The sequence below is a fragment of the Planococcus citri genome, chromosome 4, assembly GCF_950023065.1.
Source record: "Planococcus citri chromosome 4, ihPlaCitr1.1, whole genome shotgun sequence".
Lineage (NCBI taxonomy): Eukaryota > Metazoa > Arthropoda > Insecta > Hemiptera > Pseudococcidae > Planococcus > Planococcus citri.
Window position 1 is genome coordinate 40,412,294 of NC_088680.1, and position 72,089 is coordinate 40,484,382.

Genomic DNA, 72,089 nt, shown 5'->3' on the forward strand with positions numbered 1-72,089 from the left:
CTGAAAATCACCGGAAGCTTCAGCAAAATCATTTACATCACGACTTTTCAGCTCGCGAGGTCGTGTACACACATCAGAGATAGCTTGATGAAAGAATTGCTTGTGGTACACTTTCTATGAAGATGGAATGTAGAAGTTGGTCTAAAATTCACTCCTGGGATTTCAAGATAACACCCAAAAAGTCAAGAGAGTGCTCAGTAAACACCCTAAAGTTACTTTTTGGCTCTTCGGAAGTCGAACAAAGTTTCTGGAGAAAATTGAAAGATCGCCCTGGAGGCTCCGGAATAGCCCAAAACTATTAAGTAGCTGATGATTTATCAAGAGATTTTCACATTGGTTCACTTTGTTCAAAAAAATTTATATTTCATGAAAATGGTATAAAATTGCCCAATACCCATAAAACAGATTTTTTTTAATTTTTTAAATTTTCAAAAATTTACCAAAAACCCAAAAATAAACTTCAGCACCTCACATTTTAGTTATTTGGGTTTAAGACATGCTCTTTCGTTCTATAGATTGTTTCGTTCAAATCGGAGAATGTCAGTTCAGATAGTTGCCTTCATCCCTTGTAAGGTTATAGGTACCTATTTCCCCTCATCTTTTTTTGAAATAAGTTAATTAAGAGGTACGTAATTGTCCAGTTGTATGAACATGTTGAAACGCATCTTCTCTTAAAGTAAACAATACTGCAATAAAGATACATTCTAGAGCGGTACACATCACTTGTACATGTTCAATATCAGAATCACAGGGAATATGAAAGAACACCTTCATAATTAGTCCATACACGTGCGCAACACTTACCAAAACAGCAAAAATTCCAAGCATTATTAGAAGACGCATATGCAAAGAAAACTTAGACCATAGTACAGTTTTATCGACGGTAGCTATTCGTATATACCTAAACGCAAAAGCAGTCGGAATCAAGCAATAGATACTAATGATGCAGACCACTTCATTCATATAATGAGTCAATTCACAGTTAGTGAAAATTCCAGCTGGTAGGAAAAAAAGTAAAGGAATGCTTATTCCTAAAATGCAATAAACGCGAAATTTTTTGTTACAAGTATTTGGGGGAGGTACTTTCAAGGACAAAGCAATTTTGCGAAAACACAACCCGATTGGCACATTTCTGGTGATATCTGACTACTCATTTCTGCGGTCAGAAATTGCCGTTTTGACAGTCAGATTCGCAGTCTGACTACAATCAACCAATCAGAAACAAGTATTTTTTTGAAATTCCAAGATGGCGCTGACACGTCAGAAAACTGAGTGGAGATCTGAGCGTGGATCTGACTAGTCAGATCCACACTCAGAACCACAGTCAGATATTGCCGTTTTGGCAGTCAGAAAATACATTCTGACTGATATGTGGTCATATCCCTATTCAGATGCACTGTCTAAAAAATGCCGTTTTGCCAACCGGGAAACACAAATCCAGAATGATTATCAGTTTGAAAATCATTACTGCAAATGTGATGTATACGTACAGGAAATACACGTATAATCGTGCATTCGACGATACTCGTAAAAAGTGTGTGAAAGTAAAAATTACGTACAATAATAAAAGAAAACAGTAAAAAGTAAGATTTTTAGTTTCCAAGCTTTGCTTTGATATTTTACCACTTTGGAAAAATTTGAAAATATGAATGAGTAGGCAGATGAGTGCTGGTATGATGGCGATCCAATGCACGGTCATCACTCCATAGGTCAAAGTCCACGTGTGATTCGTGCTGCTGCTTCTGCTGCTGCTGTTACGATTTGTGACATTGCTGTAGTTCGTGCTGTTGGTGTTGTTTGTGATATTCTTTGTTGATGAATTTCCGACTTTTTCTGGCTTTAAAGTTGGCGTTGTGTCTAAACAAAACAATGATGGTACGATTGCAATCCAGCATAGGATAATCACTCCATAGGACAAATTCCACATGTTATTCTTTATCAAATTCGCAAATTTTTTTATGCTTTGTAGTTGATGTTGCTTTTCAACACAGGAATGAAAATGTACAATGTGTAGCAAGTGCCAAAGCCTGAAAGTAAAAATTCAAATAGTCCCACTATAGGATGTTTGATGTAAATTTGGAGGAGAAGGAGGGGTTATAAAAAGTATTTTATTACCTTAATGATTGGTCCAAATGAATAGGATCTTATCAGCTGTGCGAACTTCCATGAATGCCCATATTAAGATTCACTACCGAATCGCAACAATATCAAATAACGAGTGCAAATTGAAGTGTAACAGTTGTAACACTAATGTTATATCTATCAAGTTTTTATCACCAAATCAGTGGTGCTCTATAGAGCAGATAAACTTGCGTACCTATACGAAAAACACTTCCAACGAATTTCATCATCATTCCCACATACCTATGTAATTTTTTCACCGTTAATATTATTTTTATTACTTTGTGTATGAGTCATTTAAATTAAAACGAATCTCTTTTTTTCATCTCATTTGCTGATAGAACAGATGCGCAGACTTCAATTCATGTGTAGTAATTTTTTTTCACGTGTAATCAGGTGGTTTTGTTGGGTATCGCGATAAATAATTTTAACACTCATGAGTTTCTATCGCTAACAATTTGAAATTCGACTAGATACTCCTAGATTAATTTTACATCATGTCCATAAAAATTTGTTTGAATATTATAAAATTATTCTCAAATTGTAGAAAATATTTGCCTAGGTATATGTAGAAGAAGCAGATATGCGAACAAGAATTTTGGAACATCGAGTTAAAAGATCAAAAATATGACCTACCGTAAAACTTACCCATCACACGTAGACACACTACCCGCGAAGAATCTCCTTGAAAAATACCACCCATTCTAAAACTTTCCTTTTCACCGCTCACGAACCCGCCAATTATTAACAAGCAGCGATAAAAACCACAATATATGATAAATGACAGAAGATCCCATTCAAACTCCGCCTCGCCAACAATTTCCCAAACCGTAGAGTATCTGAAAATACCCGACCTAACGAAACGTATGAGAGAAAAAACACCATTATAGAGTTTAACGGAAATAGGCCGAATTGTTTTTGGTCTTTTGAAATAATGTAATTGTGCAGAGAGGGACGAAAAGTGAACGAGAGAAAATTTCGACCAGAAGGGAAAGAAACTACACATAAAAAAAAAAGCTAGCGAGCACACAGGAAACTTGGTATTATTCATTAAAGCTTTGAAGAACAGATGTGCTCGAAATCTATTGTTAAGCTTTTCTTTACATGTAAGTGGTTCGAAATGTACGAGCCGAGTCACGAATGTAGGCATTTCATTTTATTAAAGCGTCTATTCTCCATACACCTACACTCCCTGCCTTCGTGTCTTTACTCTTTACTTTTCTTATTTTTCGCGTGGCCTTTTACATCGTGTACGTATATCGTCGTCCATTAAAAAAAAAAAAAAACACACGCAGAAAAGGCAACACCGGATCTCGCTATGTAACCTTTATGTATCAAAGTGTATAGTATACACATGTGTTTTTGGGCATACGTCGCGTACATTCGAAAATTCCCATATGTGTTCGATGTCATGACCATCTTATTCTGAGGGTAAAGGCAGATGATACCTACCTTTTAAATTTATCAATATTATAGAAACGGATTCCAAATCGATGGTGAAGTTGAAGATGGGTTTTCTTGGGGTATTGAACAAATCAGCCTTTATGCCATAATATGTAGGTACTACATTTTCATGTAAGAATTGTAAGAACATATAAAAAGATAAGACACATGATCCTACTAGGTTAACTCGTCGATTTATGAACTACTTATGCATGTAAGTTCACATGTGACCTTGACCTTGAGTTGGTGTTTGTAGATGTGTAGTCTATGTTCAACAAAATGTGTTGATTCGTACGACAAAAGAGAAATGTTGACTCAACTGAGCGATGAGCTTGCTACTCCTACATAAAAATTTCAAATTCAAATTCAGAAATCATGTTGCTTTTAAAGTAAAACTACCGTTTCCAGAATAGTGTAAGGTATAGGAATATAATAAATACAATGCAACGCAAATTAGAGGAAAAAAATTGTAAATAATTTCCATACCACGTGCACTATAAATATCTATTCTAGGAAAATTTGTGGCAATTTTCAGAGGAGTTATCGCTGTATGATTAGAAATTCAATTCATCATTATGATTCAGCATTCAGCTTAAAAGTATAATTACGAGGAAAATCGAAATAATTTTAATTTTTTTCCATCGCGCAGAACATAACCAATCCACGTAATTTTTAGTACCTACCTATTTTTATGTAGGTAGCACACGTGGGTACCTCACAATTTTTGTTCCATTTCAATTTGTCGTGTCGTACCCGTACGTCATATTTTAATCTGATTACCTGTCAGTGTTATTTCCTGTATCTAATTACATACATACAATGAACATTACTTAGTCACTTAAAATTTCAAATAGATAAATTAAGTACTTTTATTCGTCCCTTAAAATTCAATGTTACATTAGAAAAATTTATTTTATTTGCATTTGATCATTTAAAAAAAAACTAGAACCGCTATACCTACCTAAAAGTTGGTGATGAATCGATTTTTAAAAAATTCTTGAATCTCTCTAATTAAAAAAAAAATAAAAATCACGCCCAGTTTTAAAGAACTGAATTTTTTAGGTCAGTGACCTTAAGAGAGCAATCAGACGGGTCAATGACCTTGAGAAACCAGATAGACAGATGGACAAGCTTAGAAATCCATAGTTTCTGATGGGTCAATGACCTTAAGAGACCAGACTGGCAGACCAACAACCATGGGATGCGATAGCAATGAGTCATTGACCTTAAGAGGCCAGACCGACAGACGACCATGAGAGACTAGACAGAGGGGTCAATGACCTTATGAATCCAAACAGGTCGGAAGACGACGTTGGGAAGCTTGACAAACACTCAGACAACCTCTGAGACCAAACCGGTACTTAGAGAGAGGAGAACCATGAGAGGCCAGACAGGCAGATAGATGACCTTGGGAAGCTAGACAGGTATAGGTGAGTAACTTTAAGAGTCCAGATAAACGGGTCAATGACCTTGAGAGGCCAAACAGCTAGACGAGCGAATGACCTTAAGAAACCAGACCATAACCATACAAGCACTCAGACAACCTCATGAAACCAAACAAGTGGACTGACGACCACGAGAGACTAGACAGGCAGGTAAGTCAGTGACCTTAAGAGACCAGTCAGATGGTCGATAACCTCTAGGAACTAGATGATGCAAACGACTTTGGGAAGCCATGCTGTCGGGTCAATGTCTGGATATTCGAAGGTGAGACTATGACAGAGGAGAAAAACTAAGTTTATTAATTACTCGTATGATTACGTTCTTTTCATAAAAACTATTGAATGTTAGTAAATTTATTTAGGTATCATCATTCTAATATTTTTTGTGTTATTTTTTAAATTAAACTTTTTTTATATTGCAGTATACCGAAGAAAAATAACTCGCAAAAATGCTCTGAATATAGAACCATCGCATTAATGAGCCATGCTCTAAAGCTACTATTATCCATCATAAATGCCAGAATTGAAAAGAAGATAGATGAAAATCTAAGCGAAACACAATATGGCTTTGTAGGGACGAGAGACGCAATTGCCCTGCTGAAAGTGATCATCCAAAGAGCACTGAATGCAAACAGGGAAATTATTGCTTGCTTCGTCGACTATGAAAAAGCATTTGATCGTGTCAACCATGAGAGGATGCTGGAGATCCTGAAGAAATACAATATCGATGACAAAGACCTGCGGATAATCAAGAACTTGTACTGGGAGCAGAGCGCAAATATCAAGTTTGGAACTGAGTACTCGGAGAATAGATGTGGTATAAAGAGAGGTGTGAGACAAGGATGCCCCCTCTCACCTAGGCTGTTCAACGTGTACGCAGAAGAAATAATGAGAGAAGCGCGAATCAAACAAATGGGATTCAAGATCAATGGCAAGAGAATAAATGAAATCAGCTACGCAGACGACAAAGTGATTCTTGCTGAAACAGAAGCGCAGATGCAGAAAATGATCAACCAAATCAACAGTGCTGGATTAAAATATGGAATGAAGATAAATGCAGGCAAGACCAAGGTGATGAGATTTACAAAAGGAGACTTCAAGGAGGTCAAAATCAACATCGGAACTCAAGAAATTGAAAATGTAAATCAGTTCAGATACCTTGGAGCACTGATAAATAATGATGGTAGAGATCATAAAGAAATTAAATCACGGATTGGAATGGCAAAAAGCGCCTTTAACAACCTAGCCAATGTGCTGGGAAATCGAACGATGAGTCTAGCTCTGAGAAAGAGAATTATGCGATGCTACGTATGGACCGTTCTGAAGTATTCCTGTGAAACATGGACCATGAGTGCAGAATGCGAGAAGAAAGTATCTGCTTTTGAGATGTGGTGCTATCGAAGGCTGCTACGGATCTCATGGAAGGACTTCATCACCAACCAGGAAGTATTAGCAAGAATAGGAGAGGAGCGGAAAGTCGTAGTAGAAGATATAAAGAACAGAAAGCTAAAGTATCTAGCTCATAAAATACGAGAAAACGGTATTTTCATGCTAGCGGTACAGGGGAAAATTCAAGGAAGAACTACAAGAGGAAGGAAACGATCGGAGATGTTAACAACAAACTCACCGGCCAACTCTCCCTGTAAGACCCTGAAAGAAACTATCAGATACGCTAGAAACCGGCTGATATAGATGGAAGTATACGCTATCTCCTGTAAAGGAGCGCGACTACGACGACGACGACGATTATAACCATATTCTGAAACGGTTTGGAACACTTTCGGTATTGAAATGGTTGCAGAGTATGTTTTGAAATAATTTTGTAACTGTTTCAAAACCATATTTTATTTTGAAATGATTTGAAAACTTTTTCATAAAGATTTTGAAACTGAAATCAATTTTTGATAACAATAAGCTAGGTAACTAGTAATTCTCCAATATGAAACAGTATCGAAACTGTTTTTCTGGAGATTAGGAGTTTTGTGTTTAATGTTTTTTTTTTTTTTTTTTTTTCAAGTTGAACAAAAACCAAATGAGCAAAAAGTTTGTCCGAAATATGATTGAAGTAGGTATTTACTCCAAAAGTCAAGAGGATTTTCAAATTAATTGAGTCAGGATAGTCAAAGAAGTCAGTAATAATAAAATCCATGCACAAATGATTTTTTTGATACATATGCAAACGATAGTTGGGCAGATGGGCACGTATAAAAATCAACTTTTTTGAGGTGAAATTTTCAAGATCTCATTTTCAGGTCAAACTGAACCGTATATCTGAAAAAGCGACTAAAATGTATTAAAAAGATGTATTTTGAAAAATCCTCATAGAAATAGATTAGAAATACATGGGTAGTTGAGCCTATATTTTTTTGTAAGAAAATTTAAGAAAAAGTAAATTATACTGGATGAGCTAAAATTTTTACGCATCATTTTGGGATTCTTTAACAAGAACTTTTTGCAAAACGTCGCTGATTCTCGGTAATTTTTGAAAAATTTGTAATTTAAAGCTATCTACAAAGGAAAATCATTCGCGAACGTAGAATATGAAGTACAACACGTCGGCAGGCGCGTTCAACACAAGCCAACTCGCAAGCAAATTCGCCCTATAAATTTAGTAACCACTACCCTCGCAATGGGTAGGTATCTCTCTACCACCACCTTTGCCATCACCAGCTCGCCGGTTTTTATACAGTCTCGTTAGAAAAGACTACCGATCATACACAATGTTGATTTATAATGTTTTGAGAAAGAGGCTCTGGCGCGGCGCTTTTTTCATTTAAAAGATAACATACACAAGACTTTGTTCATCAGACCTTCCATTTCCGTCTTTTCTTCTGACCATTGTATTTATTCGAACAATAATTCAAAATTCATCCATTTATCCTTTTCAAAAAAGACTCGAGCTTGAAGTTTTCCTCCTTCTTCTGCCTCACGCCAGTATTGTTACAGCTAACGCCGTCATCGTCTGCGTCAGAGCCAGAGAAAAGTACGCAGATCGAGGTTTTTTTATGTGCTATGATTTTTCGCAGACGAGGTGGTGATAAGGGCGACGATGAAAATAATACCTACTCGTGCAATTTGTCGAGTGACGCGACCTTTTTAACTGACATTTACGTCGCCATTTCTGCCTATGAAGGTATAAAAATTGCGAGAAAAAAATTTCCTGCTGTGATGTGGAAGAAAACACTTTCTTCTCTTGTGATGAAAATACACTATTATATTGTACGATGAGAAAATGACTTTGTGTCATCGACTTGATCCAAAATACCTTGAAATATTTTTCTTGGTGATAGTTTTTTTGAGCTAGCAGCTACGTAGGTGAATAGAAAGGTTCCCCCTTCCCAGTCTCTGCTGCTTTCGAAGCACATATACGTATGTATCATCTCACCCCAGCTATTTTCTATCAATATACAGGCTGATGTGTGTGTGCTTAATTTTCACGCTTCGAATAACTTTTGGAATTTTATTGAAAGCTGCGATAGAACAATGTCCTCACATCTAGAATAGGTAAGACTGTCAAACCGTCGTCATCTCATAAAATATTTCTTCATCTTTTTTATCGTCTCTATTTTTTTTTTCATCATCAGATTACCTATTTTTAAAAAACTTATCACTTTTAACGGAATTTTCAATGACTCGCCAGTTCGACATTAATCTCAAAATAAATGTTTCTTGCAACAAAAAGAAACTCATCGTCGTCAAATTAGCAGTATCTCGAAACACGTCTCTATAATTATTTCGATTTTTAACGGTACAAAAAGTTGAATTTCATCTTCTTGGTGAACTCTGGAAAATGCGGTTGGGAATGACCAAAGTGGGATCTACCACAGAGCGAAAAACCTTGTTCCATGCTAAACACCGATTCATCTCGAAGTTATTAGAAATAAGCGGAGGACAAAAAGACGAGTGAAATTCATCTTATACTTTCTGTAAATCATACCAAGAAGATTTTTCTTCTCTTCGATGAAATTTTCGCTCTGGGAAACAAAGTTTTCCTCTAAAATATTTCATTTCTTATTCATAAAGAAGAATCAAACCGTAAAATGAACTTGGAGTTGATGAAATTTTTGCAACTTCAGTCTAACCTTTCAACGTAATTAATTAAGAACAGAAAATGACTGATACGAAACTGATGAGGAAGTGAGGGGAGGGGAAGATATCGTAGGCTATATACACCGCAGCTCTGCTACTTAAGTAAAACGAGAAATGATTTTTTACACGATGGCGTAGAATCTGAAACCACGTGAACTTTTGAGAAAGAAAGTATAATATTAAGTGGTAATTTACTCAGATCAAGATGTCCCAAAATGTGTATCAGTTGATGCTTTGTACGAGCCTATTTTTGGTAAAAAGGTGTCATGAGATTTTTGAAATTCAAAAAAGAAAAAGCCCAATGGATCTGAACCTGCCTATACGTAGGTACATAATTAATTTTAACAACCCCTGAATTCTAGCACGATCATATTGAAAATCTAGATCAAGCTTTTTGTGTTAATACGAAAGCGTTCCAGACGAAAAGGCAAAAATACGTAATATAGTACAACGTAGCAAATACTATTACATAGTACATGGATATCTACCATCCATCCAATATACATAAACATTTTTAATTTACTACAAATTGTTCGAGTGAATGTCACGAGTATGTAATGGTAAATGTGGTACATGTGCCCGCTACTGAGTGAGAGAGATGCAACACTTGTAACGAAAAGTTATTAAAACCGAGTCTCACGAACTGATGAATAAATTTCTCTCTATACGAGTATCCATGTTGCAGTACATTATTTCGACGCTTGCTACAGCTAAACGTTGCAATAGTTCAGCAGTAACGAGATGTGCAAGCCATTCGTTTGTGAGCGAGAGAAAAATCGCGATAGAATTACAGAAGATATCAAAAAAGAGATGGGGTCTGGTTGAGGGGTGCTGTGCAGCATCAACAGCAAACCCGAGATGTGAATATTTTCTATGCCAAACGTTATTTTCAATTTTAACATTATTTTTAGCTCGAGGTTTTCCCATCACTTTGGCAAAAAATGAAAATGTATCTCTGGAGATGTAAGTAAGTAACTAGGTACCTATCTCTATTTTTTATGAGAAGTATCAGTAGCAGAGAAGCACGCGAGGCAACCCTTTTGAACTCTATTCTCTAATTTGATCGAAAGTAAGCTAGATTAAAACAGCATGTACTACTTTCATTTTTAAATTTCTGGCAAATTTTTAAAAATTCAAAAAGTTTAGAAATTTTTCAAAAAAACTGGTGTAAGGGCAACATTCAAACTTTTTTGCAAACATAATTTTTTGGGGGGGGAGAAAAGTGGGTATGTAAACTACGGTGAAAGTCATTTATTTTTACTTACCTATCACAATTAATGTTATCAATCGTTTAATGATATTAAAATCATTCGATCTCGATCTTTTATACAAATATCTACCTAAATTAAGTACATAGAAATTTCTTCGGTTATTGTGATTGGAGCATCGGATAATGTTATCATTTTCAACTGATTCTAATGTATTTTTTTGGTGTTTTTATGTAATTTTAAAATGTTTTTAACACTTTTTCACCCGGTTTGTCTAATTTTCCTGTAATTTCAAAAGTTTTTTTCTGATTGACATCATTTTTAATACTTTTTTTTTTGTAATTTTCTGAAGTTTTAACCAATTTTCAACACTTTTTCTGGCAATTTTTGAAAAATTTTAATTCAATGACTGTTAGGTAACGCATTTTTTACAAATAGAAGTAGAATGTGTTTGTAAACTATGTCAAAATAAGCAATGTAAAAAATTTTGTCAGAAAATTCACATTGATTTTAAATTGGTTTGTGTTATCAGCCACTTTATGTTATCAAATCAGGCTGGGACAAATGTGACAACATAAAGTGGCTTTCACTGTAGGTGAGGCTAAAAACTCATTCACTTCGACATTTGCACATCAACAGCCACTGGTGTGATTCTGGAGCTTCCTCGTGATTTTTGAATATTTTCCAAAAACTTCAAATCACTCTGCAAGGGCTAAAAATGAATAACCTTAGGATTTAAACTTTGATCGAGGCTTGTTAAACAATGATTTTAAATTCACACAGATACTTAGTTACCATGCTGATGAAGTATTGAAGGTTCTGTACAACACTCAATGGTAAACACAGCACCAGTAGGTGTCAAAAGAATGGATTGCCCCAGGGTAGTGCGTTGTCTCCAATTCTCTTCAATATTTACACCAATGATGAACCAATTGGGCCAGAAACTAACCACTCTCTGTACATAGATGATCTCGCATCTCGCACCATCTTCCCAACATAATAAGTTTGTGGAGGTGGGGGATGTGCTAAACTAACCTGTAGAACAATGGCCATGCTAATTTTGATGTAAATGTCGATCCATCCACATCCGTTACTTTTGAGTCCCACATGTTGATGTGAATCGACCTTGTGTTGAGCCAATTGTTGATGTAATTTGTCAACCAATGTTGATCAGCATTCATGTCAACAATTGGCTCAACACAGGGTCAAAATTTACATCAATGTGTGAGATCAAAATGTGACAGATGTGCATGGATCAACATTGGCAATTGGGATCGAAATTTACACCAATCTCCTGCTACATAAAGTTACCTACCACAGCTGATAACAGTACTCGCTGACAGTGGGTAACTAACTACTGTACCCATACTGTAAATTCTTGCTTCTTGCTAGTAGCTCATAGCGAGTTGAAAAAATTTCACACTGGTTCACATTATAACTTGTAGCACGTTGAATGCGTAGCTGGTGTACCAGCATGACATCATCATTGTTATCAATCACTGTCAAACGTCAATCACACATACAAACGACAAGTATCAAAGCGTAACTCCTCCCACTTACGAATTATCAAGTTTTGGGGTGTGTGTGCAGACTAATTGCAAAAACAATCAGGTTGTGCTCGCTATACATATGCTAATATCTATACCCAAATCAACTTAATACCAGCCACTAGCGGGTTTAGGCAGTATTTTAACCAGATACCAGTTAGCGGGTAGCATAATGGTTTTCAGCTCTGTTACCTATATCACACATAAAATTTTAGTTTCAAAATAATGGAAATTTTTTCCAAAAATGATTTTTTAAAGGTGGCCATTAAGGGTAAGGGTACCAAATATCGACCCCCTAGTTTATTTTTCAAATAAATCACCATGAAATTGCGCAAAAAATGTCTGCAATGGCTTAAACAATAGCTTGACATGTCTACTTCAACATACCAAAGCCCCAAGACACAACATTTTCATTTACTTAATATTATCTTTTTTTTACATTTTTCAAAAAAGTTCAAAAATTCAACAAAAAAAAGTGACCCAAATATCAACCCCCTAAAAAAAAATGTGTTAAAATTAAAAATGAGTTTAAAAAAAAAACAAGATCAAAGTCTGAAGGCGTTAAAACAAAGATTTATTACTTAATACCTGAATATAAAGTACATATTTAGAATGTTTTTTACAAATTATGAAAATGGTTAAAAAACGCCAAAATCAAAGTCTGAAGACGTTAAAACAAATATTTATTACATATCAACATAAAAGTACCTTAGAACATTTTACTGAAAACTTTGGCCCATTTCTTACGATTTTGGTTCATCTTTTGGCATGTCTGTATCAAAAAACAAAGTCTTGAAATTGCCAAAACAATGGGCGGTCAAATTTAGGGCACTTCATAAAAGTAACTTTGACCAGAAATTTTAAAACTCACAGTTGAAAATTGAAATTATCCAAAATTAGCACTAATTTATTCGTTCAAGTGTCTGCTCTAAATAAAAATTAACACAAAATTTATCCGCCAAAAACTATTTTCACAAGCTCACTTCGAACAAAATTAAAAATTTAATGTTGACTTTCTGATTTTCGTTTTTTTGCTCGTCATTTCTCACTATTTGACTTTACAGCAGTGATTTTGGTCTCATTCGCTTTTTCTGTGACAAAGAAATAAGAAAAAATGTCTTTCCAAAAATTTTGTGGCATCATCAGGTGAGTTAGAGGAGTGGTGGGATTTAGGTGATCGATATTTGGTACCCTTACTATTACTCATGCTGAAAGCAGCATTGACGGGAAGAGCACCTTTGAGAGGTACAGATGGAAAGTCTGTACAAATTAGGATGTGGAACATTGAAAAAGGTGCAATACTTTATCCAAGAGTACTGAACTAATACATTTTCATGTGGACTGTGGACAACATGTCCATGTTAATGTTGATATAAAATTTGATTTGACATCTACAATAACGTCATTTTCTAAATTTGAGAAATCTTTGAAAATTTGGTCAAGGTTGGTGTTGATGTATTTTTGTGGACAGTCAACCTTCACGTCAACATAGGTATCATCGACAACTCCAAAATATGGAAAAATGAATACCATAATTATTATCAATGCCATCTTTTCCATCATTATGTTGAAAGAAAATGTAGTTGATATAAATGTTGACATCGACAATTGTTGTACGGGAAGCAATAGAAGAACAGTGGTTCATTTTGATGAAAAAAATGTTCATGAAAAAGTTAGAAAATTGCTCTTAAGGTACTTTAAACAGCTTTTTGATTTTTTTTCAATTTTTCAAAAATTTGTCAAAAATTCAAAAATGTTGAATTTTGCAATATTTTTCCAACATGGTCGCTCTCAACTTTTTTTATGGCATAGACAGATTTTGAAACAACTTTATTGAAATTTTTCTAAATTTCACTGAAGATATGTTACAGTTACAGATTGTGAGTCTGTGAGATCTTTTAAAACGACCTGTAATACTAAAATGAAAATCATCCCAAGAAATGATCATAGGACCACAATTTTAGTCCATAATACACTTCAAATTCGCATCTGAATGTAAAATTAAATTTATATACAGCCTATCGTAATACCCCACAAGCACACCCACCTAAACTACCGAATAGGTTATTTAACCATTCAAGAAGGGGGCTGATGACCCGTCAGCCCAACAGCTTCGAGAGTTCACTGCAATACAGCCTGCTAACGATCACACTAAATGTATAAGGCGTATCCTCTGTACCTCGCGCGTATCTTCTCATTGTGTATACATCATTTCCCAAAGGATTACAATATTATGTAAACCGTGTACAAAGAGAAAGAAACAATGATATTCACACATACCATACCCACTATACACAAACCAACACCTCCAACGACCAAGTCGATAAACCTCCAGACTTGAAACAATAGCTTCGAGAAGTAGGCTCGTTGGCTAATTTGGATGCTTATATGACGAGGAAAGGATGAAGAAACGACGGCCGCGACCGCGACCCTGCCGCACCAGTCGCATTGATATTGTACAAAACAACAACAACAACAGCAGCTAGGCAAACAAAGGATATTAGCAAAAAGGGATCATCAATGGGGCCGGTGGTGGTGTTGGCATAACACAGCAGACAACGAAATACGAGTACACACAAGCCATGCTCAGCTGTAAAAGGATGGTGAAAGTATAGTGGACGCGAACGCGCGAAAGAGAGAAGGTTCTTCAAGTACCTCGTATAAATCATTCCAAGTTTACAACAATTTTGCTACTTAATAACGAGGATTAAGTTCGGGGCCAGCTTCGCGAACCACGACTCCAGCACGTATAGAATACACAGATAGTGCGATATACTAATAACCCAGCGAATTGTACAGCGTACTGCTTTCGCATATAGTCAGTCGCCGTACGATGGGTGAAAACGGGAAGAATTAAATGTTTAAGGATTTGTTAGATACTTAATGACCTGTTATTTCGAAATTTTAAGCCGATAACGAACTAGCGGTCATGGTATAACTAGAACCCTCTCTGCGTAACCACCTCCGCCAATATTTATTTATCTATCCTTTTATAAATCTGTACGATATTGCGTGCTGCAGGCGTACCCATGTAGGCGAAATCCCTATTGGAATTTAATTTTTCCATTTTCATAACGAATTAATTACGTAGGTACTTATTTAAGGTACCTATGAGCAATAATGCCAAATGCCTTGAAAACAATATATATACCTACCCTTTGAATTAGTCAACCGGTGACATCGGATCTTGTTGAGAGATCTTTTTGCAAAGGATCCTGATAGAACCGAGCAAGAGAGTTGCAAAAACATTAATAAAGCCTGTAAAAATGATTATGGACTAAAAACAATAATGCTTAAAAAATTGATGTAATGTCCAGTAATTTCGAGTAAAAATAATGAACCTGTCTTAAGAGCAATAATTTTCCTATAACGTTGATTTTTCAATATTTGAAGCTCATTTTTTTCTCTTTCAGGTGAATTAGGTACATAAAAAAAATTTCAGCCAAAAATACCTACAAAAAAATTAAGATTTCACCAAATGGACCTAGAAAACTCAAATGTGACATGCACTATGGATCTCTGAAATCATGATTGATTTTCTGCATGATCCCAATCTCTAGAACTCCAGCAATTCGACGGAGCATTAAATGGTTTGATATATATTATTTTGAAAAAAAAATCAGATTAAAAATAAGAAAGTAGAAAAGTTTTTAAAAAATTCTGTATTTATCTCCTCAGCAATGGTACCAGCTCTCCGTTTCCTTCTCGCCATCCGAAGCGAACAAAAATATTAGACATTTATTAACATTTTCAAACAGATTATTTATAGGCATGTATTTATATTTTGGAAATAATATACGCGGTGGTAAGTACCTAGCTATCTACCTACCTAAGCATACTATACTTTTACCTTGACGTAAAAACTTTCTCATATACGATCGTCGACGAGAACTTTCGCAGTGAATATTTCAAGATACCTACGCGGTATATACGCGTCGAACGTATGTACAGTACGTAGATATGTGCCTAAGTATACTGCTTTTTACCAAACGAAGTAATAAAGCTTACTTAACTTTTCACTTCTTTTTTCTCTCCAAGAACTCCCACACACCCGTACGCACCTTTTTCACTTGCTCTCTTTCCTGCAATCTTGAATGTGAAGTATACAACGTAGTTTACGTACACCTATACATGTGCATAATACGTAGGTAAGCCAACAGAAAGCCTAGCATTTTAAAAGGTCATTTTTCATTTTTTATTTCACAACTTGGTTATTTTGAAAAATATCTGGTAAAGGTGGTAAATTTTTCATAAAATAATGCGCTGGTTGAGAAAGTGCGGCGAAAATAAACGAAGGTGAGACCGCGTCGTAAAATTAAAATTTTCAAGTTGATTTTTTTCGAAACGTACGTTTCATTATTTTTTGGTGAAATGTTACATACCTATGTAGTACATGTTGTTCATAATGCATCTAGAAAGGGCTGAAGAGCATTGCCCTGCGTATGTTCATGATATTACACGAATGACTCTTGACATAAGTTTTGAAGGCAATCAAAAACACCCACTAATGGTCGATTTCCAAAATTAAAACAGTGATGAATAAAAATTTTTAAAAATACTGTAAATCCCCTTTAATGTGGAATTGTGGAATGCTTCAAGATGTGTAGTGGTATAATTTGCTGAAACTTGACAACGGATTTTAGAAAACATGGTACCTATTCGGGATGAAAAATGGAATAAAATTTCCACACTAACGGTAAACTAACTCATTTCTTAATTAAACATTAGACTGGAGCAGGTTTCTTGGAAAATTCCCTTATGCTCGTTGTGTAGATATAGAAGAAGATGGAAACGTGGGGGGGGGGATGTAGGTAAAGTGACGACGATGAGAGACCTTGTATCGCCAGCTCCGCACTCATTCTTCATTTCAAAAAGTTGAGACGGTAAACAAAATTATTTGAGAGATAGGTAAAGGAGTCGAGGTACAACAGCGAGAAGACGAGGTTATTCGCGTATGGTATTGTATACTATGTCGAGTAGCATTGTACACGTTGCGTTTTCGCCCATGTTGGAAAGTTGCAACTCCCTGATGAAAGTTTTTGCAGTTGTGTTGTTTAACTCAAGCTGCTGATTTCACTGTGTAGTATAAATGCATGTACTTATATCTATGTAGGTACAGAAAGTAGGTATAATATGTTGTTGGTAGTCTGAGGCAGCTTCGTATGGTGTTTTGGTATTTTTTAGTTCAATTTAAATTCTTTAGCACTCTTGAGAATTGTCAACTTTTGCTGTATGGAGGTTTTGAATCGGCTCAAAAGTGGTTTTAATCGACCAGAGGGGGTCGACTCTTGGGGGTCTGAGAATGTTTTGAGCAATTTTTGGTTGAAATGTATGGTTTTCAATTTTTTTTAAATTGAGATTTTTGTAATAAGCTCGGAAAAGATTTTGGAATTTGATGATAATAGCCTGAGTCGACCCAGAATCTCAAGTAGGTACTATCGTTTGAAATTGGGTAATTTTTTCCAAAACAGATGTAGATGCCAGAGTGTAAAAATCCGATTTTTTTGAAAATGTCTTCTATTTAGGAATACGTATTGTTCTCTCTAAAGACATCTAATCCTGAAATTTACGTATTTGATTCTCCCTTTTTACCCTCTCAATCTCAGCAGTACTAAAAATTGACCCTGAAAATTTCTTTAAACGCCCTTATACTATGCAATAACCAATAATTATCCAAAATACCCAACCAACGTAGGTAACAATTCCATTTGTAAAAATAATCACCATTCAACATCTGCAACTTAAACATTACAAAAGAATTTACGCGTGAAAATTTAAATACCCTACCGCAACAAATACTTACCTATACACTCGAACAATCATACCACTAAAAAAAAAAAAATGAAAGTGTTCGTATAATTGTGTAATACACAAAAAGGTAATTTCCAAAAGGCGCCCTTACATTTCCAAACATTTTCAAAATCGTCTACACCCTTCGAAGTTGGAACATTCGATGAAAAAAACCACACCATTTTCGCCGAACTTTGAACTTCGTGTTTATTGCCCATTAAGGTGAAAAAAAAACTTCCTATTGACAGGCGAAGAGGTGCTATTGTACAAGGCAGAAATGAAAAACTCCAATGAAATTAACAACCCCGTAATAATATTGTAATGCGAACGAGAGAATAACAGGAAAACTGCCGGTTGGAAATTTAAAAACCGTTCATTTTATTTATTTTTACAATTAGCGTAGTTGGTGTGTTTTTTCCCGCCTGTTCATAATTAAGGTCTTCGCTTTTCACCCTTTACTCTTTTCACTTGGAATTGCTGAAAATGAAAAGATATTACAGCGTGAGACATCGAATAGAAATTTTTTAGCAATGGAGATTGGTCCTTTCTCAACCATCCTCTAGTATCTAATCCTGCAATTCCTGCAACATTTATTCAAATGAAAGAAAATGTAATTAGGTATAATATGTTGTAAAGTTGGTTTGGTTAGTTGATTATTTCGACTAGTTCTTTTTGTATTTTGTCCCTACCCTTCGTCAAGCCATCCAATTGGTCCAAGTTTAAATTGGCACCACATCCTTCGACAATGATCTCAGCTCCCAAATTTCAACTTTTTACTAACAAGGGAGCCTCTTGAGGTGTCACACTCCGATTTGAACGGGACTGCGATTTTTGGAAAGAGCATAGTCTGAAACCCTCAAAACCAAATTTTCAGCTGCCCAAGTTCATTTTTCGATTTTTGGTGAATTTTTGAAAAATTCAAAATTGACTGTTTTTGGCCATTTATGCTTTTTTTATAAAAAGTAAGTACGTACTATGACCAGTAAAAATGGTCAAAATAAGTCCCAAAACTAATATTAAATACCCAAATCCAAATTTCACAATTTACAGCCATTCTGGATCCTCCAGCGCAATTTTCAATTTCTCCAGAATTTTGAATTTGCTCCAGAAGGCGTGAATATGAAGTTGAGCAGCAAAAAATCGAGTTGTACATTACACTCGACCTGTTTAACGAGTTTATCCACATTTGAGCCGATTTTGAGAGTGACACCTCAAGAGTGGTTTTTTGAGGTGTCACTCTCGCTACAAAACGGCTGGAAATGGTAGAATTTGCGCTCCGGGGGTTAGTTCTCAAAGAAATACAGCGATTCGCACAAATTTCAAAAAATTTTCTCACAAACGGTTATCTTTTGATTTTTTGAATTTTTTAATTTTGAAAAAATCTGGTCAAAAAACCACTCTTGAGGTGTCACTCTCAGAATTGGCTCAAATGTGGATAAGCTCGTTAAACAGGTCGAGTGTAATATACAACTCGATTTTTAGCTGCCCAACTTCATATTCACGCCTTCTGGAGCAAATTCAAAATTCTGGAGAAATTGAAAAATCGCGCTGGAGTCTCCAGAATCGCTGGAAATGGTGAAATTTGGATTTGGGTATTTATTAGTTTTTGGACTTATTTTGACCATATTTTTACTGATCAAGTACGTACTTTTTTTAAAAAAAGCATAAATCGCCAAAAACAGTCAATTTTGAATTTTCAAAAATTCGCCAAAAATCAAAAAATGAACTTGGGCAGCTGAAAATTTGGTTTTGGGGGTTTCAGACTATGTTCTTTCCAAAACTCGCAGTCCCGTTCAAATCGGAGTTTGACACCTCAAGAGGTTCCCTTGTAAGGAGCCTTTCTGAAGATTTTTTTCAAAAATTATCGCTCAAAAAAAATACTTAGGTATGGCGATTTAAACCAATGGAAAGATATTTGAAAATTTTTTGCCTGAATTGAATGAAAAGGTTTCCCGAACGGATAAAACCAAAGTTACAGGTCTTGGAATTCATTTTTAGACCTTCAAAAGCAATTTGAAATTATTTTTGGAAAAAATTGAAAACTCACTGAAGGTTTCAAAATGACCTAAAACTTATATGTTTTGAGATTGGGGGAGGAGTGGTTTGAATTGTGCACAGAAATTATTGTTCACACTGCTTCATTTTGCTTGATAAAAATACATTCTGTAAAAAAGTTGGAAAACGGCGTTAAATTCAATCCATTAATTTTTCAAAAAAAAACAAACACCAAAAATCCAAAAATTAGGATTAATTTCTAAAATTTTGATTATGGGGGTTTCAAAACATGCTCCTTTGAATATAACTAGATCTCTTTTAAACTGGAGGCACCAGTTGAAAAGGTTACATGGTTAGAAAATAAGCCAAATTTTGGTAGGTACATAAGTAGGTATTTGAAAATTGGAAAAAAAATCGAAAAGTTAAATTTGGCCTACTGATGAATTTTTGGATACTCTTACAACTTTTTATCCATTCCCGTTTTCACCTATATATTTTTTTTTTCTTTTGTTCAAAAATTGTCTCGCAACAAGAGGAACAGCAGGCTTATGAAGAAAGAAGAATTTTAATTCGACTTCGGAAACCTACGTGTATCACGAGCCGCCGGGCAACGACAGAGGAGGAAAATATCTGGACGTCGTCGTCTTCGTCGTTTACAAGTTAATATTCACAGTAAATAAACTCCCCTTTCGATAACGTAACGTATTTAAATAATGAAAAAGATTCCTGGCGATATTATTCGCCTTCGCGTCGAAGAAGGAATAATAAGACGTGAAACTACACGAGCGAAAGAGACGGAGATACGAAAGGAGGAGCGAATGGGAAAAAACTCGTATTATGATAATTCATCTAACAGACTAAGGAAGAAACAGAAGAGGAAAAAAAATACCCCAGCGAGAATAGAAGTATTAAATAATAAAGATTAAAAATATCGATCGCCATTGTTTCCAGTACTAAACCAAAAAAATGAGGAAAAAAACAAAGAAAAAATATCGAAGCTTGTTTTAAGCAGCTCGAAAGTATACAGATGACAGGGTACATAAGAGAGAAAATGAAGAAATTCTCTAATATCATCTCACTCAATCTGTGTTCTATATAGGTGTGTAGGAAGAGGAGGGGAGGGGAAAAATCAAGATAATTAAAAAGGTGTAATTTTATTAAACGTTATAAAAAGTAGGAAAAATTTTCCATCGATACGCCTTCGCGTTCGCGTTATTGTACGTACAATTCTGACGGCGTGTTCTGTTCCTTCTTCGCTTACTCTCTCAACTGGCATTGTACAAATGTACTAAATGATGCCTAAGCAGAGCTTGACTCACGCCCCGTCAAAAGGCTGTTATTGGCAAGAAAATTAGACGGCTTTGTAGTCGGTAGAGAGGGCAGCGAAAAAGGAAAAAAAATTACGAGAAATGTAATTCCGGTTCGCGAAGTGCTGATAAGAATCGAACAATTGCATATAATCGACATTAGCATATGAAAAGACCATTTCGCGGTAGGCATGAAATCCAATGTCCCTGGATAGGGTTTCTTTAGAATGAAGGCGTAGGTTTTACGGTTTTTTAGGTATGTTGAAAATAAGGTACGATTTCTTTTACCGAATGTCTTGGCCGGTGGAGGGGATTTTCAGTTATGTCGAAATCCAGGGAGGAAAAAATTGTTTTATGGCTTGATGTAATGAGAAAATGAAAACCAAAATAGCCAATAATAATGAATAAGTAAGCAATAAAGTGTCACTTTATGCGAATTATTTTCTGCTACTTCATTCATAAGTTTTTGTATTGAATTTTTTTAACGTGAGAATATATTATAAATGAATAAATTTGAGCAGTGAGCGAGGGAGATTTCAAAATTTTATTGAAAATTTTGGTAAGGAGAAGGTCGCATAAAACCTCATTTTTGATTTTTTGAATCTATTTGGAAAATTTATAAAATTACTTACACACATACATATTTGTATTCGTAAATAGTCCAGTCATTTTAGCAAAATTTTTAGTCGAATCTCGAAAAAATTGGGGGCAAGCTGAATTTCACATTATTTATTCAGATTGGTCTCTAAAACAAGCCATCAAAAGTTGCACCTCCCAACTTGACCGCTACCCCCGCAAGAGGTCATTAACCTTTGCGGATACAGGTTTTTCGGCTGTATCGCCAAAATGAAGGGTCCGAGAGGAAAAATGTTCGAACTAAAATTGTTCTACGCTAAATTTCCTATCAGCATGACCAGTCCAGCTTTTCCCAAAATGGCGATTTCACCCTTACTGAGGAGGGAGTAAAGTTGTCAATTTTATGAAAATTGTTTTAAAAAATGAAAATCGGTAATTTAAAACGTGAACTCGATTCACGGTAGACTCAAAAATATATTGACCAAAGTTGCACACTGCAACTTGTCTGCTACCCCCCCCCCCCCGCAAAAGGTCATTAACCTTTGTCAATCTACGTTTTTCGGCTATATCGCCGAAATGAAGGGTTGGAGGGGAAAAAAGTGATTGAACTAAAATTATTCTACGTCAAATTTCCTATAAGCATGACCAGTTCAGTTGAAATATATTTTTCGATTTTTGGTGAATTTTTAAAAATTCAAATTTAGGCCAAAAATGAGAAAAAAATCCAAATTTTACCAAATTGAGCTATAAAGCTGAAATTTGGGACATTCCTTATTTTTGACCTGCCAAATCGATTGGAAACAATTTCAAACCGTTTTGAGCAGTTCTGGAGCCGCCAGAACATTTTTTAAAACTTGAAATTTCCGCAAAATTTCATCAAATGAAGTTGGAATGCGGAAATTCACGCTGCAATCCAATTTAAACACGCTATTAAGTCACCTGTTGGTGGGTTTGAGTCATTTTGTGGCCACCAGCAACGTTTTGAAAATTCTTGGAGCCTCCAGCAGATTTTTGAAACTTGAAATTTCCACAAAATTTCATTAAAAACAGTTAGAAAGCTAAAATTTATTCTGTAAACTAATTTCAATATGCTAGGGAGTCGACTGCAAGTAGATTTCAAGTCGTTTTGAGCCTTCAGCGAGTTTTTATAAATTACGGGAGCTTCCAGTAAATTTTTGAAACGTGTAATTTCTGCAAAATTTTATAAAAAGGAATAGATTTTGTGGCATTTTTTGAAAAACAGAAGTTTCTAAAAATCTGCTGTAGACTCTAAAACGGATTGAAACAGCCTGCGATCCACCTCAGAATAATGTCAAAAATAAGGTGTCTCTGTTTGGTGAAATTTTATGGAAATTTCGAGCATTGAAATATCTGCCGGAGGCTCCGGTAATTTCCAAAAAGTCGCTGGAGGCTTCGAAACGACTTGAAATCTACCGGTAGTCAACTTCATAGCATACTAAAATTAGTTTATAGAGTGAATTTTTGCTTTCCAACTGCCTTTAATGAAATTTTAAGTTTCTAAAATCTGTTGGAGGCTCCAGTAATTTTCAAAAGGTCGCTTGAGGCTCCAAAATGACTTGAACCAACTTGCAGTCGACTTGATAGCGTATTGAAATTGGAGTAAACAGTCAATTTTGGATTTCCAACTCTGTTTGGTAAATGTTTATGGAAATTTCGAGCATTGAAATACCTGCTGGGGGCTCCAGTAATTTCCAAAAAGTCGCTGGATGCTCCGAAACGACTTGAAATGTACTTATAGTCGACTCCCTAGCGCATTGAAATTAGTTTACAGAATACATTTTAGCTTTCCAACTGTTTTTAACGACATTTTATGAAAATTTCAAGTTTCAAAAATGTTCTGGAGGCTCCAGAACTGCTCAAAACGGTTTGAAATTGTTTCCAATCGATTTGGCAGGTCGAAAATAAGGTATGTCCCAAATTTCAGCTTTATAGCTCAATTTGGTAAAATTTGGATTTTTTTTCTCATTTTTGGCCTAAATTTGAATTTTTAAAAATTCACCAAAAATCGAAAAATATATTTTAACTGAACTGGTCATGCTTATAGGAAATTTGACGTAGAATAATTTTAGTTCAATCACTTTTTTCCCCTCCAACCCTTCATTTTGGCGATGTAGCCGAAAAACGTAGATTGACAAAAAATGTTAATGACTTTTGCGGGGGGGGGGTAGCAGACAAGTTGTAGTGTGCAACTTTGGTCAAAATATTTTTGAGTCTATGCCGATTTTCATGTTTTAAAACAATTTTCATAAAATTGACAACTTTACTCCCTCCTCAGTAAGGGTGAAATCGCCATTTTGGGAAAAGCTGGACTGGTCATGCTGATAGGAAATTTAGCGTAGAACAATTTTAGTTCGAACATTTTTCCTCTCGGACCCTTCATTTTGGCGATACAGCCGAAAAACCTGTATCGGCAAAGGTTAATGACCTCTTGCGGGGGTAGCGGTCAAGTTGGGAGGTGCAACTTTTGATGGCTTGTTTTAGAGACCAATCTGAACAAATAATGTGAAATTCAGCTTGCCCCCAATTTTTTCGAGGTTCGACTAAAAATGTTGCTAAAATGACTGGACTATAAAGGCAAGAATATCCAAATTTTGGCTGGAGATTTTCAAAATTTTTAATCAAGTAGGTACATGGAAATTTTTCAAAATAAGATCGCAGCATTGACCCAGACCTGCGTCGCGTCGTCGTTTCTGGTAGGTAGAACCTGCCTTGCGCATCGTCATGGTATCTCGCACAGCACACATTCCTATTTATACTTTGCGACTCTCATTTTCATACCGCGACGACAATTAAGATAATGCTTATTTAATTTGATTAACATCGTCACAATATTACGCGGCGCGATGTGGCAGCCACCGTGTCCAGACGATGGCGGCGATGAGCACTTCTGTTAAATTTCAAAGCCATTTGAACAATGGCGAACATTAAATCTAACTTAATTGCTCTTGCAAAGTATGCTACACAGGGTGTAGCACACGCAGAAAGTATGCATACTGTGGAGTACACGGCGCAAAATGATGGTAGCGCAGAGCTACGCTGTACGATGTGATCCACGACGAATAAAATTGCGTCCCTGTCAAGCGAAATAGACTAGAAACTAGGCCAACGGCAAATTCTTCTCTGGTTAACTTTGTACATTGGAGATTAATTTAAAGAATCAAGTTCATATGTGTGTGAGGATGTCAGAATTGTGTCAGAGAGAATCTAGTATGTTTCCCATCTGAAATACTAGTCAAAAATTTCTTAAAAATGAAAAAATTCTTAGGTGAAAAATTGAAATTAGGTAAAATGCAATAAAATATTTATCATGGCTCTGGTATGAAAAAAAAAAAACATCAAGTATCCCATCCTACCGACTGCAAAACTTGAGAGAAAATCATGGAAAAGAATGCCAGAAAGAGATGGAACACCTTGAAGCACAAAATATTTACAAAGCACGTCTGGACTCATGAAGTGTAAAAAGTGAAGCTTTAGTACTTCCGTGCAGGTGGAAGATATTAAATTTGAAATTAATATTCCGCAGTATGAGTATAGCCAGCTAGCACCCACCTTATACTTGTACTTTCCACATAGAGTAGATTGTACTTTACATTATAAGGTTTGGCGAGGGAGCAGCTAAGGTGAACAGGGACCCTAAAACGCGCTATAATCCTACAAAACATCGTCCAGAGACCGAATAAAAGAGAGAGGATAAGGTGCCAGCGAAATTATCACTAACAAAACGGATAGATAGACAGACAGTTGAATGACGCATCACGCAACTTCCCGCCGCTTGCATGTAACACGCATTTTTCAACTACTGTGTGTGAGTAGGTATAGGTAAAAGTACCTAAGCTGTGCGCTGTGTGACAATAAAGGGTTCAAAATACACATACCAAGACTGAAAACGAGCGAAAGAGGGCAAAAAATCCACATAACCAAAATACACTGCATACCAATTACCAACCTACGTGTAACTTGCGCCTCTCCGACTCCTACCTGTACGTCTTACCGCCAACTTTCATTCACGAATGAGCCTTGTAAATTTGTGCACCTGTTTGGTTTCGAAAGGTTTGATGCGATCGTTTAATAATTATAAAGGAGCAGGGAATATGTTGCGCCACCCTGGGTTAGAATGGTGAATTGATTTTTGAATAGGATTTCCAAACTGTGAAGTGGGTGTTTGACCATAGAGTGGATGTCTGGAAATTTGGCAGTGAAAAATTTTGGCTCTCTACTCTCATCATGCGCACTTGTTGCCAGGTTTTTTTTATTGCAATTTTTTATTTTAATTATTAAATTTTTGTTTTATAATTTTTTCAAACTAGCAAAAATATGTGATAAGGCAGGTGCTGGTCCTAATAAGGCCATCTTAATTTTAAGCAAATTTTCGGGGTACTTAATATTCGTAAATATTTTCAAAAATTTCGCGGATGTAACTTCAAACCTTCTACTTTACAACAGTAGGTATGGTTAATTTTTTCCTCAGATTGCATTTATCTCTTCCCTTATCACTTTTAGTCAAGTGGTCTTATCAGAAACTCAAGAACACCTAGTTCTAGTTCCTAATAAGGCCACTTCTAATTTTTGAAGCGAAAAATGCATTGGAATGATGAAAAAAAACCTGGTAACACTTCATATCAAGATAAATCGAATAATTTTCAATTACCTACGTACAATTGACAAAGCTATGCCTGAGCTTGTATATGTTGGTAACCTTTTGCAGTTTATGGGCGTAGCAGACGCAGTGGAGAAACCTTATGGTAGCTTCATTAGGGACCTTCTATCTTACTAACCTTTTTGCATGCTTTAAGAAAAGTAGGTACGTAATAACTTCACCTGCCACAAATACTGCACTACCTAGTACCTACCACTCGGTATGTATTACGTTGATACCTACGTAGGTCTAGGTATGTACCTATAGCACACACATTCAATTTCTCACACGATTCCTCACCCTTTCACCTCCGCATTGTCTTCCTTTGCTAAACCACTGTAGTCTAAAACATCCTACGAACATGCATTGCCGACAAACTTTCCCATTCTCGAAAATTTTACACCTGTATTGAAATTACATATAGTCTCCCTGAACCCTTCAGCCGTCGTTTGGAAATAGTTACAGCTACCATTAACGTACGAGTGTACTTCGCTTTCAGTGCAAGTAGGTAAAAGTAACTTTTTTCATGGCGTCCGCAAGTCTCAATATTGTACCTTATAGTATATATGTATGTTTCGTTCTACTTAGTACAGTACAGAGTTACCTACCTATGTTAAAATTTACTTACTGTCCTCTTACCCTCTACATATTATGTATAATCATCCTACTGCGTATTATTCGTCAAGAATATACTTAAGTATACCTAGGTACTAGGGTGGTCCTTATTTTTGAACTTGGGATTTTTTCCGCTCCCACCCCCTAAAGTGGTAACCTGTGGTGAGAAAATAATTTAAAGAAAAATTTTTAAAATGTCAAAATTTTGAGTTCCATCATCTCTAGAAGGTCCCTTTTGAGTAAAATGGACTCTCATGGCGATTTTTGCCCCCTCCCATGAAAACCAAGCTGACCCCCCAGAATAGCTGAAATTCGTATGTTATGTGGGATGTCCTAAAATTAGTTGTTTTTGGTCTTTCTTCCTCCCAACCCACAAAGTGGTGTCTTTTGGTGAGAAAATAATTCCTTATTTTTTATTTTTTCCATTTTCGAAAAATTCGGATTGCGTTGGTCCCAGTGGCCTCAATTTTCAAAAATTAAAAAAAAACAATTCAAAGAAAAATTTTTAAAATTTCAAAATTTCAAGTTCCATAGTCTCTAAAAGGTCCCTTTTGAGTAAAATAGACTCTCATGACGATTTTAGCCTCCTCCCATGAAAACCAAGCTGACCCCCACCCCCCCCCCCCAGAATACCTGAAATTTCCACATATCTAATGTATGAATTTCAGCTATTCTGGGGGATCAGCTTGGTTTTCATGGGAGGGGGCTAAAATCGTCATGAGAGTCTATTTTACTCAAAAGGGACCTTCTAGAGATGATGAAACTCGAAATTTTGAAATTTTAAAAATTTTTCTATGAATTAGGTTTTTTTAAATTTTTGAAAATTGAGGGGCCCACCGCAGCCCGAATTTTTCGAAAATGGAAAAAATAAAAAATAGGGAATTATTTCCTCACTAGAGGTTACCACTTTAGGGGGCGGGAGCGGAAAAAATCACACATTTTTTTTGCCATGTAGTTAAGGACCACCCTAATACCTACCCTAAAAAAAGTGAATCATTGAAGAAGTATTATATTATGAGGCACGATATTCAAAAACCGTACCTGGGAAATTTTTTTTTCAACACTTTTTGGACCTCTCTGTGGCCTGCAAACACAATACTCCAAAATCGGTCAATATGTTGCCAATGAGAGACAAAAAAATTAATAGGTACCAATGTGGCCTAAGCAGTCCAAAAAACTGAAAAAGTAGCTAGATAGGTACCAGGTACCTAATTATAAGTTTAATTTCTGTCCAAGGTTTTTGATACATTTTAAAATTTTTGCCACTTTGAGAAGATTAATTTTTAGGCGTGTTCTTAGTGTTCTTAGATTTCAATAACTGTTTCCAGCTCCTTCAATTTAAAAAATAGGCAGTTTTACAAAATACAATGTTTTGCTTGTCTCAAAGAGTTAACCCACACAAGACTTCTTTAAAAAATTGTATTCTCACTTCCAACATTTCTTAAAAACTTATTGAAAATGCTACCTACATCTTTAAAATAGGTAGGTATTATTGTTAATAAAATAACCCCTTCAGGTTTTTGAGATGGCCCATTTCAAATGATATCTTTTTTGTCGGTCTCAAAAAGTAAGGTAGGTACATTACATATATTCCAGATATGGTTAGAAATATTTTTCAAATTTTGCAAAGGGCACATGTCCCTCAAATTTTAAATTGAGCACATTTCAAAAAATAGAATAGGTAAGTTTTTGGAAATATTTCTTATTCAATTTGCAAAATAAACAATCTGTAGAAAAATGTTCCCCGTTCGATTAATGCTCTGGATGAATTACCAATCTACTATAGGCCTAATTGCATTATTGAGCAACGAATTTTCAAGTAGGTACCTAAGAATAATTTTACCCAGATATATCCCTCTTTAAAAAATAATGAGTACCATTACACTCGTATATGTACTTTCATTTTATTTTTTCATTAGGTATTTACTTATTTTTTAATTAATATAAATGGGTTCCATTGTATGTACCAACCTACATGTCTGAAAAAAGAACGCAATTTTCAATGTCAAGTCAATATTGTCAGTACAAATCAGTAATAAAACAATGGATCTATTGATTTTTTTTTACCAAAACAAGTAAAAGTACCTATATAGGTAGGTGCAAGCAGGTATCATTTTTAAATGAGAAAAAATGTGTTAGATAATAGAATTCAAGGAAGTAAAACAGTGAATAACATTCAACAAGTGGTGCTTACCAAATTGCAAAATTTGTTCTCCAAATAACTGTCATCCATGTTTTTTACCACTGCTTTCACCAAGAGATGGCGTTAGCCGCCAAAACTGACTATGAGCTATAATGTAGGCTATTTTACACGTACATCGTCGTATATTCTTTCTGTTTTTATTCCATGTAGGTAATGAGTTGTAGAACTCACAGTTTGGCCATTACCTATATTGAAAATGTTGGTTACAAATCCGCCGATTTTATTGACCATGGAGCTTTGTACAAGTTCTCATAAAGTTCTGCTGCTCTTATGGAGAAACCTATTACAGATCAATTGATTAGAAAAACCGAACGCGAAATGTGTTTCATTTAGGTTCTCACGTGTGTTATTTTGCAGGTCACGAGCAGCCTTCCACTATTCCTAAAAGCACGAGTACATTTTCTCAGTCAGAGTTCCATTTATGTAGATTAGAATACACACGAGAATACTGTCCATGTGTCGAGACACTGAGACCGACTACAAAATCATCAAATGGAAAAGGTTAGACTTGAAATATCAATTAAATACTCCACAGAAGAATTTTAGATGAATTTGGAGTCATTTTGAGGCATAAAAGATGAAATCGTTGATGTATTATTTGTAGAAAAATTTGCGCAAGTTTTTGGGTAAAAAATAATTCCATTTAAATTTATTTCTAATTATTCATCTCTTCCTTTCCAAATAAGTATGACTTGATAATTGATTTCGAAATTTATTTATTGAGATAACATTACACAGAAAGCATACAAATTAATAACGACACCCCTATGTCTGGGTGAGCGGGGGCCGGTTGCCTAAGATATGCACAAGAAAAAAACAAAAAACAAAAAACATAAAGTTAATATTTATAAATTAACCAAGTAGCGGCAAAGAAGAGAATAAAAAACAAACAAAAAACACACAAGCTAATATTTGAGGGAAGGCAGAGAGTAAAATGGTAACAAGAAAAAAGTAAAAATAAATAAGCCAATGCAGCAAAACTCACATTAATTTTTCATCCTGAATAGTTTAGTCATTTTAGATGAAATGAGACGATTTATTCGGACTAATTCCTACAAAAGGTTTTTTTGCGGGATACTGTAGTGGAAGGGGTCCTATTTAACATACTAAAAGTCCCACCCCATACCCCGCGTGCGTCGCGTGCTAGAGCGTGAAAAGTGTCCCGCCGCGGCGTTTTTTGCGATTTTCTCGCGAGGGTTTGATTTTACGTCGAAAATGGCTTTATTTTTGTGTTCTACGTCAAATTTCCGATCTATTGATATATCAACTGCCCTTCTACCCCCAAGGGGGGTGGGGCCAGAACCATTCAAATGAGAGGGGTTTTCTAAAAAAAACAAAAAAGCTATCGGCGCATATGGGGGATGAAATGGTCCCGGAGAGTGTTCGAGTTGATACCAGCATGGAAGGTGGGTACCATCGAGAAACTTCCGCGTGAAAAATTTCAGATCCACGCCCCCTCCCCTTTTTGGGGAGCCCCCCTTTTCTGAAATTTCAATAACACTTTTCTCAGCCCCATTTCAACCGATTTTGAAAATTTTTCAGTATGTTATGTATATCCTTAGTAAGTATCCCCACAAAAATTTTCAACCCCCTCCCCTCATATTTACCCCTCAAAATGGCGTTTTTTTATATTTTTTATGCCTATTAACAATCAATATTGCGAGGTAAAATTTTGGAAACACGTTTTTTGGATGTATTTTCGGCCCCCAAACATCATATACTGTTTTAGAAATTTTTGCTTTGGTGCGCCGTGGTGAAAAATTGGATGAATGTGTTTTAGGGGGGTAGGGGGTGAAATGGGAATTTTGAAAAAAATAACTATTAACGAGTAGGGTGTCGTTTTCATACGATTCGATACCGCTGAGAACGAATATGACTTCAGATTTTCTGCTACACTCACCTAGCCCCCTCCAGAGCCCCTCAGCCCCCCTCAATTTTCACTATTTTGGAAATAAAGTTATTTTGATGAAATTGGTGTCGTTTTCATATGATTCGATACCACCGAGCACGAATATGACTTCGAATTTTCTGCTACACTCTCCTAGCCCACTCCAGAGCCCCTCAGCCCCCTCAATTTTCACTATCTTTAAAATAGTTACATCAGAGTGAAGTTTTTCAAGGTCACACTCACTAGAAGGATGTTACAATTAAATGAAACCTGTAGAATAAGTGTCTATAATAATGAAATCAAAAAAATTCCAAGTTAATTAATCTCAATATTTAAAATTTTAGGCATCGGCGACGAGTTTTAGTTTTCTGAACACCACCTGCACTCCGTTATACAAGTTAGAACGTGATGTTTATCCCCTCCATTGAGTGTGACCTTGAAAAACGTCATCCAGACATGGAAATGACGAAATAAAAACGCAAATATGCATCATGTTGAGTGCAGCTATGTACCATGGAATAAGAAAATGAATGTGCACCGCGATAGAAACTGCCATATAAAAATTACGATTTTTGGGAGATTAAATTGCGTTTTTTTCAAAAACATGATAAGAACCATTCTTATAGGAAATTATATGAGAACCTTTTTTGTATAACAACTTTGTCGAAAAACGCGATATTTCGCGTGATAATCAAAATATGAAAATGACTTTATTTCCAAAATAATGAAAATTGAGGGGGCTGAGGGGCTCTGGAGTGGGCTAGGAGAGTGTAGCAGAAAATTCGAAGTCATATTCGTGCTCGGTGGTATCGAATCATATGAAAACGACACCAATTTCATCAAAATAACTTTATTTCCAAAATAGTGAAAATTGAGGGGGGCTGAGGGGCTCTGGAGGGGGCTAGGTGAGTGTAGCAGAAAATCTGAAGTCATATTCGTTCTCAGCGGTATCGAATCATATGAAAACGACACCCTACTCGTTAATAGTTATTTTTTTCAAAATTCCCATTTCACCCCCTACCCCCCTAAAACACATTCATCCAATTTTTCACCACGGCGCACCAAAGCAAAAATTTCTAAAACAGTATATGATGTTTGGGGGCCGAAAATACATCCAAAAAACGTGTTTCCAAAATTTTACCTCGCAATATTGATTGTTAATAGGCATAAAAAATATAAAAAAACGCCATTTTGAGGGGTAAATATGAGGGGAGGGGGTTGAAAATTTTTGTGGGGATACTTACTAAGGATATACATAACATACTGAAAAATTTTCAAAATCGGTTGAAATGGGGCTGAGAAAAGTGTTATTGAAATTTCAGAAAAGGGGGGCTCCCCAAAAAGGGGAGGGGGCGTGGATCTGAAATTTTTCACGCGGAAGTTTCTCGATGGTACCCACCTTCCATGCTGGTATCAACTCGAACACTCTCCGGGACCATTTCATCCCCCATATGCGCCGATAGCTTTTTTGTTTTTTTTAGAAAACCCCTCTCATTTGAATGGTTCTGGCCCCACCCCCCTTGGGGGTAGAAGGGCAGTTGATATATCAATAGATCGGAAATTTGACGTAGAACACAAAAATAAAGCCATTTTCGACGTAAAATCAAACCCTCGCGAGAAAATCGCAAAAAACGCCGCGGCGGGACACTTTTCACGCTCTAGCACGCGACGCACGCGGGGTATGGGGTGGGACTTTTAGTATGTTAAATAGGACCCCTTCCACTACAGTATCCCGCAAAAAAACCTTTTGTAGGATTTAGTCCGAATAAAAAATTTAAAATGACTGTACTATGAAAACGTATTGAAATTGTTTTTTCGCAGATGGGAAAAAGAGCACATTTTTCAATACTTTATTATAAAAAATATCTTGCATAAAACTAAACTACTGCAGACACATACGAGTTGTATCATCTACATCGAAATTTTAACAGGCACTTCTCCAATAAATTAATGCAAAAGATGATTTTATCGTAGAATTTATCAAGATAGGCTCGCAACACATACATTTGCACATTTCTACCTATACGTAATGCGTTGTTTATGAAACAATTTAATTACAATCTCGTATTTATCAAATTCGACATTTTTCTTAAGAATGTAATCGCTTCAAATCAGAGACCAGAAGCAAGCTAAAAGCTAAAAGCCGTAAAAAGCCATATCACAAAAACTTTTGGAAGCTAAAAGAAAAGCTAAGCTTTATAAATTTGAAAGCCAAAGCAAGCCGAAAGCTTTATTTTTCAGCTTTCTTATATGGCTTTTTACTGTATTTAGTATTTTTTGTATTTTGTTTTGTTTTCAGTTTTTGTGTTCAAAATTTTGAATTCGGCCACAATATTTTGAAAATTTGATATAAAATAAAAAAAAATAATAAAAAATGAAAAATTCAAAATATGATTTTGAGATAAGCCAGACAGGTTAAAAAAATTAAATATATGCCAAAAAAAGCCGAAATCTCTCAGCTTTTGGCTGCCAAGCTGAAAGCCAAAAGCTGAAAGCTAAAAGCTGAAAGCCGAATTCAGCCATGTGGTGAAATCCAGCCAAAAGCTAGCTTTACATCCATATAAATTGGAAAGTCAAAAGCGAAAAGCCAAAGCTTTATAATTTTCATCAGAAGCTAAAAGCGAAAAGCTAAGCTTTATGTTTCAGCTTCCGATCTCTGCTTCAAATCTAACGGGCAAAGCTTCGGATGGTCAACAAATTCGTCACTATAGTAAATAGCCACGCATAATGCTGCAAACGAAATAACATCGCACAAAATCAGGAATAACCAGGTACTCGTGGAAAGTTCTACAGAAATAAAATACCAACGATCAGAATTCATGGTGAAATTACTTATAGGATGAATAGTTAAAATTTATCGATGCCAAAAACTTTTGGACACTTCTACTAACCTGATGGAAATATAATATGTGAAACAACCCGAGCTACAACATCCGCAATTTATCCCCATGCTAACCGCAGTTTTGCCGCAATAGTTGCGTTTATTTGCGATTATCCCCAAAATATCCGCAAATGACGTCAGGCCACAAAAAAGAAGTTTGGGACAACGTTTTCTTGCGAATAGGTAGATGGCGATAGTGTTGTTGTTAATGAGTTAGAAGGTACAAGTTTGAATGGTTGTATCCTGTAGGTTGAAAAGTGTAAGGAACTCGATTTGGGAGATGATGGCAATTCAATCCCTCTGACAACATATTTCAGGTGTTGCCATTTCTCCCGCAGGTTGCCCGCAAGCGATATAATATAGCTTGCCGATCTGTCACCGCACTAATGATGTTTGTGTGGTTGTAAGGTTTTTTTTTAACCCAGCCGGTTCTTCTGTATTTTTACTAAGTATATCAAGTCCAAATAAACACTATACCTATAGTACCTACCTACTACCTACCTACATAGTGTTTCCTAGAAATTATATCACGAATGTTTTGGGTTTTATTTAACAATTGATTTCAGTTCATGTTCGATGATGATACGCGCCATACGCTAAAATCAATGGATAATACTTAACTCATCAAAAATGAAAATTTTAGGGAGTCTGATAAATTTTCATTTTATGAACCATTAAAGAAATGTATGAAACGGAAGAGGGTATTCCCGGGTTAAATCGGTGAAATGCCCTTGTCCTCGGATTTTTAAAATTTTGATTAAACATTGTTTGGCACGTTTAAAAAAAAGGACGAAGCTAAAAAAAATTGCTCGACCTTCCTTGCTGACAAAGGCGAAAAAATGTTTTTTTCGGAGGAAAATCATGCTTCAACCACTTTTGAATCGCGAAATATATGTCGGAGACATGAGTCTACAACGTGAATTTTTTCAGAAATTTTTGGCCCCCAGAGGGGAGATATTGACTAAAGAAAATTTGAAACCACCACACCTCCGAACCTAATTCTGGTATACCACATTTTGTTTCTTTCAAAAATATATCTGCATGAGTACTATAATTAATATTTTTTCGGATTTTTCCTCCATGTGTGTCACCTTCAAAAGCTCAAAAAACACTCAAAAATGTGTTTTTTGTGTCATTGCACCACCAAAAAAAGCAATAATGCCAGTGACATAATTCTACAATTATGTATGCGTACCTGCCTCCGAAAACGATAGAAAATCAAACAGCTTCTGGAAAACCCAATTTTGGGGCCATAAGCACCCCTTCCCCTAATTTTGGACTGACAGATGATTGACAACGGGTATCGTTAACATATGAATCGAACTCGCTGAATACGAATATGAAGTTAGATTTGCAGTTTGACCCTCCTAAGGGTCATATTGGGTAGGGGAGGGTTGCCCAAAAATTATAGATTTTTCGAAAAAAAAAATGCTTCATTGAAGCACTATTAACGCCATGATCAGGAAGTTGCATTTCGTATAATAGCGCTAGGACGAAGCACATAATGACTGTCAAATAAATAAATAAAATGTTTCACAAAAAAAATCAATTTTTGGGAAACCCAACGCCCGGAATGTGGCATTCAGAAGGGTTCAACTCCAAATGTCACTTCATATTCGTATTCAGTGGTATTCTTCGCAAATATATCGCAGTATTGTTGCCAAATATATTGAAAGATATCATTCTTAAAACTAAAGGAATATTACGGAACGCACGCGGTGCCAAATTTTTTGGTCATTATTGCCACCTTCGAAAAATCAAAAAAAGTTCCTACATTTTTAGTGATTTCTCTCGATTTTCATTTTCTTGTCGTCATTAATGCCATTTGCGAAGAAAAAATGTTCAAAACGTCAACTACGAGTAACCCAAAAATAAACGATTTGCAAAATTTTAGTTGCTCAGTAGAACCCTAAAAGTGGCCTTGGATTTTGGCCGCAATAGCGTAGATCGACGCAGAATCTCAAATATTTTCATTTGGGACGGGATTATTTTTCACAAAACAAATCAAGTAGGAGCTGCAACGAAAAAAAAACACGATTATTTTGAAAATGCTCCATCTATATGAGGGCCCACATCTTCGCTTTAGGGACACTTCTGGAAAAGGCGTTTTTTCTGTATAGGTACCTATACCTTTCAACTCAAACTGACGATTTTTGCTGAATTTGGTGAAAATGGCATAAAAATTTAATGATCATCACCAAAAGGAAACTTTTCTGATAGTTTTGAGTTACTAGTTGATAAGAAATTCAAGAAAACTTTGATTAAGAAGTTGCATGGCGTAAATAGCGCTTTAATGAAGTACATACATTTCACGAAAAAATCATAATTTTTAGGCATCCCTCTCCCCCAATGTGACTCTTGAGAAGTTAGGAGGATCCAAATGCAAATTTAACTTCATATTCGTATTCAGCGAGTTCGATTCATATGTTAACGATACCCATGTTGTCAATCATCTGTCAGTCCAAAATTAGGTGAAGGGGTGCTTATGGCCCCAAAATTGGGTTTTCCAGAAGCTGTTTGATTTTCTATCGTTTTTGGAAGTAGGTACGCATGCAAAATTGCAGAATTATGTCACTGGCATTATCACTTCTTTTGGTGGTGCAATGACACAAAAAACACATTTTTGAGTGTTTTTTGAGCTTTTGAAGGTGACACACATGGAGGAAAAATCCGAAAAAATATTAATTATAGTACTCATGCAGATAAATTTTTGAAAGAAAAAAAATTTGGTGCACCAGAATTAGGTTTGGAGGTGGGGTGGTTTCAAATTTTCTTTTGTCAATATCTCCCCCCTGGGGGCCAAAAATTTCTGAAAAAATTCACGTTGCTAGACTTTGTGTGACATATGTAGAATGTGGCCAAACTGCAATCTGATTTCTCCAGCCATAGCCATATATTTTTCATGGCCTTATTCAAATGATAGTTTACACGAAAATCACTATGATGACATCGAACGTGGGAAATTGTGCTATGTCGCACATTGTGCCACAAACCCCTTACCCCAAAATGGCGATAATTAGGATTCGACCCTCATTGATGTGCAATATATCGATTGATATGTTTTCGAGTTCGTAGAATTCTAATCTGGAGTTTATTTTTTGGTTGGGGTTGGCACGAGGAGTGTGGAGGGGAAAATTTAAAATTTTGCTTATTATAATCGTGTATAGGCCTACGTTGATTAATATCTGTGTTTTCGACGTCGTTGAGTTCGAATCTGGAGTTGGTGTACTCACGCGAACAGGGGGGGAAGGGGCGTTATGTACATGGAAAGCAAATTACGTATTCTACACATTAAGATTTTTTAAAGAAGTCATCTTACGAGAAAACCTTCACCGCCTATCGAATCCTAAGAAGGTAACAGCCTCGCTAATACAATAAATAAATGTTTCTTTTGCCAAAACTACTAACAATACTATACCTATACATACAAAACAAGCTGCAGCATATTTATGCAAATAAGGGATCGTTTCACCTCAGTTTCAGGTATAGGCAGATGCGTAATTTATTAAAGAAGGACAATACGGCCGAGGTGCAAGGAGAGTGTTCACAGGATAGAGAGAAAGTAGACGAGACAGGACACATATAGTGAGTACCATGTTGCCATGTAGGGATGGAGAATGAAGGCATTCACGGAATGAATATGCGAGAGCCGTTTTATTGTTGTTCACACAAGGGCTGCTATGAGAAATTAGGTAAAAATAGCCTGTTCTTCTACCTCCACCATTCTCTCACCCATCTCATCATTATTTCACCACCGCCGCCCCTACCTTTCAAGTGTATTCTTCGTCTTCGAATGTGAGAAATAGATACCTATGTATTGTTGCAAAAAGCAAAAACTTGTTGGAAATCAGCATAGCATACACTACTGCTCACTGAAGGAGATAGAAACTGCTTTTTAAGAAGGAGTCGTCTGTCGTCTTATAATAAGAAGTGTGTTTTAAGATTTTTTAATAACTTGACTAGGTACCATATTTAAAATATCTTAAATAACTTTTTATTTTTTATTTTATTGGTGCAAATTGTGAAAGTGGAGTGTTGTGCATCCGGAAATTTTTTATTTGTCAACTTGCGATTTATGAAGTGAAGTGAAGTGAAGTGAAGTGAAGTGAAGTGTTTGTGTCCGGATTTTTTTTTTTAGTAGACTTTCAATTCAACATTTCGAGTGGAGATTTCTTGAAACTTCGTTGCAATTCTCACCAGGATGTCGCAGGTAAGCAATAATTTTTACATGTTCTTTTGAATGAAATTGGATACAATTCAAAATCAGCGATTCAGGTTTTGGATGAATCCAGTTCAATGGACTCGTGATTCACTGTTGCTGTAAAATTATCAAAGTATCCTACAAGCACGTTTTGCTAAAAGTTGAGTTTTTGGCCACAATTAATGAAAATTTCTCGCCGTTTTAAAATTGCAACAAATTTTTGGAAAATTCCAAAGTTTTCCTTCATCTGAAAAATTTAGACTACTCAAAATTACGCTTTTTCAGAAAAAATTGCAAAAAAAGTATATTTCTTTTGTTAATTGCTAAAATATCAACATGTTCTTTGCAAGAAAAATTTCAAAAATTCTCAATTTCTCAAAAATTTACATCGAGTTTTGCTATAATCAATTAATTAAGTATGGGTCATTCCATGCCAAATCGGCGGATTTTTGCAAGATGGTTCTTCGATTTTTATTCAAAATCAGATCATGTGTAGAGGTCATCAAACGATGACAAATGACGCAAACCAGACATTTTTTCGATTTTTTTTGACGGAGCTGTGGCGGTTCAAAGTTCTCCAAAATGGCCGAAAATGGAAAATTTCATTTGCAAATTGCTCCGGTTGTACGTGGTATAGAATTTCGAACTTTTTTTCAAATTGTAGTACTTTGAGACAGTAATTGACGAATGATGTCAAAATTAGTGTCGCCACTTTCTGAAACCTAAAAAACTCGATTTAAAAACTTATAATTTAAATATAACCACGATGTCCCCCGTAAAAATTCCGAAAAAATTCTCAGTTTTAGTCCTTTTTATGTAGAATAACATATCAAAAAATTAGAGGGGCATTTTTTTTATTTTCGTGAAAAAAAATTAAATTATACTTACTTAAGTTTTATTATTATTTATATTGTAAAAAGTACCATCAGAAACCTAAAAAATGAAAATTTTTACATTTTTGAAATATTTTACCAATGTGTAGACGAATATGTGAAAAAAATCCCCCTCCCCCAATTTGTCAACGAATTGACGAGAAATTCCATTTTTCGGGCTACAATTTTATTTTAAGAGTGAAATACATTGAAAAAATGTCGCCGCCGTTGACAAATTGGGGTGAGAGGGATTTTTTTCACATAGTCGTCTGCACATTGATAAAACATTTCAAAAATGCAAAAATTTTCATTTTTCAGGTTTGTGATGGTACTTTTACAATATAAATAAAACTTATAATTTTTTTTCTCGAAAATGAAAAAAAATGTCCCTCTAATTTTTTGATATGTTATTCTACATAAAAAGGACTGAAACTGAGAATTTTTTCAGAATTTTTACTGGGGGAGATCGTGGTTATATTTAAATTATAAGTTTTTAAATCGAGTTTTGTAGGTTTCAGAAAGTGGCAACACTGATTTTGACATCATTCGTCGATTACCCTCTCAATGTACTACAATTTGAAAAAAAGTTCAAAATTTTATACCACGTACAACCGGAGCAATTTGCAAATGAAATTTTCCATTTTCGGCCATTTTGGAGAACTTTGAAGCGCCACAGCTCCGTCAAAAAAAATCGAAAAAATGTCTGGTTTGCGTCATTTGTCATCGTTTGATGACCCCTACACATGATCTGATTTTGAAAAAAATTGAAGAACCCTTGTGCAAAAATCCGCCGATTTGTCAGGTACAGTTGTGAATCGGATTCAATTTTCATGATTCATTTATGAGAAAAATATCCTTCAATCGCATAAAAAATTAGGGAATTCAACAAAACCAAAAAAAAAAACATTTTTTTGAAATTTTCGCCTTTGATTCGCGTGGGCAGTGTTTTTGCAACAAATTACTGGCAAGGCTCAGAATTTTCAACGTCGCACCGCGGATGAGCTTCAAAAATAGAAAAAAAATCACTTTTTTTCAAGAACTATTTTTAAATCAAAAATTCCGTTTTTTCTCCCTTGAATTTTCGAGAGGCAAAACTCATCAATTATCTTGCATCATATTTAATCTTCCAATGTTTTATCATGCCACATTGCATTATTAATCATCATTTTTCATGTTCACAGGAACGGTGTACATATCGAAATGGCCAATGCGACCTATCCGGTTGTTATTCTAATAAAGTTGATTTCCCCAGAATTCAGTTGTGTCATGCGGAAAACAAGCTATTACAGATAGCAAAGGTTTGTTTTAGAAGCATTAAATAGGTGCAGTGCCGTACCGAATGGGGCAGGGGGGAGCTTTTTCCAAATTTTTTACAACTTGAATTACACATCTTTCAAAACTTTTGCCCTTGCTCTGCTCGGGCCAAATACGTACACACAACACTCTTGTTCTTCAAGGTTTGAATCGGAACAATTGTTCAGTGCTCAGTATTGATAAGACATTTTGTATCACGAACACTTTGTTCAGAGAAAAAATTGGAAAAATTGCTGTATTGCAAAAAATTGAATCATGATGCTGCGATTCAGCTACAGTTGTGAATCGGATTCAATTTTCACGATTCATTCATGAGAAAAAATATCCTTCCAATTAAATAAAAAAAATTAGGGAATTCAATCAAAAGCAAAAACATCAATTTTTCGAAATTTTCGCTTTTGATTTGCTCAGGCAGTGTTTTTGGAACAAATTACCAAAAAGGCTCCAGAATTTTCAACACCGCGGATGAGCGTCAAAAATAGAAAAAAAAAACACTTTTTTTCAGGAACTATTCTTAAATCAAAAATTCCAATTTTTCTCCCTTGAATTTTCGAATTTTGAAAAATTTTCGCTCGGGCAATAATCACTTATCTGTACAATGAAATCAAATGATTTTTGCAATTTTAGTTGGGAAAAGCAGGTCGGATTTGGTTTGTTTAATTCAGTAACAAGTTTTAAATCTCAATATTTCAAAAATCCGAGGACCTGGCATTTTACGTATTTTACCTGGAAATACCCTTTCAGCTATTCTGGGGGGGGGGTGTCTAGCTTGGTTCTCAAGGGAGCGGGCTAAAATCCTCATGCGAGTTGATTTTACTCAAAAGGGACTTTTTAAAAATAATAGAACTTGAAACTTGAAATTTTTGAATTTTAAAAATTCTGCAGTGAATTTGTACTTTTTCCAATCTTTGAAAATTGAAGGGCCAATGGCCCACCCCACCCCAAGTTTGAAAAATAAGGAACTATTTTCTCACCAGAGGTCGCCACTTTGGGGTAGGGAGGGAGGAAAATCTCAAACTTCGAAAATAGGGATCACTGTAATAGGTGTAATAAAATAAAATTTAATTTCAAATCACAACTCCTCAGTTTGTTTTACATTTTTTGTGTTCTTCAATGCCGCATTTCAATTCTTATTACCGTTGTTCATTTTTTTTCAGGATCCTGTGTAAGAGCATTCGAAAGCAGAGCAGAAAAACCTGTCAATAACTGCCCTGGAGAAAGATCTTACATTACCAATCGACAAAATATGGCTCAGTTCACCAATTTTGAGGCAAAAACTCAAGGCAGATACAACCATGCATCCAAAACTTGTAAGGGATGAATTACCTTGCATCATATTTAATCTTCCAATGTTTTATCATGCCACATTGCATTATTAATCTTAATTTTTAATGTTCACAGGAACAGTATATCGAAATGGCCAATGCGACCTATCCGGTTGTTATTCTAATAAGGTTTATTTCCCCAGAATTCAGTTGTGTCATGCGGAAAAAGGATCTGTTGGAAAACAAGCAATTACAGATAGCAAAGGTTTGTTTTAGAAGCATTAAATAGTTGCAGTGCCGTACCGAATGGGGCAGGGGGAGCTTTTTCCAAATTTTTTAGAACTTGAATTACACATCTTTCAAAACTTTTGCCCTTGCTCTGCTCAAGCCAAATAAAACACTTGTTCTTCAAAGTTTGAATCGGAAAAATTAACTCTTATCGCATGAGGAAACTTTTTTTTGCTTCTCAAAATGTTTTAAAAGCTTTTGGCCTCGCTTCACTCGGCCTTGTTTGCTTTTCTTAAAGTTCAAACTTTTTTTCAAAATCATCATTCAAATTTCAAGATTTTGAAGCAAAAATAATAAAAACTTCCTCATCATATGTACTCGTACATAAAAACATGGTTAGTGGTTACCTCTTGAAATACTAATTTTCGAGAGCTTTTGCTCTCGCTTCGCTAGGGGCCGTTTGCATTTCTTTTTCTACTTCAAATTTTTCAAAAAAAATCATAATTCGAATTTTAAAATTTTGAAGCAAGTAATAAACTTCCTATAAGTTACAAGTGACTCATCTCACAAAGAAACGTCATTCTTTATAGGTATCTCTCGAAATAGGTACTAATTTTTGAGAACTTTTGCTCTCGCTTCACTCGGTTTCGTTTGCTTTTTATTTTCAATTCTGATTTTTTTTTTTTTTTAAATCATCATTTGAAATTGAATTTAAAAGATATGCTCAAGTCAGACACTCATCACACAAAAAAATATCGTTTTTTATACCTCTTGAAGTACTGATTCTCAAGAGCTTTCGCCCTCGCTTTGCTCGCAGCCGTTTGCTTTTCTTTTTGAATTTTTCAAAAACAATCATTGTTGAATTCCATTGTTTTATGCTTCTTGGAATAGTAATTTTCAAGAGCTTTTGCCTTTTGTTTTCAATTTTGAATTTAAAAAAAAATCATCATTCGAATTCTAAAATTTTGAAGCAAAATGAGAATCTTTTTATAAGTTGCTCATCACATGTAAGTACCTCTAGAAATACTGATTTTTGAAAGCTATTTGCTCTTGCTTTTCCAGGGCTAAAAATTATATTTTCGATATCCCCTTGCTTTAAAAAAGTCTAGGGATGTTTGAAGACATTGGAAAAGTGAGAACGTTTGATTTGGCATTTTCATGTCTCCCCCCCCCCCCCCCGAAGAACCACTGGTACGGTCCTGAATAGGTATTTAAAATTAATATTTTTCTTATTTGTTAAGACATGTTTGTGTTGCATAAGTTACTCACAAGCATTATCATGATTTCAGATTTGTCAGAGATTTCGGATGAAGAAGACAAATTAAACCAGAGTTGAAAGAACCGTAAAAGAACAGAACAAAAAAAGAAGGGTGCATTTTTTGTAGAACAAGAACAAAAACAGAAAAAACTCCACTGTTCTTTCACCTGAGTGGTTCTTTATCAGTTATTTGTTATTGTTCTATCATTTTTTTCAAAATACTTACATCCACTCACCAGACACCCTGTATATAACTTTTTTTTGAATTTTCAATTTAATTCAAAAGCTGCGAACTTTTGGATCATGTTGATAGTCGTCGTTCGTAGGAAATAGGAATGGTGGAGGCCTTGTGAAATCAGTTCAGTCGTTTTCTAGGTAATGAGTTTTAAAAAATTTGAAAAAATTTTGTCAACTGATAAACTGGGAAGCTTTGAGCTTTTGTAACATGATTTCAAATTTGATCAAAATCGCTTCAAAGGTTACTGAGAAAAATTGAATTTTAAATGAATTTTTGTGCCAAAAGTGAAAAATGTTTTTAAAAATGTTGTTGCTCTGTAAACTTGGCAGCTTTGAAATTTTGAAAGATGATGATGATGATGACAAAATGACAAAAAATTTAACCTTATGTTCTCAAAGTAATGTAATATTAAGTATTTGTATAAATGAATGAATAAGTAAATTGAGATAATTTATTGAAAAAATCATACGCATCGAAATCATAGAAATTACGTGGGAATTTTAAACATTTTTTAGGAAATATGTTTCGAACATTTATGGAAAATTTTTAATTTAAAATTAAGTCATGATTTTGAGGTACCTAATTAATCGAGAAAACGTCACGTGCCCAATCAAAATGCTGTGAAATTATACAAGGAATTCAAATATTTCAATCATAATAATTAAATGGGAAATATTTTAGGGGAAAATGAAACATGCAAGAGCTCTAAGTTCATTTCTAATTCATTCAAGTCTTAAAAACCCCCCAAAAATTGGTTAATTTTGATGTAAACTTTGACTTTCTTAAAATAAAGGGTATATGAAGATAAGGCACAGTTTTTGACCCAGAGATGGATTTCGACGAAAATCACTCCAAAAAGTGACCCTTGACCCATCTAGCACATTTTTTAATGGTGTGATGGGCCATGATTTGTTTTTTTAAATTTATTTTCGAGTTTTTCGCTAGGTGTTGATACAAATTTCACATTTATTTTTATGTTGACTCCTAAAGGTGAGAGAAAGCCCAAGAAACGTTTCAAAATTTTTGGACTATTTTTCACGAAATTGTGGCATTTTTAAAATTTTGAGCGGCCATTTTGTAGTATCGGTATATTGGTCCCATATGGACGCATTTTATGTGGAAAAATGACAACTGTACCTCCGCAACTTCTTCACAAAGTGGCCGCTCAAAATTTTAAAAACGCCACAATTTGGTGAAAAATGGTCCAAAAATTTTGAAAAAATTTCATGGGCTTTCCCTCACCCTTTTTTAAAAAACAAATTATGGCCCCTCCCTCCTGGAAAAATGCGCTGGAGGCCTAAAAATTTCGTCCTCGTATGTATTTACTCATCATGGGTCTTTGGAGTGAGCTTCGTCAAAATCCATATCTGAGCAAAAAACTGTGCCCATCCTCCTATACCCACATTTTTGAATTGTAATGTAAGTTGTGGTTTGTATGCAATCAAAACTTTTTCTACAAAGGTATATTCAATTCTATGTATGTACATTGATATTTTAGAATAATTTATTTAAAACAACATGTTGAATAAATAATTTTTTTGTTGAAATTGCATTTATTCATTTATTATTGGGTATTATTTTTTTTCAATATTCATTTGTGGATTTGGGCCTTTGGGAACCCCAACCTAAAACTTTCAGTGGTATGATTAAACTAAAGAAGCCACTTGAAAAGCTGCTTAAACAGCCGCTGGGAGCGGCTGTTTTTTCACCTGTGGTTTACTGCCATTTTTCCGCAGGCTTTTTTAAATTCTCTCCGGTTTTTTCACCTGTGAATCCATTGTCAAGTGGGTAAGAGACCAGAAAATGCCTTATTCTTAAAATGGTAGGCAATATAATTGAAACGGCAAAAAAATGGTTGCGTTTCTAACCTTGCAGGCACTACTCAACGTTTCACTGAACGTTGTAATTACTCGCATTGCCTATAGATAGCGCCTGCGCTGGCCTACAATTTTTGCGGGTAATATTGAGGATATTTGCGTTTAACCGCTGCGGATAACTTGCGGCAGATTGCAGCTCGGGAAGCATAGCGATGGCCATCAATAATACGAACTGAAACACAAAACAATATTGATAATTGTTCCACATGATAAATAACTTTCATAAACATCAGCGTTACAAATTGGATTTACAAAGCGATCCAAATCTAACGTTCACCACATTATTAATTTCTCGAGTAATAATGTAATTACGATGACTTGATTTAAACCGTGCTGAAAATATAGAAATTCATGAAATTTTAAGCTATTAACGGAAAAGTCAAATTTAATGAATTTCCTTGGTATTTTTTTTTTACCTTAAAATCATTTTTTGATCGATTTCCGACAAAAAAAAAATACACAAATTTGAATTAACTTGAATACGAGTAGAGTACTAGACATACTCAGGATAGAAGAATTTTTTGTCTTGATCAAAACCCTAAAGTACAATAATATTCGATTTATTTTACTGATTACGTCGCGAGCGTTTAATTTGGATTACCCAGCGCGTTCGAAAATCAACCATTTAATCAAAATTGAATTAAGATTCGAAAACCGGATTTTGTAATTGCACAGTATCCAACTCTGATGAACATAAACAAACAATAACTTACTGTTTGATATGTTCGAAATCGGACCGTATCCAACTGACACTTTTCTGTAACCCCTTCGCCTACTTTGATTTTATAATTGCCTAATAATAAATCAATGGAATCCTGGAACAGGTTACAAATAACTATTTGCTTTACATACCTATGCTATTTAGAGATAAGCTTTTTAATATTGACAATTACCTGTCTAAAGCCATCTTTAAGATTATTTTTATAATACCGAAGCAACGAATTAGCAACATCGTTCAAAGCACCTCGCTTCGTTCTTTGTCCTGTCCTAGTATAGTCAGTTTTTAATGCTCCTGTACCAGAGTACTGTATCGAAATGTAATCTGCATGATCAGCCCAAATGTTTTGAAACATACGGTAAAACTGTACTTCACGTTTTATCGGTTTGTTTGGATTTAACAGTTCTAATTGCTGAATTGAAAAGGAGAAAATCACTTCGTTAGATCAGATAACATGCGCGAGGTAAAATGTAATGTAGGTATGTACATTGTACATGACTTTACTTGTAGCATTAGGGTTAAACTCCTCCAGGCAATGAGACTTTGAACAACATTAGTACGGTTGAGGCAGTCTATACAATTCGTTCTGAAGATTCCCTCTTGCAATGAAATAGTTTTTCTGTCTTTATTCATCGAGAAGTAATTGAATCGATCTTGTTCGTTAGATAAATTATCGATTAAGGCGTTAAGTTTGTCCCACTTCATGTTTTTACATTCGTTATGGAAGTCATACGCTTCATATCTGTAATTATTTCAATACATGAATACCATTATTATTATTTTTTTCGTCTCGAAAACTTGGTAATTAATTAGTCCTTCGATAAAGCTTACGCGAGAGTAATTTTAAATCAAGCTAATAAAAATTTTTCATGAAGTTTACCTAATTTTTTTATTTTGAAGTTCTTCGATGACATTTTTGAATTTCACTTGTAGTTTGCTTTCAGGACCTCTTTGATCAATCTGAACACATAAAATGAATTTTAAAAGAATATACTCGTATACACTATTTTTATGATTTTCGATACATATAAAATCATACCAAATTAATCATAACAACATCGCCGTATTTTTCTGTAAGTTCTTCGACATGTTTAGAACAAGCTTCTAAATGATTTTCGTCCGGAATTATGGTCGGTTTCGGCTTTAATTTTAAATTAGGATACTGGTGCCAAAACAATGGAATCGAACCTCGAATCTAATAGGGGGGAAAAAATACTCGAGTAGAATCAGGAAAGATATTATATCTTTACAGACGAAGTTTAATCACCTGAACAAAGGAGTTTTGAGCTCCATCGTACTCCACGATTTGTTCAGTTTCTACAAAATTAGCCACGTTACCATCAGAATCTATACCCCTTCTATACAATCGAGTTCCAGCACGACGACAACTGTTGTACCAAATGGCAACACTGTTCTATACCTCTAAGTAGTTTCTCATTCTCTGTACCTACAATGTATCTGTACGATTAATATGTAATACAACGTTCTCGTATACGGTACTTTATCTACTTTATTTCTCGTGTACATATCTCATGGTTACTTTTGCACAACAAAGGTTATGGGCCCAGAGTAACGTTTATTTTGTGTGTTCTAGTCAAAGTTTTAATTTTTTATATCAAGCCCAATTTTGTTTCTATTTTGTTTCCGTTTTGTATACTGTCTTAATTAATTTTTTCGTGTCGCGATCAAGTTACCTTTTGTCATCATGTTTGATCCTGCCAACGTCACATATACTGGCATTAGACCATTTGATGGAACAAATTACGACACATGGAAAACTCGAATGTTAATTCTATTGAAGAAAGAAAAGGTACTTGATATTGTTCTCCAACCTATTCCAAGTGTTGCCATTCGTACCGAAGCTTGGATCACTAGTGACGATTCGTGTTTACAATTGATCGTCGCTCATCTTGCCCAAAATATGACCCATATAATTCATGGAAAGAATCACGCGAAATTGTTATGGGATGCTTTGGAAACAAATTACCAAAGCAAGTCGGATGCCCGTATGTCTGCTCTTCGTGACGAATTATATGCATATCGTTACAAAGGTAAAACTTGTGAAGATCTCCGTTCCTATATCGTACAATTCAGATCAACGGCAAATAGATTACGCGAACTCAACGATTCTACCCCAGACAGACAGTTTATCTTGCAGTTACTTCGATCACTACCGATACTATTCCTCCCAATTCGAGCTAATATTGAAAGCCATATCGCCGACTATGATTGGGATAAAGCAACGTCTACGATTTCCGATTATCAACTTTCTGCTTCTCAAGTTTCTGAACCTACCGCATCAACGACTGATCCTAGTGAAAAATTCAAAGATGAGACTCCTGTTTCCAGCGCATTATACGCTCCAAATTCGTCTCGAGGTAATTTCCGAGGTCGTGGACGTGGTAGAGGTAATTTTAGAAATTCGAATTCGAATACTTATAATGCTAATGCTAATGGTAATAATAATAGTGGTAGTAACGGTAGCTCTGGTAATAATCGTCGTAATGTTAGGTGTAATTATTGCAAGAAACATGGTCATATTAAAAGTGATTGCTTTAAGCTTAAGAATAAGAAAGGTAGTGCAAACCTAAGTCACGCTGATACTGAAAATTTCAACGAATTCGCCTTTTTGTCTGTTAGTAATAATTCTGATTTTGGCTCTTGTAATGGAAAAATATCAGGCGCTCTTGATAGTGGTGCAACGCGCCATATGATAAATCGTGATATTTTGCAAAATTCTATTACTCTTCGTGTTCCGATGAATGTCACGATAGCAGAGGCTGGTAGAAGTTTAAAAGCGACTAAAGTAGGTACTTTACGTGTTAAGACAGATAAGGGTTTTGTTTGTGTTTTTAAAAATGTTTATTATGTGCCGAAATTAGTTCATACGTTATTCTCTGTTCGATGTATTGAAAAGTCTGGATTTACTGTCACTTTTAAGAATGATACGCCTACGATTTCGAAAAATACCACAGTGTTAGCTACTGGTACATTGATTAATGATTTGTATATTATGGATTTTGAGCTTATTGATAACCCTAGCGGTGCTTTGTTAACTGTTCCGCCTAGTGCGGACTTGTGGCATCTTCGTTTAGGTCATCCAGGTCAATCTGAGATGAAATTAGTTTCCAAACAGGGTGTCTTTAGTGAAGAGCTCTTACAATCATTATCAACGTGTGATGAATGTCAAGTTTCAAAACAGTCCCGAAGACCACGTTCTTCTTTACCAAAATCAGATACATCGTACACTCGTGCAAATAGCCTTTTGTTTAGAATCCATTCGGATGTTTGTGAAATAACTGGTTCTCCTATTGCGGAAAAATACTTTGTAACCTTTATTGACGAATTTAGCAATTTTGTTTATGTGTACACGATGAAGAATAAGTCCGAAACGTTGTCAAAGTTCAAAGAGTATGTTGCATTAGCTGAGAATACTTTGAATACGAGAGTCAAGAGGTTAAGGAGTGATAATGGTGGTGAGTATATTTCGGAAGAGTTCAAGAATTTCTGTAAAGAAAAAGGTATCTTTCATGAATTTACAACGGCCTATTCACCTGAAAGTAATAGTAAATGCGAGAGATTAAATCGTACCTTGTGTGAGCGTGCTCGAGCAGTTTTGAAAAGTGCATGTTTAGATAAGAAATTCTGGCCGTATGCTCTTCGTTATGTAGTTTACTCTTTCAATAGGATTCCGAAACATAATCAAGTTCCTGCCAAACTTTGGTACGGAAAATTTCCTGATTATTCTAAACTAAAGCCTTTTGGTTGTGTTGGTTTTGTTCGTATTCCAGATATCAAAAGAGATGGAAAGTTAGACGATAAAGGAAAGAAATGTTGTTTCATCGGATATTCTCCTAACGGTTTTTGCATGTACGATTTTAGTGAAAATAAAAAGGAGATAACGAGTGATGTAGATTTTTATGAGACGCGTGTGTACATGAAAGATAACGAAACGCGCGTGTATATGAGAGATAAAGATTCTCCTGATGTGAGCGATGTTCCTACATCTGTCTCATCGTCCTCGACTGTAAGCGATGTACCAACATCTACACCATCGTCTTCGAATATACCTCCTTCATCCAACATTAATCCCCTCGCACCTCCTCAACCTACTACGTTCTCTTTATCTAACCGTCCGAGACGTAACGTGAGAACTCCGTCCTATTTGAATGATTATCAACTTAATCTTTGTGCCCTATCTTCTGAAGGTTTGTCTTATGATGAGGTTTTGCAAGCGGAGGATTCGGAAGAATGGAACTTAGCAATTAATAAAGAGATTGATTCGATGGAGAGACTTCATGTGTGGGAAGTAACAGATAAACCGGAAAATGCTCACTTGATCGATACTACATGGGTATTTAAAAAGAAAGGTAATAATGTATACAGAGCTCGACTTGTCGCTAGAGGTTTCTTGCAACGACCAGGTATTGATTTTCATGATATTTATTCACCTGTCGCTCGTTTAGTTACGGTTCGAGTATTATTAGCGCTTGTTTTGAAATTGAATTGGTTCACTCGTCATGTTGATATTGATACGGCTTTTCTGTACGGTTCTTTGAAAGAAACGATATTTATTAATATACCTCGTGGCCATCCTTTGTATGGTACTCCTCAAGCCGAAGGTTTATGTTTACGTTTGTTTAAAACCATTTATGGTTTACGTCAATCTTCTAGAGAATGGTATGAGGAATTGAAAGATTATTTAGAGTCGTTAGGTTTGAACCATTCAAGTGCCGATTATTGTCTGTATTATGATCTTGATTTAATACTTGTCGTATTCGTAGACGATTTATTTATTGCTGGTCGATCAATTGAAATAATTGATAATTTCGTATCTCGTTTATTGTCAAAATTTAATCTCAAAGACCTTGGTCAATTGTCGAAGTTTCTGAACTTGGGTATCGAGTATGATCGTGAAAATAAGTTATTGTTTGTTGATCAACGTGATTTGATAGAAAAGGTACTGCGAGAATACGGTATGCAGGATTGCTATATCATGAAACAACCTGTGGAAAACAAGTTGTATGCCGTATTGGATAATTTAGATGGGCCACTTATCTCGGATAATTCTTACAAATCGCTTCTAGGAAGTCTAATGTACATTATGCTCGGTAGTCGGCCGGATCTGTGTTACGCCATATCTCTCTTCAGTAGATATCAAGATAAAGCTACCGAAGCACACTATGATTACCTGTTAAATGTTCTCCGATATTTGAAATACACTTCTACTATGAGATTACGTTTTAGCTTAGATAGCTTATCTCCTATTGAAGCGTTTTGCGATTCAGATTACGCTAATGAGGAAGGTAGAAAATCAATATCGGGAAATTTAATCAAAGTCTTCGGTAATCCAGTATTGTGGTCATCTCGAAAACAAACAATCGTTACGTTATCTTCAACCGAAGCGGAGTATGTTTCCTTATCCGCATTAGTAAGCGAAGTAATTTGGTTGATAAACTTGTTCAAAGATATTCGTTTCCGATTAGAGTTTCCCGTGCCTATTCGTATCGATAGCCAGAGTGCTATGCACGTAGTTGAGAATTTTAAAAAGTAACCGAAGAATCAAACACCTCGATGTTCGATATCATTTTGTCCATCAGTTTGTCGAAGCTGGTTTTATCTCGTTGTTTCATGTCGGTTCAACCAATCAACAAGCCGATGGTCTCACTAAGAGTCTTGTAGGTTCTCGTTTTAGAGATTTTTTACAGTTCTTAAAACTCGAATTGTTGTAATACCATTTGTTTTATTTTACTTACCTGTTAATTCGATTATTTTACCTAATTTATCATGTATTAAACGTTGTATTATTATGTGCCATGTATATTTATTTGATCATAGATTACGTCAACTACGTTGTAATTTCATAAGCATATTCCTATAATCATTTATGTTTCCGATGCGTTTCCGATGTATTCACATCACTTTGATTATTTGTCATTTGGAATATTTGTATTTTACTGTGAAATTATTATGCATTTTATTGTCAATTTGTTTGTGTTCATTGATAATTTTGTTTTAATGTGTAATTAATTATTTACCATTTGCGGGGGTATTTGTTGTACCAAATGGCAACACTGTTCTATACCTCTAAGTAGTTTCTCATTCTCTGTACCTACAATGTATCTGTACGATTAATATGTAATACAACGTTCTCGTATACGGTACTTTATCTACTTTATTTCTCGTGTACATATCTCATGGTTACTTTTGCACAACAACAACTTCGTCTAGCAATCAAAGCCAACCGAATAGTTTTCTTCTCGTTGATACCTTCGTATTCGAATGTATAAGAATTTATCGAAACGACTAAATATCCGAATTAAGAAAAATAACTCGAATTTTTTGAGTTGTGTGAATTGAACTTATTTAAAAAGTAAAACAAAGGATACATCCGTGTATAATTGGCACGCAAAATTTATGAAGATCTGGAGTAATACAAAACTGATCCAATAGATATCCGTTCCATACAAATCGAGGATCTGCTCTCTTAAACAATGGAATCTGAAAAATGGAAAATGATTTCAATAACAACTGCATTCCAACATTATATACATAGAAGATAGATACAAATTTAACCAAAAAGGTGTTACTTACGTTGAGGAAATCTGGCGAAGTAGCTTTTAATCTTTGCAAAGTATGAGTAATATCATAAGTATATGAATAGTATAGATGTGAAGTACTCAATATACTAACCAACATACTGTGGTAATCATTGTTCCATTCATCCTACATTTTGAAAGCAATCACAGTTACAAGTTACAAAATAATGTCTAAAATCTGAACAGACAATGAACTGAATCTATTTGATATTGTATGTACTTTTCAATATGTACTTATATACAATATGTACCTGCTTTAGATTTGAATAATGCGAAGTTTTCATAAATTGTATCAAATCTACATCTCCAATCTGCCAAATATCATGACCGGATACCTGACCAATATGTTTACGATTTGTGATAACTACCAGATAGAAACCAGAGACTAATCGAATTCTGCCCAAAACACCGTATATGGTTTGCATCTCGGCCAGTGGTGGAATTTGGCCGTTATTAGCTGTTGATTAAATTGCTTTGGTAATTAGATTGAAATCGCTAGCTTTCGAAATGTATCACAATGCACCTACTTTGTAACGACATTTCTTCAGTAACCCGATCGATGTGAAGCAATACGGATTCATTTTCAGTTGGTTGTAAGTAGTAACTTTCAGGTGTTGAATATCTGCAAGAATACAAAGCTTACTGATAATTTTAGTTCATTTCTGCACATCGAAGAAATTAATTGCTATATTATAGAGAGAACTTACAAATTCAAGCAGTCATATAGTTTGTACGTTTTCATGTCGTTAATTTCCATTTCAAACTTCAAAGAGACTATCCCATCAGCATCAGCAGCTATGTTCGTTTTGCAGTTGCAGTTGCAGTTTGCAGTTGCTCACTCGGTCTAGCTCGGTTTAAATCCTGGATTCCTGGTGCATTATGTCTACCCTGCGCAGGATAGCGCGGAGCAAAACCCGGCCAAACGAACATAAACATAGCTAGCTTATCACAATCAAGGATTTGTTTGTAAACAATACAGCACCAGTAGCACCACATTGCGAAACCTTAAATACACCATCGGCTTTTTAGTTTTTGAACATTAAATTGAGGCGCAATTGCGCAAAGATTGCTGCAAACTAATTTTTGCAAATACATAACAAAATTTTCACCTACATATGTACAGCCAATAGATGGTGGATCGGAAAATGGCCTGGGTAGCAGTGGATCCTCATCCTCAAGGAGGGAGAGAGGGTGAAATCTGTCCTCATCATCGAGCTTATAGGGTCGAATTCATAGACGTTATTTAAGGAACACTTGACTAAGTGGTGAATTTTGATTCAATTTTTCTCACGAACGAATAAAAATTTCATCTTTTTAAAATGATAAATCAATGCTTCGGAGTCCAATATCTAAATTTAATGAAAAACAACATTTCTAAAATTCAATCACGCTTGGAAAAATTGCTCCAAAATTCACCACTTAGCCAAGTGATTCCTAAGTAACGTCTATGAATACGGCCCTTAGTCGATGGTCCTGAAAGGAAATTTAATTTTGAAATTTTTGAACACTTTTAGTGACTATACGTTCTTATTTTTTTCAATATTTTTCCATAAAAACGGGAAAAACGTGATTTTGATTCTTCTTAGTTCTTTGAAATGAATTTTGAGTTCTGGAGAGTGGAGGGGTAAGGGTTACTTACTTCAAACTGAATTTTTCTAATCACTTTTTTTAGAAAAGACCATCAGGGAACAACTTTCGTTTGAACAATTTTTTCGTACAGTCCATAGATAAGGAGATGGAGCGATTTTCAAGTTAGGGTGGTGGATGCACGGAAAGGGGGAAGGGAAAATAGGCATACAAGCTAAATTTATTCGTTTATGGATGTAGAACAATAATCAATCATAAAATCGCTTTTAACATTCCGATCGAAGGGATTGCCTTTTTTCGTGTAATTGGTATCGTACTAGGTAAATTAAATGCTTATTTTGGAAATATGATTTCTTACTCATTTTGCAAAATAAACAATTTGCAGAAAAATTGAGAGTGATAGAAAAACCCCTCCCCCTCCTTATTCTTGATAAACCTTTGTTTCTATTGATGCTCAGAATGAATTACGAATCTACCATAATTGCATTATTGAGCAACAAATTTTCGAGTGAAGATAATTATTTTACCCAGATATATCCTTATTACTCGTAAAAGAATAATGAGTACCATTATTCTTTCATTTTTTTTTTTTTAATGATTAGAGGTAGGTACCTACCTAATTTGAAATCAGACGAACTTAATTAATACATCTAAATGGGTTCCATTGTATGTACCTACTTACACGTCTGAAAAATGAACGTAATTTTCAATGTCAATATTGTCAGTACAAGTCAGTACCTAATGAACGATAATCTTGTACTAAAACAATGGATCGATTGAATTATATTTTTTTTACCAAAACAAGTAGAAGTACCTACATACTCAACATAGGTAGGTGCAGGTGCAGGTAGGTATCATTTTGAGAAGAAAAAAGTACCTATCAGATGATAAATCCAATCCAAGGTAGGTAAAACAGTGGGAATAACATTTAACAAGTGGTGCTTACCAAATTGCATAATTTGTTCTCCAAATAACTGTCCATGTTTGTTACCACTGCTTTCATCAAGAGATGGCGTTAGCCGCCAAAACTGAAATACAATGTAGGCTATTTTACACGTATACATGGTTAGTAAGAACGAATTGGAAAATACGAATACGACGTTTGATATTAGCAATAGCAATGGATTAAGCTCGATGTAAACATCTCATTGCTAAGCCTTAGGCATTCTATTCATTTTTAATACGTAGAAATAACTGCAAAATATTGTTCAAGTGTTGATTTGAGTATAGTAAACGAGCTAAGGTCGTATATGGGCTTGTGCTTGTATTCAAAGCTGGTTTTGCATGCATGAGTTTATTTGTTTATATTTTTATCAATTTTTTAGACGTAGGAGGATGAAAAAGAAGAAAAAAAGGGGTGAGATGGTTATAAAATGAGTTTCTCTGGTCTATGAAAGCAAAATAAAATGCAAAAACTTGGGCCCGTCCGGGATTTGAACCCGGGGCCTCCTGCACCCAAAGCAGGAATCATACCCCTAGACCAACGGGCCTGTACATGTAAATGGCTCATTATTGAGGTTATAAGTATTTATAGTCATATTTTGAATTGAAATGTGTAATGTTAAAACTCAAAAGGCACAACTTTGGCATGAATGTAGAAAGTAGGTAGTATTTTATAGGTAGGTAAGTATCTACTTACAGAACCAATTTTTTCTAAAAATGTTTTAAATGTCAAAAAATACACTTTTCTGGTCCATGTCAAAAGTGACCTCCGAAACACGATGGTCCCAGATGGCAAATCTCCAGGGTTGCAGCAGCTCAATTTAAAAGTTTGAAATTTCAGGGATCTTTTTTCAGTGGAGGGGGCATATGTTATGTCAAAAAGTTTACATTTTCTTACTCATACGAAAAGATGGCCTCCACACATGTTGATGGTTAAAATGTGATTTGAAACAAAGATTCTTAACTTCTCAATCACACAAAGAGATTTTAGTTTTTTTTTTTTTTTGGAGAAAAGAAAATGGTGTGTGCAAGATTTTTAAAAATAAGTACACTTTTTCATGTTCATAGCATGTCATAAAGTAGCCCTCAAAACATGTTGGTACGTACTACGTAGCTTGAAGATGATCTAGAAAGAGGATCTCAGGATTGATGGTGCATATCTAATCGTACATTTTAGGATTTTGAGAATTTAAAAAAAAAAATAATTCTCCCTAATCCCTATATTAAAACTCAGATTCATTCGTTCTCTCTCTCTTTTATTAGTCTATAGTCTTTGTCAAATGCTGAGCAGCATCTATGAAGACTGGTTGGCTGCAGAGAAGCGAATTGAAGGCATCTTCGAGTTCACGTTTTCTTCATACATAGCCTACATATAAAACAAAAAGAATTGGAATTTTTGGAAGACGTTCAATTTTTTGGCTAAACAAACTAAACTGAGCGAAGTATTAAGTATTACCTATTTAATTTTCATAGGTAACTTTTTTAATACAAGCTGATATCCTCGGTCATTTCAAAGAAAATCGCTCGTAAAATTTTTATTATGATAGGTATTGATAGGTATAGGTATACAAGTACTTCAATAAAATTTTATTTAACAATAAAGAAATTGTCGCGATGCTTACAACGAAGCATTATTTTTGAATATTTTTTCAAAATACATTTTTATTAAAAGAATAATGCACGTTATTGTAAAATTACACCAGTTCAAGTGGAAATTGGAGTGAATTTTCCATCGTTCCAACGTATAAAAAAAATTGTTTATAGTTTCCTTTCCTTAAAAAATAACATCTGCTGAGCGGTACTCGAGATTAATTCTTTTCGAACGATCCAGATAAGAAGTTTTTTTTTCGCTATCAAGTTAAATAACTGTGGTCGCACTCGAGTAAGTACATAGAAAAAAGATAGGCCTTTCATTCATTTCACCATAAAGTACCTACTCTTGCAGACTTATACATATAAAATGCTTTTGATAATGCCACTTTTGTATTGACGTCATATTCGCCATAAAGTATGTACTTATTCGAGTCTAAATTAAATTTGTTTACACCGTAATTCCACTCGATATGGAATTATGAGGACGAAAAACTAGAGATAAAATGCGGTGATTCCCTGATAAGCTTTAGAGGTGATACCTGTGTACCCAGGGTATATTTCAACTCGGGATTTTCTCTTTAGACTTATAGGAACCATGTGTTAAATGGTGTGATTTAAATACTTTGTTTCGGAGATTTATAAACGATAATCAATTCTGATGGTTTAAGATAGGCTATAGAGACTATACCTACGTGAAGTCTATATGGCGACATTGAGTCGAGTGTGGCTGGTAATTTTAAGGATTTAGATAGATGTTTTTGTATACTTGAGTGAAAACCTATGGCGACAACAAGTGCTTCTTGTTGAACTCACGATCTCAAGTTTGGTTAACATTTTGAAGTTTGCATTGAAGTTGTACATAATTTTTTTTAACATTGTTCAAATGTCCTTTCTTTGATCATCTATTTTTGCTGGAGAAAAAAAATGTAAATTGTTGTGCAGGATTAGTATCTCATTTAATCTCAATTCTCAGTATTATTGTGGATCTGCACCTATCTGATCATGCAAAAACCAAAATTAAGTACCTAAAAAATGATAAGTACCTACCTACCATCAGTGTTTTTATTTTCCTATTTTTAGACTACTTTGTAACGCATGTTGCGAAGCACTGTCAGTGTCAGCTGAGGTAGAAAGAATCTCTTTTGCTAGAGGAGACTGTCACATCTGCTCTTTCCTCTTTCCTTACTTCCCCTGGAGTCATGACACCGTTTCCAGCGCATGGACTGTGACAGGAACCTATTGAGGGGAGATTTGGGATAGAGAAGTTGAAAAGAAGCTTAACAAACGAAGACGATGACGAAGTCGTGTTTATTATCTGGTTTCGTCTACACGTTGTTCTGCGTATTCGTTTTGTCATTTTGTGTACAATTTTATCCTTGCTGCTTATCTTGCTGTGATGTAGATGCTGTTCTGTTCTGAAATTTTTCTGCATATGTATAGGTAATTGCATAAAAGTATCTCTATTTGCTTTTGCTAATTTATACTTAATAATTGGGATTGAATTATCCTCACTTGATGAATTTCTGCATCAAAAATGAGGGGTTAAATGAACCTACTTTAGCTAACTGGATTCATGATATTTATACTTTGTATTTTTTTATTTTTGTCTTGTCTTTAGTCGAACAACACCTATCACTATGCCTGACCAAGTAACTCATAATACTCGAAAGCGTCGCGCATCTGAAGGCAGCCACTCACCAGTACGACAAAAGCGAACTGCAACCCTTAAAGAAAATAAAAACAAAGCCACCGTGAACAGCTTAGCGAATTTATGCACTTCTGCATTAATACAAACCATCGCAACATCAATTTCTCACTTATCCGCCATACAAAAAAATCCGGAGCACGAACCCCTCGCAAATTACGATTTAGTGCCCATTTTCGACCCGTTGACATCGAACCTATCCGTCACCAGATGGTTGAATAGAATCGATGATATGAGTACCATGTTTCACTGGACGCCACCGATGACCATTTATGCAGCACTGTCAAGATTAGAAGGTGTAGCGAAAACTTGGTACGAAGGGCTGAACTCTGTAAATCACACTTGGCCCGAATGGAAGGAGTTGATGCGAAACGCTTTTCCTGAAAGAGATTATTGTCAAATGCTAAGCGAAATGGTTGTTAGGAAGAAGCGTCCTGATGAAACGTACATGCAATATGTTCATGAAAAGATGGTTTTAATTAATATGTGTGAATTAGACGAGAAGAAAGCTGTATCACTTCTGATTGATGGTATAGAAGATACAAATGTAAAAACTATGGCATATGCTGGACATCATGAAAATCCATGGAGTTTACTTTCGTACCTAAGTAGTGAGTAGAATCAAAACTCCTGAAGAATCTCCTTCAAACAAAAGTTCCTCAAATTTTTCCTCTTCTCAAACGTCTGCAAATTGTTCGTCGTTGGGAGATGTCTCGATGCGTCAAAAATGCCTTGTTTGAGTGTCTTAATCTGTGGCAAGCGAGGGCATTACGCCAAGCATTGTCAGTCATCGCAGTAAAGGGGCTTGTTTGCATGATGCACAAACACAGATGCATTTAATAAGTATTTACCTAGTGCATTTTTTGATGGCCATTTTTCTCATTTATTCCTAGTATGTAATTTGTAAGAGGAGTTTTGTAAATTTTGAAAAATAAAAGATGAAGATGTTGAATTTTTGTTTTCGTTGGTAACTATTTTCACTTCTTAAATATTTGTTGAGTTGAAAATATGTGTTGTATGGTAATTGGTAGGTATGTATCTCAATTATTAAAAAATTTCTGGTTTTTGCCTATCTCAAACTACGGTCAGAATCAATTAAAAAATTTTCAAAAAATCAAATAAAAACAAAAATGTTACAAAATTTAAATTGAAACCAAATTTAATTATTTCTCAAGAGATCGTCAAAGTTGGAATTTCGCTACGTTAGCAGCAATTTTTGAACTTTTTTTTTATTCGTCATATTCACTAAAAATCCAAAAATCAACTTCTAGAAATTACACGTTACACCTTGAAAACTTCAAAAAAAAAAAAAAAAGTCATCTGATGCATTTTACGTAGGTACCTTCATGGAAAGGACGCGGTCTAAAACACCCGGTAACTAGAATTTCAGCCATCCAAATCAAATTGCAAATTTTTGACGAATTTTTGAAAATTCAAAACAAAACAGTTTCCTCCCTGGAAATTTGCTCAAATGTGGATAAACCGATTAAACAGGTCAAGAATAAGCTATAACTCAATTTTTAGCTGACCAAATTAATTTCCACGTTTTCTGGAGAAATCTAAAATCGCGCTGGAGGCTCCATATAATGTCCCAAAACAGTAACGTTTGGTTTAGAGGGGGCTAATATTAGTTTCAGGACTAATTTTCATCGATTTTACTGGGTGAAGTACATTCGTGGGTTTTTTGGGAGGGGGGAACATGAATCACCAAAAATAATGAAATTTGGATTTTCAAAAATTCGTCAAAAATGGAATAATTAATTTGAACAGCTGAAACTTCAATTATGGTGATTTCAATCGCGGTTTTGCTCAAATCAGAGGTGAAAATCTTGAAAGGTTCTCTTGTCAGAAAAATGTGTGGTAGGTCAGAAAAATTAATGGTTGATAAATAGGTACTTCCAGGATCTTCGAAATCTTATCTAGAAATCTATCTGATTGATGAGATGAAAAGAAAATTCGAGCCTATGAAACATTTCAAAAATGATTCGAATATATTCAATTCATCCAAGTACTACATTGAACTTTGAAGTGATGTATACCTAGTCTTCAGGTAACCAAAATTGGCTGGAAATTTTTTTGAAATTGGCAAATCGTTTTGTGGAGATGTATCCTTGATAATTTTATATTACAAATTGCAAAATTGTTCAAAAATCCATTAAAAATCATGAAGATAAGAGAATCAGAACAACATCCTACCTCGAATAAAATTCTGCTAAAAATGTTTTCTGTTTTACACGTACTTAGACTTACCTATTCGTTGATAAAATTTACATACGTTATCACTAAAGAGGATTTATAGTGTTTGTAATATTGTGTTTTGTGTATATTTTTCAGGTTATTCTTAACCAGCATGAGCAATAAAAACTTTGGGTGGAGTTTTATTGAAATTCTGATTCATTGTGGCGATAATAATGACAAGATATAAAAGTAGTAATGGGGCGCCTATGGTACACTCGAGGTACTTTAATTTTTCGGCGAAATTAAAATAACTCGTAAGTGTACCCCAGCAGCTCCGAGAATGCGCGATGCATTTTTTAGGTTAAAATTAAAATACTTGATGATGACGTTTTGCGAAAAGTGTGTGTCTGTGTGTGTGTGAACAGGCGTTGAAATCCCACATGAAATGTTTTCATAAACGAATAGTCTCTATTCTTCTATCGAAATTTAATTTTTATGTACCGCTGGTTTTGTATGAATTTGGATCTGGGCCAATACCATGCATGCTGCTCTTCAATATTTGTGTATACGGTTTTATTTTCGTTATGAAGACATTGTACTCTGTAAGTGCAAGGATCTTGACCTTGGTCTAAAATAATCAGCCACTGCAACGATTTGTACAATGTATGGCAGTCTACCAAAAATGCACGTGGTGTTTATTATTGTTTTTTTTCACTCTTGGCAGTGAGATCACGTAAAGGTGTAAGATGTGTAGAAAAAATTATTTTCTACCCGTTTTTCGATAATTTTTTCACGGAGCATTAATTTACAATTATCTATAATATCATGAAACAGCTTGGAAGTGATAATTTCATTTTTCATTTGAGCTGATTATTAAAGTGGGAATATTATCTAAAAATTCATCTATAAATTTTGCTTTTGATCGGAAAACTGTGATGATTTCAAATAAATCTCTTGCGATTCTATTTTTAGAATTTTTGTAAAGAAAACACATTCATTTGGCAAAATTTCAAAAATGAAATGGAAATTTGAGAAGATGACCAAACATGGACATTTTTTACCCACCTAAATTTCCATTCTATTTTTAGAATTTTTGTAAGAAACTACATTCTGATGAAATTTCTAAAAATAGAATTGAAATGTAAGAGGATACCATTTTGTTGATTAGTGGAATTTTGCCAAAATAATTAAGAGTGGTGGGGATGAAATCCAGCTTTCTGATTGGTCAGAATTTTGGATAAAAAAGTATAAATAAGAGTACTTTGTGATTTGAGCTCACTTTTCCAATTTGGATACACCTGAATATTATACTGATTTTTGATTTTGAAATGGCCCAGTCATTTGTCAGAATGATTCAGAACAGCCCTTTTCAGGGCTATACTGTGAAAAAATTACGTGATGAAGCTAGACTCAACTCTCTTCGTTTTCATTACAAGGTATGTAAGACAGATTTAATTATTTTATTAGTGAATAATAAGATTAAACCTAAGGAAATTATAGAAACTAAGCTGGGAAAAATTTTCCCTTTTAATAGTAGTTTATTCAATAAATATACTAGAAATGGGTGGCAAAAGCCAGGTTTGGGTAATTATATGGATAATTTAGACAGTTATACTAAGAAAAATTTAAAACCTAAGGAAATTATAGAAACTAAGCTGGGAAAAATTTTCCCTTTTAATAGTAGTTTATTCAATAAATATACTAGAAATGGGTGGCAAAAGCCAGGTTTGGGTAATTATATGGATAATTTAGACAGTTATGCTAAGAAAAATTTAAAACCTAAGGAAATTATAGAAACTAAGCTGGGAAAAATTTTCCCTTTTAATAGTAGTTTATTCAATAAATATACTAGAAATGGGTGGCAAAAGCCAGGTTTGGGTAATTATATGGATAATTTAGACAGTTATGCTAAGAAAAATTTAAAACCTAAGGAAATTATAGAAACTAAGCTGGGAAAAATTTTCCCTTTTAATAGTAGTTTATTTAATAAATATACTAGAAATGGGTGGCAAAAGCCAGGTTTGGGTAATTATATGGATAATTTAGACAGTTATGCTAAGAAAAATTTAAAACCTAAGGAAATTATAGAAACTAAGCTGGGAAAAATTTTCCCTTTTAATAGTAGTTTATTCAATAAATATACTAGAAATGGGTGGCAAAAGCCAGGTTTGGGTAATTATATGGATAATTTAGACAGTTATGCTAAGAAAAATTTAAAACCTAAGGAAATTATAGAAACTAAGCTGGGAAAAATTTTCCCTTTTAATAGTAGTTTATTTAATAAATATACCAGAAATGGGTGGCAAAAGCCAGGGTTGGGTAATTATATGGATAATTTAGACAGTTATGCTAAGAAAAATTTAAAACCTAAGGAAATTATAGAAACTAAGCTGGGAAAAATTTTCCCTTTTAATAGTAGTTTATTTAATAAATATACTAGAAATGGCTGGCAAAAGCCAGGTTTGGCTAATTATATGGCTAGTTTAGATAGTTATGCTAAGAAAAATTTAAAACCTAAGAAAAAATTAGAACCTACGCTAGGAAATATTTTCCCTTTTAATAGTAGTTTATTCACTAAATGTAGAAAACCTCGCCAGATTCCTAAATGGTTGAGTGATATTATTAATGATGAATCTAGTGACAAAGAGGAAGATGCTGATCAAGCAGTCATACTGAAACATAAAGATTGTGATGATGATGATGATGATCACCCTACCCCTCCAAAACATGAACAAGCACCAGAGCCAGAACTGGACAACCAGGAGCCTAAACAAACACCAGAGCCTGAACCATCAGAAGAACCTGAAACTAAACAAGCTATTGTACTGAGTGAAGCGATGTTTCGGAGGAAACCCACTCGCCCACGAAAGTTGGATTTTTGTATGACTCCAAGAAAACGAGGTTTTTTTTTGTTCCCCGAATTAAAGTTACACCTGCCTCACCCATTCATGAGGCAGGCTACATCAACTTTGGTACTGTCGAAGTCGATATGGACCCATTTCTTAGAGGACTTCTTCAGATTTTATAAACCAATGTTCTTTGGAGCAGGCTTCTCAGAGGATTTGTTTTCAACTAAATCTAAGAATCATAATACATTCAAGTACATCAACATAAGAAATATATCAACACGTTATAATAAAAAATATAAAGCTCATGAACTTTGCATTAAAATTCAAATCAAGAAGCAATTACCATCTGAAGAGAAGAATGTCATTTGGGAAGCTTTAGAGGAAATGGTACAATATGGTAAATCAAAAACTAATTTTTTGGATGGTGATAAATTAAATTTAGTCGTGAGTAATCCAAAGTTCTTCCATTGTGTCTCTACTGGATATAGATGTGATAATCATACAAAAAAAATTCTTGATAAATTACAGCAAATTGTTACCTCAGATGACAGCATAAATATTGAAGAATGTATATTTCACATAAATGTTATAAATATGCCCCGTGGAAGTTCAAATCCAAAACGAATTCTCAATTTAGCTCGTGATAAGAGAACAAAACGTAGCATTGTACAAATTAGAAATTCTGATAATTTATGTGCCCCTCGTGCCATTATTGTGGGTTTGACTTATCATACTGATGAAATATTGGGAATAAAATTAAATGCATCTGACATAAAACAAATCCAAACTGGTAGAAAGATTCAAGGAGAATTTGCGCAAATATTGTGCTCCATGTTAGATGATTATAATGAAGAAGGGTTCACCTTGGAGGACATTAGAAAGGTGGAAGAATTGTTGGACATTCAAATTAAAATTGTGTGTGCTGAAAATTTCAACACTGTCATATATAATGGTAGAGAAGACAAGGAAATTAAAATTTTCTTATACAAGCAGGGTAACCATTTTGACTTGATATGTAAAATGAAAGCATTCTTTGGACAGTCATATTTCTGTCATGATTGCAACACACCTTATCAAAATAAAAATAGGGAACATAAATGCAAGAATAAGAACAAAAAGTCACCCTGTCTCCTATGCATGGGAGAACCACATGACCTTAACACTGAAAATACAATTCATTGTAATGAGTGTAATCGAGATTGTTTTAATGAAGACTGTTTTAGAGAACATGAATTTGGTGTTTGCTATGTAGCATATAAGTGTAAAATATGCTCAAAAATATGTTTACGTGAACATTATCATAAATGTGGTTATCGTTTGTGTCAAAATTGTAAAGAAATTGTACACTTTGCCACACACCAATGTTATTTACAAATCAAGTCTGCAAGGGGAGGTAGATGTGAAAAGGGATGTAAAAAATGTGGAAAATGTGTTGTAAATAACACAAACTTTTCTGAGTTGGTTAAAAATAATTACAGAAAAGCTATTTTGACACATCATCCTGATAAAGGTGGTGATAGGTACAAGTTTCAAGAAATATATGAACTATATAAAAAATTGGAACCCAAGCTTCATTCTACTATTTCTTCTGAGGAATTTCACAAAAATGAAAGCGATTTTGAGACATTAGGAATATCATGTGGTTGTAGAACAGCTAATGATAAATGTACTTACACAGAAAAGTACATTTTCTTTGATTATGAAGCTACACAGGAAGATGGAGTACACATACCAAATTTAATAATTGCTCATTACTTTAATGGTAAGAAATTTGTTTTCAAAACAAATAATGAATTCTGTGAATGGTTAATTTCCACTAGACATAGAGGCTTTACTGCAATTGCTCATTATGCCAAGGGATATGACTCTTACTTCATAATGCAATATATGGTAGAAAACACAATGAAGCCTTATACAATTTATAGTGGAAGTAAATTAATGCTTCTAGCAGTTCCTACTCTTGGTTTGAAAATTATTGATTCACATAATTTCATCTCAGCACCCCTTTCTTCTTTCCCAGAAACATTTGGTCTCACTGAACTGAAAAAGGGATATTTTCCTCATTTATTCAACACAAGGGAAAATCAAAATTATGTTGGACCCATTCCAGATAGAGAGTACTACTGTTATGATACAATGATGAAGAAGGCCAGAGAACCCTTTAAGGAATGGTACAAGGAAACAGTCGAGGAAAATTATGTGTTTGATTTCCAAAAGGAAATCCAAGAGTACTGTGACTCGGATGTTGACATTTTACGTCGCAGTTGTATGGCATTGAGGGAGCAATTCTTGGAGATTGCCAATGTGGACCCATTCAGATACATGACCCTGCCAGGAGTATGCATGGCTATATTTCGGTCAAAATATTTAAAGCCTAACTTGCTTGGTATACTTGATGATGATACTAGTGATCAGTATTCAAAATCTTCAATAATATGGTTAAAATCGTTTGAAAATGATAATATCAAGAGTGCTACTCTAGGTGGTGAAATCAAAATTTGTGGTACTAAGGTGGATGGTTATGATAACAGTACCAAGACTGTATATCAATTTCATGGGTGTTTTTGGCATGGTTGTCCTAAATGTTTTACCTCTGATAGATTTAATTCTAAGAGTAAACAATGCATGGGTGATTTGTATAGAAAAACTCTGGAACGATCAGAAAATATTAAGAAAGCTGGTTATAATTTGGTTGAAATATGGGAATGTGATTGGATCAATTCCCCCTTGTATAAAACTTATAAAGATATTGAGGTAGTTGAGCCTATAAAAAGTAGGGATGCTTATTATGGTGGCAGAGTTGAGGCTTTCAGGCTCAAAGCAACCTCAACAGAAACTACCAAAATCAATTATATTGATGTCTGTTCTCTTTATCCTACTGTCATGTTTTATGACGATTTCCCAGTAGGCCACCCTATAAAATATTACAACCCCACATATTATAACCCAAACTGGTTTGGAATAATCAAATGTAAAATTCTTGCTCCTCGTGGTTTACATATACCAATTTTACCTACAAAAGTAAGAATTGGAAAATCAGTGGAGAAATTACTGTTTTGTCTGTGTTGTAAGTGTGCAGAAAATAAATTGTATAAGTGTATTCATAATGAATCTGAGAGAGCATTCATTGGTACATGGAGTACTATTGAGGTTGCTAAAGCCTTAGAAAAGGGTTATCAAATCAAACAAATTTATGAAGTATGGCATTTTAAGGCAAGTAACAATATTTTTAAGGATTATATTAAAGATTTTATGAAAATTAAGCTAGAAAGTAGTCCTCACTCTTACCCCTCAAATGAAGAGTATGCTAAAGATATTTTAAGTAGACAAGGTATACAATTAGACCTCTCTAATATTAAGCCAAATCCTATAAAAAGAAACTTGTCCAAATTATGTATGAACTCCTTGTATGGAAAATTTGGACAGAGGCAAAATATCACACAAACTGAATTTATTACTGAGCCATCACGATTTTATGAGTTGTTACTAGATGAACGTATAAGAATAAGCAATACATTTTTTGTCTCAGAAGACTTGATTCAGGTCAATTACATCTACAAGGAGCAATTCATCAAAAATTGTTTCAACACTAATGTACTTATTGCTTTGTTTACCACCTCAAATGCTCGTTTGCGTTTATTTGAAGTCTTGGATAAATTAGGTAGAGATGTCATATATTGTGATACAGATTCAGTAGTATACCTTTGTAATGAAAAAAATAAGATCAAAACTGGGGACTTATTAGGTGAATGGAATGATGAATTGAAAGGGGCTTTCATAGAAAAATTTGTAACCATTGGCCCTAAGACCTATTATTACATAACAAATGAGGGGGATCAATGTACCAAAGCAAAAGGCTTCCGCCTTCACAAGAATAATGCTAAAAGTATTAATGGTAAAGCCTTTGAAAAAATGGTGGATGATGAAATCAAAGAGATTAAAACTGAGAATTCAAAAATATATCGTGACCGTGTTTCTAAACAATTGCTGAATAAGCCTGACTCTAAGACTTTGTCCTTCAACTTTGATAAACGATTAATTTGTAAGGATTTCAACACTACTCCATATGGTTTTTAAGTAGGTAGGTCACTGTGAGCGACTTTAAATAATGAAAAAAAATGCTAGTCGCGGGCGGATGGTGGGACACAGTGAAAAAAAACTATAAATAGATGTACACCTTCTCAACTTTGAATTAATTTTTAAAGAATGGATTTAATCTGTAACAATTATTTTCCGGTTTCAAACCGACGAAAGATATATGTAGGTCTTGGTAACCCAGCACTTATATATCCTTACATAGGTCAAGTAGAAATCTTTACTCCTCTGATAAAAATTACTGATCATAACAATTCTGTACTTTTAGTCTTGAAACCAGATGATTTTCAAGGTTTTATGTATGAAATGGTAATTGATGAGTGGTTTAAGACAGGTAAAGTAGATTCACCCTACTTAGACTACAATCATTTGGTTGAAATTCATTTTGCACTAGGTACTGATGGGAATAGGAATATTTTAATCAATAAAACTTTCCACTTGAATAGGGATGAGTGGATTGAATTATTCTCACTTGTACACTGTGTTATGCAAACAGCTGATCTGCTTGCAACATACACACCCATTGCTGAAAAAATTTACTACTACATTTTTGAGGAGGTGAGGAAAAATGAAGCAAATAAATTGAAATCCTGTTTACAAGATGTTTTCTTGATGGAAAAAGATGGAGTTGGAATTCATAAGGATTATGTACTTGTGATGAAACTTTTCTATGAAATTAAAAAATATTATGGAGAAGGTATTTTAAATATGGTCCATTTTTTTAACAACATCTCTGAGGAAGTAATTCAACCTACAGTACCTGAGGAAATTCCAGTTCAACTTGAACCTCCAGAGATAGCTGTTGTACTTGAAGAAGTTGTAGAAGAAGTAGTAGTACCTACCTATAAATAGTAGCCTAGTGTTTTTTTTTGAGATATTCATTTTGAAAAAATGATTTTTGTGAAAACTTATAAATTTTGGGGTGAGAAGCAGGTTTCATATAGAACTGGCCTCAAAACATTTCAAGTTACCATTTTCACTGATGATATAACTGATGAAGTGACATACTTGAAAAGTAATTTTGTTTTACATCTACTACCAGTTTGTAGATGTGAAATTGAAGACCATCTTGGTGGCTATGATTGGACTAGCATACAAGATGAGGTTTGTGATGGTTATAATATGTGTGAGGGTACAAAATATTCCTTCATTGATGCGTATTATTTGAAAAATAATTTAGCAACTTTAGCCTCCACTGACCAAGATAAAAAAAGAGTTGCTGAGTTTCTTGACTGGTTTGAAATGATTGAAGATGAAATCATGGAATGAGTATAAATACAATTAATAAAATCTAAAAAAAACAATAACAATGATTAAACTGAAAAATAGTATTGATGTCATGAATTTTGACACAACTTCACAAAAAAAACGTGAGGTTGAGATGTTTCCAAATACTCTACGTTGTGGTATTTTTGGACCAAGTGGTTCAGGAAAATCAAATGTACTGATGACCATTTTACTACACATGAGATCATTCACAAATTTATACCTGTGCTCAACAACAGCATATCAGGAAAAATATAGGCTTTTAGAAGATTTAATCAATCAATACAATAGTAACAAGGGAAAAAATAAAATAAAATTCACTCATTTGCTACCTACCAACCTTTCAAGACCAGAGGAACTAGAAATGAATTCAATTATCATATTTGATGATGTATTAGGTGAAAGCCAGGATGAAATTGCAAATTTTTTCCTGAGAGGAAGACATCGTAATATTTCTTGTTTCTACCTAAGTCAAACCTACACCAAAATCCCCAAGAAAACAGGCATCCGTGAGAATTTCAACTACTTGATCTTGTTTAGGCAGGATCTAGTAAACTTGCGTCAAATTTTCATTGAATATGTAACAGATTGGCAATTTGAAAAATTTCGTAATTTATGTGATATGTGTTGGAAAGAACCATTTGGATTTCTCACTGTGGACTTGGAGGAAGAAAAGTGTAGGTATAAAAAAAAATTTGAATATTGTTTGAAAAAAGCATAAATAGCTATACACCTATACAATATTATCATTGACAAAATGGAAAATTTTATTGAAAGATCTGAACTTGTTGATTACCAACCCCCAGTGTCTGAGAATATTAATGATTCTGGGGTGGAATTCAGTATCACTATTCACAATGAGGATATAGTGACTCATCCATCAAGAAGTTTTTTATCAATTAGTGGGAAAATTGAGGTGGCAAAGGTTACAGCAGCTACTACAGCAACAACTGAATCAGAAACCAAGGTCACAACCCTTGATTTTGCTAAAATTGATGTGGTTAACTTGGGTTTTTTGCACCTTTTTGACAGAATAGAGTATCAGTTAGGAGGGGTTAAAATTGATGTAATTCGAAAACCTGGAATTGTTGCTCAAATGAAAGGGTTAGTTTCCTTTGATGATGGTATGCCTTATAATAGGGCTGGTTGGACAATTGGAGTAGGTAAAGAAGATGCTAGCAACATTATGGATACAAAGGGTAACTTTTCACTTCAAATCCCCCTTTCCATGTTGTTTGGAAGCTGTGAGGATAACTTAGACTTCATACCTCATATGAAACAGAAACTTGTTTTCTACAAATCAAATCACTCACAGCCTTTAAATGTTTTTCATGTTCCTTCCGAAGGATATAATAAGGTGACAATTAATCTCAAATCAATTAAATGGTTCATGCCTCAAATTAAATTTGGGCTAGAATATACCACTCAACTCAGAAATCAGATTCTCAAGGATACTACTTTTCAATTACACTATAGACATTGGATGTATCAGACTTTGAACCCTCCAAGTGGAACCCATGTTACATGGGACCTACAGGTTGCCTATTCTCGAACAAAGTATGTTTTGGTTGCATTCCAAAGTGAAAGGGAGAATGATTTTAAAAAAGATAATGCTCAGTATGATGCTGTAAAGGTTCGAAGTGTTCATGTTCGAATCAATAATAACACATACTACCCTCAAGAACCCATGAATTTGAATGTTGATGAGTATAGATTGGGTGCTGCTTATCACATGTTCACACAGTTTAAAAACTCTTATTACAATAAAAATCCCTTAGAAACTAAACCTATGATTGACTACAATGCTTTTGCTAACAAATATCCTCTCTTTGCTATTGACTGTTCACACCAACCAGATACTATCAAGGACTCTCTAGTAAATCTCAAAATAGATATGGATTTTGACTCAGCTACTCCCAGTAATCTGGTAATTCATTGTGTGACAATTGTAGAGCGCGCTGCTAGCTATAACCCTCTCCACAACCTGGTGATTTCAGAGCTATAAATATAGGTTTTGTTTTCTTATCAAGCCTCATTCTTTCATAATGGTTATTCAAGTGAAGAACATTATGTCAAGTGTGAATTTAGGATGCAGATTAGATTTAGTCTATATTGCATCAAATGCATTTAATGTTGAATATAATCCTAAAAAATTTAATCCTATAATAATGAGGTTGAAAAAACCAAGAAGTACTGCATTAATTTTTGCTTCAGGAAAAATAGTTATTACTGGCACAACAGATGAAGAAAGTACACATATAGCAGCAAGAAGATATGCTAGGATAATTCAAAAACTAGGTTTTCCAGTGAAATTTTTAAATTTTAAAATTTCAAATTTTGTAGGTACTGCTAAAATTAATGTCTCTTGGAGTTTCAAATTTAAAAAAATCAAGATCAAATGTCCATCCATGTTCCAATTTTATCAACTTCACAAGAAAAATAAACACAAAGTTCAATACGAGCCAGAACTTTTCTCAGCTTTGGTGTATAGAGATGAAATGACAATGATTATTTTTCCCTCTGGAAAAATCACTATTACAAATGCGAGATCTTTGGAAGAATTATATGATGCCTATTATAAATTATGTGAACTACTACATCCTCCTGAAACATATGAGGAGAAATGTATGATTAAAAAAGAAGTGGAAGAATATTTCAAATCAGTTGAAAAAGGTGAATGACCCCCCCTACCCTCATAAAAAACTATAAATAGCAAGAGGGTTACCTAAGAAATCATCTTACAACATGGGGTCCTTTGTTGTTGACATTCAAGGATTCAAATCCTTAAAGAACAAATTTTTAATGAAAGAAGTTTGCATTGCCAGTCTAGAAACAAATAATGTTTACCATTATGTGGTGAAAAATAAAGTTCCATTTTCAAAATTAGAGCCAGAAATGCAGAGTAGAGTAGATTATCTGAAAAATTACATTCATGGTATACCTTGGAATTGTGGTGTTTATAGTGAACTTGATGTGAAATGTGCTATTAGGAATCGGCTGAAAAATGCTGATAAAGTATACATTAAAGGAAGTGAGAGGGTTAATTTCCTCAGATATTTACTTTTTGATACAGTGCATGTGGTAGATCTGGATTATGTTTTTAAAAATAACAATCCGAAACAAGTCTGTTTCATTTCATCTAATCAGGTCAACAAATTGAACACATTAGATACTGGAAATAATGAGCACTACTTCTCATTCACTGAAGAAAATCCATGCTATCTTTCTGTGTTCTCTAAACATAGTACTCTAAGATGTGCTTTGAAGAAAGCATGTACTTATAGAGATGAACTTCAAAAAACAGCCTTTTTCAGGTCAAATTAAAGATGAAAAAACAACAAAAAACAGCCCTTCTCAGGGCTAATCAGCTTACAACAAAAACAGCTGTTTCTAGTTCTTTTCAGAACTGGAAGCAGCTTTTTTTTGGTCAAAATTTTTTTCAAGGTCACAGAAAGCATAAATAGCATTTTATTCTGTAAAAAATCAATATAAAAAAATGGCCTTTCAAATTTCCCTTCGAAATAAACAATCAAAAATTATTC

At 34.7% G+C, this 72,089-nt stretch overlaps 1 protein-coding gene, 3 long non-coding RNA genes and 1 other non-coding gene across 6 annotated transcripts in view; 2 read left to right on the forward strand and 3 right to left on the reverse strand.

Moving 5' to 3' along the window:
• Positions 1 to 2,346, reverse strand: part of LOC135843628 (uncharacterized) — a 3,956-nt gene extending 1,610 nt beyond the window's left edge. Inside the window, exons 1-2 of the long non-coding RNA XR_010558361.1 lie at positions 2,116 to 2,346; positions 1 to 2,027 (exon numbers count right to left, since the gene is read on the reverse strand). The exon at positions 1 to 2,027 is cut by the window's left edge and continues 1,610 nt beyond it. This is a non-coding gene — a long non-coding RNA (uncharacterized LOC135843628). The remainder of the gene's footprint in view (positions 2,028 to 2,115) is intronic.
• Positions 2,347 to 29,692: 27,346 nt separating this feature from the next.
• Positions 29,693 to 53,283, reverse strand: LOC135842570 (phosphatidylinositol-3-phosphatase SAC1-like). 2 transcript variants are annotated; one of them, XM_065360091.1, is made up of 15 exons: positions 53,040 to 53,283; positions 52,860 to 52,954; positions 52,584 to 52,789; positions 52,328 to 52,459; positions 52,123 to 52,234; positions 51,951 to 52,039; positions 47,001 to 47,117; positions 46,773 to 46,928; positions 46,614 to 46,693; positions 46,238 to 46,475; positions 45,909 to 46,145; positions 45,729 to 45,830; positions 45,158 to 45,187; positions 33,773 to 33,797; positions 29,693 to 29,787 (listed from the first exon to the last, which is right to left on the reverse strand). In XM_065360091.1, the coding sequence occupies exons 1-15, from the start codon at positions 53,087 to 53,089 to the stop codon at positions 29,759 to 29,761; spliced, it is 1,698 nt and encodes a 565-aa protein (XP_065216163.1). In that variant the 5' UTR covers positions 53,090 to 53,283; the 3' UTR covers positions 29,693 to 29,758. The 2 variants fall into 2 exon arrangements, with proteins under 2 accessions (XP_065216163.1, XP_065216162.1); XM_065360090.1 differs by lacking the exon at positions 29,693 to 29,787 and adding an exon at positions 32,679 to 33,668 and having other exon boundaries at positions 53,040 to 53,282.
• On the forward strand, positions 37,546 to 44,679 carry LOC135842571 (uncharacterized). Its single transcript, XR_010558148.1, has 5 exons — positions 37,546 to 37,972; positions 40,017 to 40,133; positions 41,307 to 41,459; positions 41,551 to 41,679; positions 42,932 to 44,679. It is a non-coding gene; the product is annotated as an uncharacterized LOC135842571 (long non-coding RNA).
• A 2,054-nt stretch (positions 53,284 to 55,337) lies between the features above and the next one.
• On the reverse strand, positions 55,338 to 55,409 carry TRNAP-UGG (transfer RNA proline (anticodon UGG)). The gene has a single exon. It is a non-coding gene; the product is annotated as a tRNA-Pro (tRNA).
• A 2,144-nt stretch (positions 55,410 to 57,553) lies between these two features.
• LOC135844545 (uncharacterized) lies at positions 57,554 to 59,111 on the forward strand. Its single transcript, XR_010558561.1, has 2 exons — positions 57,554 to 57,894; positions 58,073 to 59,111. It is a non-coding gene; the product is annotated as an uncharacterized LOC135844545 (long non-coding RNA).
• Positions 59,112 to 72,089: the final 12,978 nt, after the last annotated feature.

Bases quoted from the DNA above. Each gene is read 5' to 3' on its own strand.
- LOC135842570 (XM_065360090.1), bottom strand. From the start codon at position 53,089: ATGGAAATTAACGACATGAAAACGTACAAACTATATGACTGCTTGAAT. The intron at 52,460-52,583 runs GTACATATTGTA...TTCAAAATGTAG, and splicing joins ATTATTCAAATCTAAAGCAG to GATGAATGGAACAATGATTA. The intron at 46,476-46,613 runs GTAAACTTCATG...AAATAATTACAG, and splicing joins CTTCAAAATAAAAAAATTAG to ATATGAAGCGTATGACTTCC.